This window comes from Coregonus lavaretus (genome assembly GCF_964263955.1).
Source record: "Coregonus lavaretus genome assembly, chromosome: 27".
Lineage (NCBI taxonomy): Eukaryota > Metazoa > Chordata > Actinopteri > Salmoniformes > Salmonidae > Coregonus > Coregonus lavaretus.
Genome location: NC_140014.1, coordinates 24,586,016 through 24,658,104, shown reverse-complemented (window position 1 = coordinate 24,658,104; position 72,089 = coordinate 24,586,016). Strand labels below are relative to the sequence as shown.

At 41.7% G+C, this 72,089-nt stretch overlaps 1 protein-coding gene across 2 annotated transcripts; it reads right to left on the bottom strand.

The window, feature by feature from the left end:
- Positions 1–23,430: 23,430 nt before the first annotated feature.
- Positions 23,431–71,476, bottom strand: LOC311102404 (hypoxia-inducible factor 1-alpha-like). 2 transcript variants are annotated; one of them, XM_084143735.1, is made up of 14 exons: positions 71,114–71,476; positions 62,475–62,668; positions 46,086–46,237; positions 30,131–30,215; positions 29,482–29,797; positions 29,078–29,184; positions 28,736–28,883; positions 28,250–28,563; positions 27,920–28,107; positions 27,666–27,788; positions 25,500–25,765; positions 25,294–25,390; positions 25,062–25,167; positions 23,431–24,540 (listed from the first exon to the last, which is right to left on the bottom strand). In XM_084143735.1, exons 1-14 carry the CDS (start codon positions 71,143–71,145, stop codon positions 24,377–24,379), a joined length of 2,292 nt encoding a protein of 763 aa, XP_083999861.1. In that variant the 5' UTR covers positions 71,146–71,476; the 3' UTR covers positions 23,431–24,376. The 2 variants fall into 2 exon arrangements, with proteins under 2 accessions (XP_083999861.1, XP_083999860.1); XM_084143734.1 differs by lacking the exon at positions 71,114–71,476 and adding an exon at positions 70,592–70,743.
- Positions 71,477–72,089: the final 613 nt, after the last annotated feature.

Genomic DNA, 72,089 nt, shown 5'->3' with positions numbered 1-72,089 from the left:
AGAGGATTAAGGGAATACTAAGGGGCGACATAACTCACAAGGTGTCCTTATATGCAAACAATCTTATTTTATACATCTCTAACCCTGTGGAGTCTATACCCTATCTCTTGGACATGCTACAAAGTTTTGGGACATTCTCTGATTATAAGTTCAACCTAACAAAAAATGTGCTCCTCCCCATTAATCAGTTAGCAGAAGGTATTGGGTATGCCAATTTCATTAGCAGGTTGCATTAATTCTGTTAAGATGACTGTACTACCTAGGTTTTTGTACTTATTCCAAATGATTCCCATTTTTCTGCCAAAGTCGATGTTCAAACAACTGGACAGCTACATTTCCAACTTCATTTGGAATAAGTAAAATCCACGAATGAGAAAGGTATATCTAGAGAGACCTAAGCTCCCAATGTTTTACACTACTACTGGTCAGCAAATACAGTGAGGGAAAAATTTTTTTGATCCCCTGCTCATTTTGTACGTTTGCCCACTGACAAATAAATGATCAGTCTATAATTTTAATGGTAGGTTTATTTGAACAGTGAGAGACAGAATAACAACAAAAAAATCCAGAAAAACGCATGTCAAAAATGTTATAAATTGATTTGCATTTTTATGAGGGAAATAAGTATTTGACCCCCTCTCAATCAGAAAGATTACTGGCTCCCAGGTGTCTTTTATACAGGTAACGAGCTGAGATTAGGAGCACACTCTTAAAGGGAGTGCTTCTAATCTCAGCTTGTTACCTTTATAAAAGACACCTGTCCACAGAAGCAATCAATCAATCAGATTCCAAACTCTCCACCATGGCCAAAACCAAAGAGCTCTCCAAGGATGTTAGGGACAAGATTGTAGACCTATACAAGGCTGGAATGGGCTACAAGACCATCGCCATGCAGCTTGGTGAGAAGGTGACAACAGTTGGTGCGAATATTCGCAATTGGAAGAAACACAAAATAACTGTCAATCTCCCTCGGCCTGGGGCTCCATGCAAGATCTCACATCGTGGAGTTGCAATGATCATGAGAACGGTGAGGAATCAGCCCAGAACTACATGGGAGGATCTTGGCAATGATCTCAAGGCAGCTGGGACCATAGTCACCAAGAAAACAATTGGTTACACAATACGCCGTGAAGGACTGAAATCCTGCAGCGCCTGCAAGGTCCCCCTGCTCAAGAAAGCACATATACAGGCCCGTCTGAAGTTTGCTAATGAACATCTGAATGATTCAGAGGAGAACTGGGTGAAAGTGTTGTGGTCAGATGAGACCAAAATCGAGCTCTTTGGCATCAACTCAACTCGCCATGTTTGGAGGAGGAGGAATGCCACCAGCCCTTTGCCTTGACGACAGCCCTTTGCCTTGACGACAGCTTTGCACACTCTTGGCATTATCTCAAACAGCTTCACCTGGAATGCTTTTCCAACAGTCTTGAAGGAGTTCCACATATGTTGAGCACTTGGTGGCTGCTTTTCCTTCACTCTGCCATCCGACTAGACTTTCACCCAGTTCTCCTCTGAATCATTCAGATGTTCATTGGCAAACTTCAGACAGGCCTGTATATGTGCTTTCTTGAGCAGGGGGACCTTGCAGGCGCTGCAGGATTTCAGTCCTTCACGGCGTAGTGTGTTGCCAATTGTTTTCTTGGTGACTATGGTCCCAGCTGCCTGCTGCCTTGAGATCATTGCCAAGATCATCCCGTGTAGTTCTGGGCTGATTCCTCACCGTTCTCATGATCATTACAACTCCACGAGGTGAGATCTTGCATGGAGCCCCAGGCAGAGGGAGATTGACAGTTATTTTGTGTTTCTTCCAATTGCGAATAATCGCACCAACTGTTGTCACCTTCTCACGAAGCTGCATGGCGATGATCTTGTAGCCCATTCCAGCCTTGTATAGGTCTACAATCTTGTCCCTGACATCCTTGGAGAGCTCTTTGGTTTTGGCCATGGTGGAGAGTTTGGAATCTGATTGCTTGATTGCTTCTGTGGACAGGTGTCTTTTATAAAGGTAACAAGCTGAGATTAGAAGCACTCCCTTTAAGAGTGTGCTCCTAATCTCAGCTCGTTACCTGTATAAAAGACACCTGGGAGCCAGTAATCTTTCTGATTGAGAGGGGGTCAAATACTTATTTCCCTCATAAAAATGCAAATCAATTTATAACATTTTTGACATGCGTTTTTCTGGATTTTTTTGTTGTTATTCTGTCTCTCACTGTTCAAATAAACCTACCATTAAAATTATAGACTGATCATTTCTTTGTCAGTGGGCAAACATATAAAATCAGCAGCGGATCAAATACTTTTTTCCCTCACTGTATGTGTAATACAACTGTTAGCCCCAACCCATTCACTACCATTTTTGGGGTACTTCCCCTAGATCGGAATGCTACCACGCCGCCTTCCTTTATACAGTGGGTTAAGGAGGTGATGTCATCTCTGCCTCTGGAGGAGGTTAGGTACACTGTGCATGGGTCCTGACAAAAGTTAGACTTAACCTGGTCCCGATTAATACAATACGTGGAGTGCCTGTCTTTTACTTAGTCTAACTTGCATATTTTGGTAAGCATTCATGTCTGTTCTAGTGGCCATATATTGTGCTGATAAGATTAAACTATGATTATGATTCCGATTGTATTTTTATTGAACTTTTTCCATAGTTTTTCGTTTCTATTACTGTTTCTATTACTGTTTCTATTACTGTTTCTGTCCTATTTAATTTACTTTTCTATGATATCCTTGTATGATGCCTTGGTGGGTGGGTGGGTGGATTGGAGGGAGGGAAGGAGGGAGGGAGGGATGATGGGGGAATGAGGGGTTGTGGTTGTACTGTTTTTCTGTTCTCATATCTGAAAATCTATAAATAAAGTAAAATAATAAATAACAAATGTGTTTTTTGGCAGAAATACTTTCTGGAACATGTGAACTTTCATGTGCCTCAATAACAAACTGATATTCCATCCATAAATACGAACAAAATTGTTAAATTACGAGCCTAGTTGGTTTAGCCATGGAAAAAGACAGGAACCTTCCCACTAGCCATGATTGGCTGAGATAATATATGGGCTAGACATGCCGGGAGATGAGTTTGGATTGGTCTGCCATGTAGCACGCTTCTGTCTATAACGTGAGCAGTTCAGTATGTGTTGACAGTCCTTTCTCCCACGCCGTTTTTGAAAGATATAACGTTAACCATCGAGAACTACAAAAGTTTTGTTACTTTTCTCAACAACATTGATGCCCTGAATTTAGCAGGCGCTATCAACAGATCAGTAAGAAAAAGTGATGGTCTACTTTCTACACACGCCACGGTCAGTGTGAACCGGAGTGACTTGACACAAAGCTGGCCAAACAAGATATAGCTACAAACAAAACGGAGTAAATGGTTCCAGTCTGCCGTGAAGTGTTCATCCATGTATACGGGTAAGAGTCTAGCTACATTTTCCAGATATACGTTTCTAATTTTGTCAGAAATTCATTTTTATTGCAAGTTAAAGCATACTGTTAGTTAGCTAGCAAACATTAGCTTGCTGGGTCACTAGCTAACGTTACGTGTATGATCAGTGTAGTAATATTATTAGAATCAGAAACCATTTGCATTGCTAGTTATAGCCTAATGTTAGTTAGTTAACATTGAACCTAGTTTGTTAGCTTTAGCTACCTGCAGATTCATACTACAGCTATGACAATGTTTGTATTGGTAGTAGTATGAGTTGGAGTTGGAGCCGGTTAATTGTTTAGCTAGCTAGCTACATGTCTAAACAAAAGACTCCACTTCGGCCAGATTATTACATTCCCCATCAAATTAGCAGGTTGACTACAGCAATCAATTGTATTTCATGAACAATTGTATTTCATGTGTACATGTCTAGACAATAGTGACCCATCCATTTAGCTAGATGTGGGTGAGGGGTGGTTATAGCATTTCCTTCACATGACCCAATAGTTTAGACAAGTGTGTTGGATAAGTGTCATCTAATAATGATAAAGTATGAATACAATATTTTTATCTGGACACTTCCTGTTTTTGATATTGCTACTATGCAAGTATGGAAGTACTATCACTGAACCGTTTACACCTTCTGAATCCTGTGCATGTGACAAATAAACTTAGATTTTTATTTGATATAGCGAGTGTTTACCACATGGCCTACATGTGAATCCTTAAAGAGATGGGTGGCTTAAGAGGGTGTGAATGATTCTGAATGGGTGTAGACAAAGAAGAGCTCTCCAGTAGGTGTACGAAAACATTCAAGGGCCATTTTCTCAAAAGTGGGCTTACAAGTTTATTAACTTTCAAAGCCGAATTACTTTCCCATTGTTCCTCAACTGCAGTGTGTAATATACCATTTTGTGGCTCTGAGTCTCTACTTTTATCCAATGTAAAAAACACAATTTCTAATTTTGCTACATAAGACCGAATCAAGGAGGTCGGTCACATTTACATAAGTATTCAGACCCTTTGCTTTGAGACTCGAAATGGAGCTCAGGTGAATCCTGTTTCCATTAATGATCCTTGAGATGTTTCTACAACTTGATTGGAGTCCACCTGTGGTAAATTCAATTGATTGGACATGATTTGGAAAGGCACACGCCTGTCTATATAAGGTCCCACAGTTGACAGTGCATGTCAGAGCAAAAACCAAGCCATGAGGTCGAAGGAATTGTCCGTAGAGCTCCGAGACAGGATTGTGTCGAGGCACAGATCTGGGAAAGGGTACCAAAACATTTCTGCAGCATTTCCAGGTCCCCAAGAACACAGTGGCCTCCATCATTCTTAAATGGGAGAAGTTTGGAACCACCAAGACTCTGGAGGAAACCTGGCACCATCCCTACGGTGAAGCATGGTAGTGGCAGCATCATGCTGTTGGGATGTTTTTCAGCGGCAGGGACTGGGAGACTAGTCAGGATCGAGGGAAAGATTAACAGAGCAAAGTACAGAGAGATCCTTGATGAGAACCTGCTCCAGAGCGCTCAGGACCTCAGACTAGGGGCGAAGGTTCACCTTCCAACAGGACAACGACCCTAAGCACACAGCCAAGACAACGCAGGATTGGCTTCGGGACAAGTTTCTGAATGTCCTTGAGTGGCCCAGCCAGAGCCTGGACTTGAACCCGATCGAACATCTCTGGAGAGACCTGAAAATAGCTGTGCAGCGACGCTCCCCATCCAACCTGACAGACCTTGAGAGGATCTGCAGAGAAGAATGGGAGGAAATCCCTAAATACAGGTGTGCCAAGCATGTAGTGTCATACCCAAGAAGACTTGAGGCTGTAATCGCTGCCAAAGGTGCTTCAACAAAGTACTGAGTAAAGGGTCTGAATACTTATGTAAATATGATATTTCCATTTTTGTGTTTTTGCTTTGTCATTATGGGGTATTGTGTGCAGATTGATGAGGGGAAAAAAATATTGTATCCAGCTGGTAGCCAGGAAGCAGTCATGTAGGTGCATTCTCTATTTAGTTGATGGGTCTGACCCCAGGTATGACCCCCGGGTCCACCACCACCACCCACACAATCAGGTAGTGGTCCTCCAGAACCACGTTGGTCACCAGGGGAACCAGGTCCAGGGCCTCCTGCTCCGACCCAGACAGTTCCAATACTACCACTAGGAGGTTGGTCCATGTGAACACAACACTGAGACAGAGAGGGAGAAAGAGACCGATAGTTAGGTTCAGTTTCAACAGACAGCTACAGCAAATAGCTCTATTACTACGACCTGGAGGTTGGTCCAGGTGAACACAGCACTGAGGGGGGAGAGACAAGGGGAGGCAGGGGAGGCAGAGGGGTTCAGTGGTCGGTTACAGAACTGATCAACTTTGACCTGTCACAAATAATGTTTTGATCTGTCTTAATATAACAGCTGTGGTAATCTGCTTCCTGGTTACAAAGGTGTGTCTCTGTGTTAATCTGACTCAGTTATCGAGGTCTGTGATGGAGGTTTATGCCTCACCATTCAGCAATGCTCTTGTGAGAGCGAATGACGGAGGTCTCAATGTCGATGGAATGATACCTCATCCCTCTCAGCTCTACAGTCTCATCCCGAGACCCCACCACGTAGAGCCTCATGACGCTCTGGAACACAAACACACACACACACACACAACACACACTATTTAGCAACATCCAATAGGAATGAATTAGAAGGCTTTGGGCGCGTTCCTCTACTCAGACGTTGCTGACGCCTGCCAGATCTTACAACGCCTGGATAGGTATTTTACGTATCAGCTAAACCACATCATACACTACACGACCAAAAATATGTGGACACCTGCCGTTGAACATCTCATTCCAAAATCATGGGCATTAATATGGAGTTGGTCCGCCCTTTGCTGCTATAACAGCCTCCACTCTTCTGGGAAGGCTTTCCACACAAGAGCATTAGTGAGGTCAGGCACTGATGTTGGGCGATTAGGCCTGGCTCGCAGTCGGCGTTCCAATTCATCTCAAAGATGTTCGATGGGGTTGAGGTCAGGGCTCTGTGCAGGCCAGTTAAGTTCTACCACACCGATCTTGACAAACTATTTCCTTCCACAAACTGTTACCACAAAGTTGGAAGCACAGAATCATCTAGAATGTTATTATATGCTGTAGAGTTAAGATTTCCTTAAGGGCATAGTCCGAAGCATGAAAAACAGCCCCAGACCATTTTTCCTCCTCCACCAAACGTTACAGTTGGCACTATGCATTCGGCCAGGTAGCGTTCTCCTGGCATCCGCCAAACCCAGATTAGTCCGTCAGACTGCCAGATGGTTAAGCGTGATTCATCACTCCAGAGAACGCATTTCCACTGCTCCAGAGTCCAATGGCAGCAAGCTTACACCACTCCAGCTGACGCTTGGCATTGTGCATGGTGATCTTAGGCTTTTGTGTGGCTGCTCGGCCATGGAAACCCATTTCATGAAGCTCCAGGCGAACAGTTATTGTGCTGACGTTGCTTCCAGAGGCAGTTTGGAACTCGGTAGTGAGTGTTGCAACTGAGGACAGACAATTTTTATACACTTCAGCACTCGCCGGTCCCGTTCTGTGAGCTTGTGTCGCCTACCACTTCGCAGCTGAGCCGTTGTTGCTCCTAGACGTTTCCACTTCACAATAACAGAGCTTATAATTGAACAGGGCAGCTCTAGCAGGGCAGAAATTTGACGAACTGACTTGTTGGAAAGGTGGCATCCTATGACGGTGCCACATTGAAAGTCACTGAGCTCTTCAGTAAGGCCATTCTACTGCCAATGATTGTCTATAGAGATTGCATGGCTGTGTGCTCGATTTTATATACCTGTCAACAATGGATGTGGCTGAAATAGACGAATCCACTAATTTGAAGGGGTGTCCACATACTTTTGTATATATAGTGTATGTTATAGCAATCTGGTGCCCGATTGCACAGTCTATGACGTGGCTAGCAATCATTGATTGATGCATGCAACGTCTGAGCAGAGGAATGCAACATTTAATACTGAGAGAGTGAATAACTTATTCAGCCATCTTTAGAGGTAAGCTCTGTATGATCTCAAAGTAGAATAGTGTCGGAGCACAGTAGGGGTTAGTATTGTTCTCTCTCCTCAATAATACAGCATGGCGTTGGAGCCATAGAAATATAATCTATAGATCGGGCCTCCCCATTCAAGTCAATGATGGATAGATTCTATTTCTATGGATGTAGCAGGGTTAATGTTGTTTCTCTCCTCTAACCTCAGCTGGTGTCGGTAAACAAAGTGCGTCGTAGGAACCGCAGGTGTCCTGTCCTGGCCCAGATGGCCTGTCTGCGTGTCTCTGAAGCTCAGCTTGGTGTTGAAGTGGTCCGCATGCAGAGCTTCCTTCCATACACCATGTAGTAGCCTGTTGCATTGTGGGGGCTGTTCACCCACACCTTACACAACAAGAGAGGGGAGGTGTCAGCAGAGACACAGGGGAAGCTTTACATCCGGTAGAATTACAGTAACAGAATTACATCATGGGTCCCTGATCTGTACCATACAAAAATGCATAATTATGGGATGAATATCATTCTCTTCATGTTGATGTGTTGTCAAATCGGGTGAATGCTGGCAATTATTGCTGATAAACAAAGGAGTCCGCTCATACTGAACTTTGATCATAAGGTTTATTCATATCACAAGCTTTCAGCATAAGTTACAGGTGACATGCCCACCCGGAGAGCGACGCCTCAGATTGCAATGGCCGCTCTGCCCTCTCCTTCGTTTTTCCCCCAGTATATATAATCTCCCCAAGATGTGGGTGGCTCCCTCTACTGTCCAATCCCCTGTCTACAACACACTTCCTGTCTGTTGTATGTGGCGTTACACTAAAACATTCCCTCTTGATACTAAAATCAACATTCTTTCAGTTCCACTTAAAAACATTTAACAAAGGCATAATCCTAATACACGACATTTCCCCCCTTCGAGACTAACTAAAAGTCTCGAAAACAAACAGAACAGGATTATGACCAGTAACAATTTATCTTATTGAGTATCTTTAACATTAAACCAAAAAACATTATCCTCTAGAGTGTAAATACCTTTCTATGAAATATGAATAATTGTTTATGAAGTGTGAATACATTACTATGAAATATGAACAAATCTTTATGGAGTGTGAGAGCGAAAAACTGTCCGGCAACCTTCGTTCCAAATCCATCCATCAATCAAGACAGTAAAATTCTCTCACGGTCCCTCTGCCCCAGGCAACCACCTAGGTACTCCCGATAAACTCATAAACAATGTAAATGCATTTGAAACTATGATGCAATTAAATACACATGTAAGCCCCTGCAAACAAAATCCTATCCAAAAAATATCCACTCTAAGGCTGGTCAACCCATTGGACCCTACAGTGGACCTCTCCCTGCCTAGACTCCCTGTCCCTAAGCATCAATGAAATAAACAAAAACATCTAAGATCCCCACATGTATCCAATAACATCAAACATCATTCTACAAAAATTAATACCTAAGAATATGACACAATTATGTATTATACATGCAAATATGTCTATATTTCATTGCAGACACTGGAATGTAGTCCACTACACTTCATCTCCCCGTAGTCTCGACTTCCAATGGATTGTTGATGATGGAATGGGAACCTTTCCCCCCCTTCCTGGTTCCATCTCCTCCAGTCATTGTCCTTTCATATTGTCCCTTCATATTGTCCTTGTTTGAGTATTTCAATCTCCACATATTCCCCCAAATGCTTCTGGAAGAAAAGAAAAGACCAAACAGTATCTTTTGCAAAACAACACTTTCAAATTAAACATCAATATCAACTAAGAATATAAAAATTATATATAAATGATGTATGAATCAATATAAATGATAGAATAATGAAATAGGATAATTATTCATTCATACACTTCCCCCCTTTGATTCATACAATCATACGAAAATCACCCTAATACTGAAAAAAAAAAAAATATTTGAAAAATTATCAAATAATCAAAAAGGATCTTTATCCATTAATACTCCATCCAGACCCCCTTGTCCATCTTCATCCAGATCAGGAACAGTCAACAACGGCATCTGAGTGTTGTCTCCAGGCATCACTCTCCAACCTATCTCAATATCATAGCTTTCTCAAAGGTCAGTAACAAATTACAAACATCACACACAGTGCTATCAAACCTGCTATTAAAATGTAATCCATCACTGCTCCTACTGGCCTACCTGATCTTGCAACCAAGTCTTCGCTGACCATCCAGCTCCTTCAGATCTACCAAACGCATCCCTTATATTCTTCAATGCATATATAACCCTAGTGATAATATCTGAACTATCTGGACTCAAAGTATAACTAATACCATCAATATGATCTTCCCAAATGTTACACCATACCATGGAAAAAGTCCCCCCTTCTCCCTTAGATTTATCCTTCAAGATAGGCTTGAAGACTATGACATGTCTCTTTTCACCCTATTTCCAAACCTAGATTCAGATTTATCTGTGTCCGGTGCTACCCCTCTTTTAATGGTAGAAACCTCATATGGAAGCTTCAACGTTGACATGTAACAACATCCTGTCCATCCATAGGGTAAGAATATATATGCTTCATCACCACAAACCCTCCAAATATCTCTAAAATTCCCAATAGTCACATTGACAGGCAAAAGCTGATCTTTCAACCATCAAAGTCCTGCTCTTCTTACTAACTGGAACATAAAAATTACATTATATTTCTCATTACTACCCTTAAGGTCATGCATACCCAAAGTTATCATATAACATCACAATCTGATATTCCCATAAACATACCCCTTACATCATATGTTTTATTAGAACAAAAACAACTTTTAGCCCTCAATGGTTTCACCTCCAATGCTTCAGGGTTTGCTGTTACCTGATTTTTCTTCCCATTTAACAAATTCCCATAGGGTAATTCATTTAACCAAGAACATCTAAACCTAGGCTTAAACAAATGTTTTGACAACGACATTATTTTATCGGTTACTGATTGTTGCTGATACCACAGTCATGACAAAGCATAAGATTGACACATACTTGATAGAGGTCGAGCGACCGTCTCTAAAATGTTTGGCTGGAATTCTCAACAGACATGGACCCTCAAGATTCCTCACTGATCTTACAGAATGAGTTACTGGAACCAAAGATTCCTACCTGCCCATCTATCTTTAATTTTCACAACAGAAGAATCAAACCACATGCATATAGTTTCTCTCTTCCCTAACGAGCGGTACTGATCAGATACCTCTCCTTGTCTGTCATTAAAATCAAAGACCTCATCCTGTACCTCCATGATAGTATCCTTCACTATTTCAGATGAATCTATATTGACAGCACTCTCTATCCGTATCATAAACCCCCGAGTCTCTCTTGCTACCCCCTTTAATTTCAGAAAAGTTGTTGTCGGTGTCATACTTCCTACATTTGCTATTGCCATCGTATCATTAATCCCTTCCAAAGTTACCATTAAAGTAGTTGATTTAGTTGATGTATTAACCTTAATTATTTCTAGTGGGAAAGCTACCGATATCCTATGTGCATTATTTACTGTTGGAGTGACTACTGTAACATATTCTTCCTGAACTCCTTTGGTGACCGTGGAGGCTTCACCAGATTTCAAATCTTCCATTATAAGCGTCACTTTACGAATTACATAGCCCTTTAACCAATAATTCTTAACCGGAACAAATTTTAATGCTTGCACTAGATAAGTACACATATTCTCCCTGATCTTTCTCTGTAACATTACGCAAAATAAGTGAACAGTCACTCATAACCCTCTTCCACTTCATATCATTGTACAAACTATACCTCCTTTGATTAGGTGCAACAGCTTCTACATCTGGTCCTGATAACAATACTTCTTCTCCATAATTATCTCTCCATGTGGGAGGAACGTCCCCATCCTAACCCTAATAAGTATTTTTCCCCCTAAAATTGGTACTGGAGCTATTGGTTCCCTTATAATCAAATGCGATATATTTATGGCTTTAATAACTATCAATGTTGAAAGAGTTAAATTGCTTCTCACTGTTGTTTTAATAGACTGATTTGTTAATGTCCTTAGTTACTTCATCCATTTTCCCCAAAGCTTTGAAGTCTTTGCTTGTACTTCCATCTATCACCACTAGTGTCACTTTTTCCCAACTCTCAGTCCTACCTCTAATCCCTGACTTTCTTACATTCAAACTTTTGATTATAAAAAATACACCTATAATTACCTTGATCTCCCTGCTGGGAACTGTAAATATAGATACTCAATCACCCTCAATCTTCTCTTATCATTCAGCAACACATACTTTCTCAATGCATCTGCTCCTAACAGATCTAAACTCCTACCATATCTTCCCATTAAACTCTAAAATGTCCTTCACCACTGTTCTCTCTCTTACTACTAACTTTGAAACTTAGCTTACTGTCCTAGAGTTCCTTCAACCCTAGTTCTCCTAACTTTTTTTAATCTAATCTTTTCTCCTAACCTTTAAAAACTTTTTCCCACTGATCTATTCACAAAATCCCTTTACCACCAAATTTTTAGGATATGTGATTGGGAAGTCCCCCTGCTTCTGACTTCTTTACACACAGACTTGGCAAACGACTAAACACCTTTTAGCCTAGCCTGAAATCTCTTGGTGTAAGAATGTAACCCAGAATAACAGTCACCCCTTTTAACTTTATTTTCCAGACAGATTGTCTAATAGGCAGTCTAATAGATTATCATCCTTCCTATGATATTATCTTTTTAAGCAAATATGATTCCCAAAAACCCTACTTTTTAACATCTTCTACCAGACAGCCGTTTAGTGTACATCTTATTGTACAATTCAATTTAAACAATGCATCTCTTCCCAACAATGCAATAGGTATATGTTCTAATATTAGTATGTCTATTTTGATTTCTCTTTGAGTTCTATAGCAGAGCTCAATTGGTTCCTTAAGAGTAATTAACTGTTTTACTACCTCAAATCCCTATCCTAATTAGTTAATTTTACATAGTGAGATGTTTAACCTCTTTAGGCTGAACACAGATACGTTTTTCCCCTATTCACCATTATTTCTCATAGTCCTCTGTTTTTACTTCAATTGTTAGATATTTTCTTCCTAATTGGTGCTATCAGCTGACACCCCCCTTCGTATCTTCTAGGCACTCTAGAATCCTTAGGGTTCACCTGGAGAACAGGTGATCTTGACTTGCTCCTGTATCTTCCTTAAAAATGTTCTCTGTTGTTTCCTCCTGGCCCATTGCACTCACAGGTAAAGTAACCAACCTGTCCATCATTATAACAGTCTTCTGAAAGTTGCTGGAAGTGTAGCTGAAATCTTCCTCCTCCTTCTATTTCTTCTCGTCCTCTTCCTCTCCAATTCTGTGTCTGTCCAGAAACTGGCTGTGGATATGGAACACATGGTACCGCCCTTGGTGGCTGGTACAATTGCGGTTGGCCTTGTTCAGTTGAAGCTGTAACAGTGATTGTTGATTTGGTTCACTCTGATTCTTCATAACCAAAGCTTCTCTTCTCCACCAGTTGTATGATTGAGTTTTCTGAGAGTTTCTTGATCCTGTTCTTTCTTGCTGTTGACATATCAGGATTCTTCAAAAGCTTATATTCTAAGTTCTGTCCTCGAAATATCATCTTCCATCATCTTCTTACTATTGGCCTTTTTCCTCCTCAATGTATTCTTCTCCTCCAATTCTTGGGATCCTTTTCTCAGCAGTTTCTCCTTCTGTATCTTCTCTTCTTGAGTTGTTCATCCAGTTGTGTTACTTCTTCTAAACTAGTCACTTTATCCAGCCATGATAAGCATCGGTCTATATCTCTATTTCTTCTTTGCTAGTCATTGTAGGATAAAATCCTTTTGAATACACAGCACCTTTAGTCTCCTCTTTATCGCTGTCTTCATCTGAACTCAAATATCTTGTATCCTTCTTCCTTCAACTTCCATCAGAGATCAAATCTCTAGTATCCTTCTTTCCTCTCTTGCCAACTTCCTTCTGATCACAGAGTCATATCCACCCATGATCTCTTCTCAATCACTCTGATCTTCATCTTCATCATCTTCTTCAAGTTCCATCTTCCTTAACCTCACTCTTCTCTTCCAGACATCTCATTTTCTTCCTTCTGGAGTTTTGGATTCATCTTTATCGTCGTTTCTGCTTGTCCTCTATCTATTATTCGTCTTCATCTCTGATGCAACAATCACCCTCCTGGATGATCCCTGGAAGCTGAGGATAAACATCCCTAAGCTCTACTTCCTTCTCATAAGGTGGGTGTCTTATTGCTGAATCCGTGTGTGAGAAAGGTGTACTAACTTCTGCCATTAGTTTTCCTGTCACCTTCTCTATACCTTTATCTTATCGCTGGAATCTTTTATCAGTTTTTGTTTGAGAATGAAGGGCAACTTTTATTTCATTTGCCGGATAACCTAACACTACTCTTAACTAAAGGATTACCATTTTGTACTATATCAACCGATGTAATGACTTTCATAGCCTTGATGTCATTTTTCCCCATTGTAACTACCCTTTTATATTCCTTTATCGTGAATTATTTTATTTTAGGCTATATAGCCTATGGCTTCCCCCCTTTAATTATTAATATAAACCAAACAACCCACAAAAAAAAAAATATATATATATATATGAATATGAAAAAAATTCAATTACATTTTTTTATTCAAAAACCATTTCTAATTAAAATAAAAAATCAATTAAAAAATCAATTAAAAATTATGAATAATTAAAACCAATTTTTATTTCTATATCTTATCTTACCCATTTATCAATTAGTGGCTATCTTACCACAACCCATCAGGAAAGTAAATGTAAGTTAGTCAACTTCAAAGCAATCCCAAAAACAAAGCCTTCTAACCTTACAACACTACAATTCCCATAACCCCCTTGCTCTATAAGCACCTAATTATCTTAATTTTACAGAATAATGTCAGTCCTCAATTCCCAACACAACTTAAATCAACCCAAGTGATGCAAATAGCCTCCAAAATGCAATTTTTAATGAAATAGTATTTGCCAAGCCTATGTGAAATTGTCATAACATCAAACATCCTGTAGGGGAAGATTTTGTAACAGACCAGTACCAAAACCCCTTGACTCGATCCTCTGTCGCGTCACGTGACGTGTACGTCAGCACCCCCTCTATTTCTCTCTCCATTGTTCCTCTCATATGACAAAAGAACAGAGACACAAAAAGATTTTTGTAGTTAATGCAATCACTGAGTTATTTCAACCATATTCAATATTCCTTCGTTTACATTCGCTTTAAGACTTAACTCAGGACTAAATAGATCGCTCAAAAACATTTTTATTTTATTTTAATCCGTCATTTAATTTAATTTATTACGTCAACATATACCTAATTTATAAATTCACTACATCCCAACAAATAGTTTCATTTTCAAACAGCAGCCGCTTTAAAACTATAAGATTCGTGTTAAAATCTCTCCTCTTTGTTCCCTCGTCTGTGTCTCTCTGTCTCCCCCTGCGACACAGCCCCACAGAAATATGACACTTTTCCCACAATCCCGTGTTGTAGTTTTAGTAAACAACGTTTTGTAGTTTAGTGCCGTAAACCAACCTCTCATAATCTCGTGCCATAAACTCCAACGTTTTGTAGTGTAGTGTCGTAAAATTAAACGCATGCGCAATACATTAAAAAATACTTTTTCACCGTGGAAGGGAGATTCTTAGATCTCTCCCCAACCCCAAATAGACGGTTAACAGTCCTGCTGTACCTCCGTTTTCCCCTCATAGTCAACAACATTTAACAGCGCTCACAAAACATAGAACCTGAATTACACAGACAAACATAATTTAAGAGGCTTTATCCCATCGCAGTGGACCTCCACGGTCACATGTTAGCATGCAGCATATTAGCATTTAGCATTAGCATTTAGCATTAGCCTGTATGCGCCATGTAGCATAAAAACAATGCACCTGACATTGCGTCTTTAATTACTTTTTCCTTTTTTCTAACTTTAGGCTGCCGTGAGTATGGATATTTTATGAGCGGTTACTCCCAAGCAGATATCCCGTCGGATAGAAGATGAGCAGCAACTTACAATAAATCTATAACCCAACCCCAGTCCCAGACTGACCTGACAACACCTAGCGCGTTACCAGGATTTTATGGCCCACCCTTCTGGGGTCGCCTCGTTCGTTCCGAGGGCTTATCCAATCCTGCAATGTCCTAACTTGTATACATATCTTGGCCCCGATTGTTCTTGACTTACTATTCAAGCAACACATCTCTATAAACAATCCATAAGCTCTACCCACTTTTGCGATGTTTTAAATTTTTTATAATGATTAGCCAGACCCCCAGTTATCAGCAATAACGCCACACGAGGCACATTTCGGTCGTAATGGTACATTTCTCCAGTGTACAATCACATAGCATCCAAACTAACAACTTCCAAAGCTGTGAGGAAAACTCACCCTTGTCTGGCCATGACTTCAAAATGAGTTAGCTTGGCGGCAACGAATGCAACAAAGAAGATTTGCAGACCAGCCCCACGTTGGGCGCCATTTGTCGTATCGGGTGAATGCTGGCAATTATTGCTGATAAACAAAGGAGTCCGCTCATACTGAACTTTGATCATAAGGTTTATTCATATCACAAGCTTTCATCATAAGTTACAGGTGACATGCCCACCCGGAGAGCGACGCCTCAGATTGCAATGGCCGCTCTGCCCTCTCCTTCGTTTTTCCCCCAGTATATATAATCTCCCCAAGATGTGGGTGGCTCCCTCTACTGTCCAATCCCCTGTCTACAACACACTTCCTGTCTGTTGTATGTGGCGTTACACTAAAACATTCCCTCTTGATACTAAAATCAACATTCTTTCAGTTCCACTTAAAAACATTTAACAAAGGCATAATCCTAATACACGACAGTGTCCTGAATAGGTACACAACGGTAGAAATATGCAATATCCTACTTTGCATATTTGGGTATTGTTCTACACACTGGTTATTATTCTAATGAGATCCGCCGCAAAAAAGATCACATTTGGTTGGTCCGGACAAGACCAAATCTGAACCAATCAGACGTCTCTGTTTAAAAAGTTTGGACATCACAGCACAGCACAGTAGAGCACAGTACAGCACAACACAGCACAGCACAGCAGAGTATAGACATCTATATTTCACAAGTGAGGACAGTACAGTAGAGTAGAGCACAGTTGAGAACAGTACAGTACAGAACAGTAGAGTAAAGTAAAGAAAAGTATATATGTTCAGTACAGTAGAGTACAGTACAATACAGTACATTATACTGCACTCTACTCTAGTGTGCTCTATGGTAACGTTACTGTACTGAACTCTACTTTACAGTACAGTACTGTACTATACTCTACTGTTCTGTACTGTACTGTTCTCAACTGTGCTCTACTGGACTGTACTGCGCTGACCTAACTTGTGAAATATAGACGTCTAAGATTGGATCAGATTTGGTGCAGCCAGGGCGGACTGACCAAATTTAAACTACTTTTCAACATCCATGGACGTCCAGTGCTCAGTGGGTGAGGATGCTTGTTACAGTAAATGGAAAGAGTGTAGGTGGTAGGTGTCAGTAAGAGCCAGGAGAGGTGACATTAACTGGAGAGAGAGAAAGAAAACAGTTAAGAGCTGAACATAACAGTATGCCGTGGAAGGGAGGACAGTAGAAGGTGACCCAACTGTGGTTTGTAACTACTATGATTTCCCATGGTAGCCAATTCAATTGCAGTAATTCCGTTACTGATTTTGGTAACAAAATCACAAGTTTTAATCACTTAATAATTCATAAACATACTTGATATCAGTAAAAACACTATAACTAATTGGTAGGTCTACCTTTCCTTGTTACTTCTGTGAACTTTCATTATCCTCCCTCCTTATAAACTAATGAGGGAGAGAAATTAGAAAATATCTTAAAGATATGTGGGTTTTTGGTAACGGAATTACAAGGCACATGGTAATGTTTCATAAACTTATAGAAGGCAAACATTTCTCCAACACAAATGATAAGTGTTGATATTAGTTGGCAGCCATTACACTTGGTTGTATTCTCGCGGGGCAGAAATCTCAGAGATCAATTGGGAAAATCTGATTTACCACCCCAAAATACCCCCGCACAACGTCTTCTTGCACCTCTAACGGATGGAAACTACAAGTACATTTTACATTTTAGTCATTTAGCAGACACTCTTATCCAGAGCGACTTACAGTTAATGAGTGCATACATTCTTTTTTTATACTGGCCCCCCGTGGGAATCAAACCCACAACCCTGGCGTTGCAAACGCCATGCTCTACCAACTGAGCTACACCCCTGCCGGCCATTCCCTCCCCTACCCTGGACGACGCTGGGCCAATTGTGCGCCGCCCCATGGGTCTCCCGGTCGCGGCCGGTTACGACAGAGCCTGGATTCGAACCAGGATCTCTAGTGGCACAGCTAGCACTGCGCTGCAGTGCCTTAGACCACTGCGCCACTCGGGGACTGTGTAATGGATGCGCTCAATGCAATGGCACTTGCAAATGTACAGTGCATTCGGAAAGTATTCAGACCCCTTGACTTTTTCCACATTTTGTTACGTTACAGCCATATTCTAAAATTGATTTCAATTGTAAAAATCCTCATCAGTCTACACACAATACCCCATAATGACAAAGCAAAAACAAGAATTTATGAAAAGTTATGAGAATAAAAACCGAAATACCGTATTTACATAAGTATTCAGACCCTTTGCTATGAGACTCGAAATTGAGCTCAGGTGCATCCTGTTTCCATTGATCATCCTTAAGATGTTTCTACAACTTGATTGGAGTCCACCTGTGGTAAATTCAATTCATTGGACATGATTTGGAAATGCACACACCTGTCTATATAAGGTCCCACAGTTGACAGTGCATGTCAGAGCAAAAACCAAGCCATGAGGTCGAAGGAATTGTCCATCGAGCTCCGAGACAGGATTGTGTCGAGGCACAGATCTGGGGAAGGGAACCAAAACATTTCTGCAGCATTGAAGGTCCCCAAGAACACAGTGGCCTACATCATTCTTAAATGTGAGAAGTTTGGAACCACCAACACTCTTCCTAGAGTGGGCCGCCGGGCCAAACTGAGAAATCGGGGGAAAGGGCCTCGCAGGGAGGTGACCAAGAACCCGATGGTCACTCTGACAGAGCTCCAGAGTTCCTCTGTGAAGCTGGGAGAACCTTCCAGAAGGACAACCATCTCTGCAGCACTCCACCAATCAGGCCTTTATGGTAGAGTAGCCAGACGGAAGCCACTCCTCAGTAAAAGGCACATGACAGCCCGCTTAGAGTTTGCCAAAAGGCACCTAAAGGACTCTCAGACCATGAGAAACAAGATTCTCTGGTCTGATGAAACCAAGATTGAACTCTTTGTCCTGAATGCCAAGAGTCACGTCTGGAGGAAACCTGGCACCATCCCTACGGTGAAGCATGGTGGCGTCAGCATCATGCTGTGGGGATGTTTTTCAGCGGCAGGGACTGGGAGACTAGTCAGGATCGAGGGAAAGATTAATGGAGCAAAGTACAGAGAGAGCCTTGATGAAAACCTGCTCCAGAGCACTCAGGACCTCAGACTGGGGTGAAGGTTCACCTTCCAACAGGACAACGACCCTAAGCACACAGCCAAGACAACGCAGGAGTGGCTTCGGGACAAGTCTCTGAATGTCCTTGAGTGGCCCAGAGCCCGGACTTGAACCTGATCTGGAGAGACCTGAAAATAGCTGTGCAGCGACGCTCCCCATCCAACCTGACAGAGCTTGAGAGGATCTGCAGAGAATAATGGGAGAAACTCCCCAAATACAGGTGTGCCAAGCTTGTAGCGTCATACCCAAGAAGACTCGAGGCTGTAATCGGTAAAGGGTCTGAATACTTATGTAAATAATTTTATATTTGCAAGACTCTCTAAAAACCTGTTTTTGCTTTGTCATTATGGCGTATTGTGTATAGATTGATGAGGGAAAAAACAATTTAATCAATTTTTAAATAAGTCTGTAACGTAACAATATGTGGAAAAAGTCAAGGGGTCTGAATACTTTCCGAATGCACTGTAGATCCTTCAAACACCCCCAAACAGGGAAACAGATCCCAATCAAAGGTGTTATCACGTGGTCCACTAAGGCAGTTATTTATCTTATAACTTGTCATTGGGGTAAAAATTATGTGGGCAAAACGAAGCGCTAACTAAAAGTAAGAATCTCTGAACATCGTAGCACCATTAGGTGCAAAATCTCGACGTACCCAGTTGCGGCCCACTTTTTTAAAGCGAACCACTATTTCATCCCTTCGCTGTATCGGCATCGAACACATCACCCTGCCTAGGAGAGGGGGTGACCTTGACAATTGATTGTGAAAACGAGAGGCCGCTTGGATCTTTAATTTAAAGACCCTTGCTCCCTTCGGTCTCAACGTAGAGTTTGATCTGAAGTCATTCTTGTATTTATTGTGTTTTTGCTATGCATTGCAAATAATGGTTGCAGGCCTATGTAGCCAAATTATATCAATGATCTTATGTTATCCATATATGCTTTTTTACATGTTCTATTTATATATCTAAATCAAACAATGAAATCAAGCCACAGCCGGCCATGATTACAGACACCTGTGTGTGTCCTTTCAATCTATATAAACTAGTGACCCGCGGTGTTTGTCATTATACCCTGATGAAGACAGCTTGTCTGTCGAAACGTTGGTTATAAAATTATTGCATCTGAGCTCCTAGAGTGTGTGGCTCTCCTTTTCTTTTTCAAGGGATTTGGTCACACAAAAGGACAGATGAAGGTGACATTGTTTCAGGTTGTTTAATACAGTAACAATGTGGCTCAAAGGAAACAGTACAATCCGTTACAGTAACTGGTAAAGACGCATCGATTAATTCAGGCTACAAGAGTCTAGACCCAATGACAATCGAAGAATGTCATTACACTTATTGGTGTTTTGTAAAAGATGTCTCTTTCCATTCATTTTTACATTTTTACATTTTTAGTCATTTAGCAGACGCTCTTATCCAGAGCGACTTACAGTTATGAATACATATGTTTTTATACTGGCCCCCCGTGGGAATCGAACCCACAACCCTGGCGTTGCAAACGCCATGCTCTATCAACTGAGCTACATCCCTGCCGGCCATTCCCTCCCCTACCCTGGACGACGCTGGGCCAATTGTGCGCCGCCCATGAGTCTCCCGGTCGCGGCCGGCTGCGACAGAGCCTGGATTCGAACCAGGATCTCTAGTGGCACAGTTAACACTGCGATGCAGTGCCTTAGACCACTGCGCCACTCAGGAGGCGCAAGCGCACAGTGCACTGTTTGGATGCTGGAATTATTTTGGAGTGGACGAACATGCGCAGGTAGCCTACTAGTACATTCTGAAGTGATTTGTTTGACAATAAGATGAAAACATCATGACTGGTTGTGTACACAGCAAATTAAAAGGTAATACACATTTTTATCATTAAATTACGTCTTTACTATTAGGCCCATAAAACATTTTTGTAGAAAAATTAGGAGGTCCCGTGAAAAAAATAGAGACCCCTCGAATCTCACAGTATAATTTGCACTCTGAAGTTTGGTAAAAGAGAGTGCACTATCCACTAAGCATTTACCAATGGCAATGTCTTTTGGACATATTTTTTTGGTCCTGTCCGGACATCTTGTTTTTGGTGCAGTTCGGACCTGGCTTGCTTTCAACATCTAAGGACGTTTATTTTTGGTCCAGTCCGACACAAGGCACTGGTGGCAGCATGGGACATCTGGGGGGAGGAACAGCAGAGGAACATCGAAATTACAACAATGACAGGACAAGTACAGTTTCACTGAATACTGTCTGTCTTACAGGACACCTTTAAACCTGACATACGTTGACCTTGATAAATGGGTCAGTCTACTGCTTTAGCAAAATCTGAGAGGGAGGGTCACTATACTGCAGAGTGGGGTTTAGCTTACCTTTACTCCAGCCAAGATGCCTGTGGTGGACACATTGAAGTCCAGGTAGGCCAACATCTCTGGGGTGGGAGGCTTGTAGATCTGAGGCTTGGCTACCATGGGTACCAAAAAACATTTCCACTGCATTTCAGCCCTGCCACAAAAGGACCAGCTGACATCATCTCAGTGATTCTCTCGTTAACACAGGTGAGTGTTGACGAGGACAAGGCTAGAGATCACTCTGTCATGCTGATTGAGTTAGAATAACAGACTGGAAGCTTTAAAAGGAGGGTGGTGCTTGAAATCATTGTTCTTTGTTAACCACTATAATAATACATGAATATTGGGGCGGCAGGTAGCTTAGTGGGTAAGAGCGTTGTGCCAGTAACCGAAAGGTCGCTGGTTCTAATCCTCGAGCCGACTAGGTGAAAAATCTGTCGATGTGCCCTTAAGCAAGGCACTTAACCCTAATTGCTCCTGTAAGTCGCTCTGGATAAGAGCGTCTGCTAAATGACTAAAATGTAAATGTAAATGTTACCTGCAAGGAAACACGTGCCGTCATCATTGCATTGCACAAAAAGGGCTTCACAGGTAAGGATATTGCTGCTAGTAAGATTGCACTTAAATCAACCATTTATCGGATCATCAAGAACTTCAAGGAGAGAGGTTCAATTGTTGTGAAGAAGGCGTCAGGGCGCCCAAGAAAGTCCAGCAAGCGCCAGGACCGTCTCCTAAAGTTGATTCAGCTGTGGGATCGGGGCACCACCAGTGCAGAGCTTGCTCAGGAATGGCAGCAGACAGGTGTGAGTGCATCTGCACACACAGTGAGGCAAAGACTTTTGGAGGATGGCCTGGTGTCAAGAAGGGCAGCAAAGAAGCCACTTATCTCCAGGAAAACATCAGGGACAGACTGATATTCTGCGAAAGGTACAGGGATTGGACTGCTGGGGACTGGGGTAAAGTCATTTTCTCTGATGACTCCCCTTTCCGATTGTTTGGGGCATCCGGAAAACACCTTGTCCGGAGAAGACAAGGTGAGCGCTACCATCAGTCCTGTGTCATGTCAACAGTAAAGCATCCTGAGACCATTCATGTGTGGGGTTACTTCTCAGCCAAGGGAGTGCGCTCACTCACAATTTTGCCTAAGAACACAGCCATGAATAAAGAACGGTACCAACACATCCTCCGACAGCAACTTCTCCCAACCATCCAAGAACAGTTTGGTGACGACCAATGCCTTTTCCAGCATGATGGAGCACCTTGCCATAAGGCAAAAGTGATAACTAAGTGGCACTGGGAACAAAACATTGAAATTTTGGGTCCATGGCCAGGAAACTCCCCAGACCTTAATCCCATTGAGAACTTGTGGTCGATCCTCAAGAGGCGGGTGGACAAACAAAAACCCACAAATCCTGACAAACTCCAAGCATTAATTATGCAAGAATGGGCTGCCATCAATCAGGATGTGGCCCAGAAGTTAATTGACAGCATGCCAGGGCGGATTGCAGAGGTCTTGAAAAAGAAGGGTCAACACTGCAAATATTGACTCTCTGCATAAACTTAATGTAATTGTCAATAAAAGCCTTTGACACTTATGGAATGCTTGTAATTATACTTAAGTATACCATAGTAACATCTGACAAAAATACCTCATAACACTGAAGCAGCGAACTTTGTGAAGACCAATACTTGTGTCATTCTCAAAACTTTTGACCACGACTGTATGGAGGGGAGTGTGTCAACATTTGTGTCTGTACCAATCAAACAAACGTAACTATAATACATGAATATTGTAAGCATGTATCAACTATGAAGAGTTTTGTTGTTGTTGTTGTTGTTGTTGTTGTTAGGCTCAGTATCTAATGTGTCATTTCAATTTGAGTGCAGGATTCTTCTGTTGGAGTGAAGAATTAATGTTTTTTATTCCATCGTTTGTAAAATAAGAAAACATTGAGTAATACAAGGATGATACCACAATATTCCATGATGACATGACAGAATATATATATATTTTAAACAAGGCAATGAATATTATTTTTTGCAGTTTTATTTTACACAGCAACAGGAAGCATGATAACACTGCAGTATGTGGACCAATGCCATAAAACAGACAACAACTGAGAAAACAGGTATGCAAGCATAACACTTGCTTGCTACTAATGATGAGATAATTATACTGGTAAAATATGATGATCATATGATACACGCCACTTCAATCTAAATGAAATGTTTGAGTCTCAACTAAAATATGATTTATGTGATCAAACTGAGTGGCCAATCCTCCATGATTAAAAACAAACACCGGATTTAGTTGAAATGATACCTTTCCACCTGTATTGTATTACTCATGAAAAGGCTTTAAGCCATCTCTAAATGTTCTCCTGGTCTATGCACAGTAACACACACACACTTAAGCCTAAACTTCTGGTAACCAGTAATAGGGATAGAACATCCAATGAAACAATGAACTCAGCCTTCTGGACCAAAGACTATTGTTATACACGACATAAGAATACAGAGGGAAAAGTTCAATAAAATGGTTGAAATTCCATTAAAACTACTTTTAAAAAGGCGTAATATATATTGCTGGTACATTTTAATTTTTTTAGAAAATATAAATTGTGCGACTGAAGCTTACAATACACTGCTGGCATTAGCGCCGCCGGTTTCCATGGAGACCTGACAGAACAGAGCCATCCATGGAGGCGCCATACGTGTGCTGTCAGAGACTCCCGAGAAATAAACAATTACGTGCCTCTACCTGCAAACACTACCACATCCCTTACACCAACTCTGTATGGCGTTCATCAAGGTGGAACGCTGCAGAGATCACTTGGTGGATGCAGACAGCAGCCAAAGTATAATATCAAACTGACACAGAGACAAATAAAGTGGCAGTGGGTGGGGACAGGGAGTGAGTGAGGAGAAGTTGTAGTGTCTAGTCTGGTCCAGCAGGAGGCAGGCTAAGCATTGCCTCAGATGACTTGGTCCAGGGCACGCAGCAGCTCCTCGCCCTGCAGCAGGTGCTGGCGACCCACCACGGGGGCGTTAACCTCACAGTCATACCGGGTCAGCTGTGGAAGGGTGAAGGGTGAGCCGCTTCCCTCCGAGGAGATGCCAAGCAGGCGGCTTGCCAGGTCTAAGAGAAACAAGAGAATATAAGGGACACTAGTGTCATTGTTCATGTAAATATGTAAAACATACAGTGCCTTCGTAAAGTATTCAGACCCCTTGACTTTTTCCACATTTTGTTAGGTTACAGCCTTATTCTAAAATTGATTAAATCGTTTTTTTCCCTTATCAATCTACACACAATACCCCATAATGACAAAGCAAAAACTGTTTAAGTTTTTGCTAATTTATCAAAATAAAAAAACTGAAATATGACATTTATGTAAGTATTCAGACCCTTTACTCAGTACTTTGTTGACGCACCTTTGACAGCGATTACAGCCTTTCTAAAAATCAGTTTTTGCTTTGTCATTATGGGGTATTGTGTGTAGATTGCTGAGGATTTTTAATTTATTTAATCCATTTTAGATTAAGGCTGTAACATAACAAAATGTGGAAAAGGTCAAGGGGTCAGAATACTTTCCGAAGGTACTGTACACATAAGCTTAATGCCAGGCCTTGGCTGTTGGGTGTTCCAGGACTAACTACCTGTAGGTAGGAGCAGTATGGTCCTGTTGGAGGGAGCCTCAGAGCTGCCCAGCTCAGACACCTTGAGCTTTTTACCCGGCCCAGGAGGGTCCTGGAGCAATGCCCCCTGAGAAAAACAACAGATTCAAATTAGCCCTCAATATGCCGAATGTTATCAAACAGAATATCTCTGCTAAATGTTATTTGTTTTTTACATGATAAAAACATTTCTAAAGGTCTTACACACACTTACTATTCCGACAGCCTGAGACAGAGACAACTTTCTCTTGCGCTGTGTGTTCTGGGTGGCCAGTGTCCTGAGAGAGATCTCTCTGTCCATCTGAGGCGCCCTAGAGCACAGAGAGTCACACACCATGTCAGTAGTCAGAAAACACTGATATGATTTAGTTTTGAGGAGAGGGTAAGTTGGAAGGAGTGTGTGTACGTGGTGGGACTTACCTCGTGGTGAGTAAGGAGGCAGAGCAAGAGCTAGCTGCCAGCTCCGGGGCTGGGGAAGCTGTCCGGATGCTTGGGCCACTAAAGGGGGAGCCAGGGTAGCTGTGGACATCCTGGGTGAGGTGCAGAGGAGAGCACAGAGGAGAGCTCTCTAGGGGTTGGGCTGGGTCACACGACAGTGGCTCCTCTGGGGACAGGGTGCGCAGCTGGAAGTCATCATCCATGGGGATGTATGGAGCCAACATCTCCAGGTCCAGGTCCTCCATGGCCTACAGGGGGAAACAATAACATATCTGTCAGATCAGACTTTCCCTGAATCAATTCATATCCTTTAAAAGACGTTTAGAATTCACGCAAGTTCGGGGAAGTGGTGGAATGGAATCACATCAATTACATCTCCACCTACAGTATTTAAACCACACAACAGCTGATTCGCTTTCATTCAGGTTCACCATTGTACCAGGATGGACGCGTCCCACTGCCACCCCAGCTTATTCCTTATATTGTTCACTACCTCCTCCAGCTACTGATAGTGTGTAATCCAAATTCATGAATATTTTCTGGTGACCACATGGATATTATAGAAAACTTACCAATTGTGAAAAAAAGTATTCCCCAGAGGTCAATTAGAATATCAAAAAAGCTAGTCTACCCACACGTATATGGGTCTTTTTTTATAAATAATGGGGCCAATGTGTGACATTGGGATCAACATTTCAAAATGGTTTGAAACAAAAAATAAAATTCATTTTCATGCAGTTCCACATGTGTACTTAAGAGGAATAAAAGTGAATGTATGCAAATTGACCCATTACTCCACCTATACAACATAGGGCTATACATTCTTTAAGCAGGGTTCATACAGACATTGTATGTTAAATTAAAATTCAAGAAATTTCAGGGACTTTTTCAAGCACTTAATTGTAATTTTCAAGGACCTCAATGTTATACAATTGTATAATTTATATAATTGTACATATAGGCCCTAATATAGAACATCTCCTACAAAAACTCAAAAATGAAGCCACAGATAATTATAAGGGAGCAGGAGAACTTATACATTGGCAACAATAATTACAACTTTTCAAGCACGAAATCTAGGAAATGTCTGATTTTCAAGGTAGGCCTATTCCAATACTTGAATTTCTGAAGTAGGCTACTTCAAGCCCCTTGTATTGTTTAAAATTGCAGGTCTAACATGGAAAACTAAATATCACATTATTTCATTACCAGATTATATTGTGAATAAGCCCACTAGGTTATTTCATTTGTTGTCATTATATCCAGAATAAATAATAGGAACAGCATTGGTGTTGCGCAATAGTCTATCCTACGCACAGTAGACTCAGTGTCCAATCCGAGGCACAAAAACATATGAAAACATGAACTCATTACCTTGCTGCTTTCTCTGTTAAATCTAACGAGAACCTGCTGTAAATCAATCAGACAACAGATTATCAATCTCAATTTGCTAGGGATATTAGATCCAACGTGGATCCAGGCACAACTGTCTTCACTGGCGTAACGAATAGGACACCAAAATATTCTGGACATTCCTCGCAAACACATTTTTTGCAGCTTCACAACAGCTGTTCGCCACTTGACTCTCATTCGGAAAATTAATTCCTGGATCAGATGATGATGTGTGAAAATATCACGGCGTACCTAATCAGCTGGATACCAAATGCGCATTCCAACAAGTTTTATGCATAATTATTGAAGAACCATGCTAATGGTTTCACCCCGTAACATAAGGAGACACAAAATGTTACTTAGTTACACTGCATTTCTGAGATCTCTATACAAATAAACTGTCCAACAGCTAGATCCAGGATTCAAGTTCATTGACTAATTTAACTGATTAATGCTTACTTAATATATGATATAACAACAACTTACACCAATTTTGGACAAATCCGTCAAGACACCAACCATGAGAAAGGGTTGAAAAATAGGTTTTAAATCAACTCGTGAATTTTATTGAATATAGTTATGATACCCCCTTATACCTTAATGTAATGACATGACAAAAATGGGCAGATTATTATCAATGACTTATCAACAGATGCAACAAGTTGTCCAGTGTAGGAAATCCTCCCTGGTACCCTAGTTTATAGAAGGACCCATATGCATTAGAATGTCTTAGCATTGATACTGTAGGTACCGTACCTGTGAGGTGAAAGGCGTCTTGGGCTCTGTGTCGATGGCAAACAGTCTTTCCACCAGGTCCAGTTTAAACGCAGCACTGATGTCAGAGTCCATTGGGAAACAGAAGTTCAGCGGGCTGTCAGGCTGCAGAGGACATTACATTGGTTAAAGACTAGATTTTGTGAACAGAAGTATTTTTGACGTAGCAACTTTCCATTGATTTCCTGATTGGCAGTTTTAAAAGTGGTCCGTCTGGACGTGGTATCCCTGCTCACCTCATTGGAGCTGTAGCTGCCTGGGGTCCTGGAGGAGTCTGGACCAGCCTTGGTGTCCACGGAGGTGCTGGGGACCAGGGGCTGCTCACTGGAGGGCAGCAGAGAGAGCGGCAGGGCCAGCTTATCACTGGTGGAGGGCAGCATCACATCGTTGTAGAGAGGCACCTCCTTCAGCAGGATGTCAGAGACTGCAGGGACAGTAAAAAGGGGGTCAGAATGAGTTTGGGTTAGGGTTGGGACCAGTAAAGTGTGACTATCACAAATTATAAAGTTCATTTTCTATTCAAAAGTAACTATCACACAGAGCTCCAGGCAGGGCAGGGTACTGACCGGGGCTGCTGAAGTCCAGGGAGATGATGGTGTCTCCTGCGGCCGGGGCCAGAAGGGTGAGGGCCTCTGGTTCCTCCTTCAGTCTGTCGTACAGGCTGGCCAGGGGCTGGGCCTCAACTGCCTGGGTGAACAGCTTGCTCACATCCACCTTCTCCTCCTTCAGGAGCACAGGGGACACCTCTGCCTCAGAGCTCTCCTCCTCTTCTTCCTCCTTCTCCTCCTCCTCCTCCTCCTCCTCCACCAGCTCCTTCTTTACAGGTCTCATGTCCTCCGTCTGCTCCAGAGACAGCACCATCTTCTCCTCCTCAATTCCACTGGAGGAAGAGGGAGACAAAAACAGTTAAATATCATGTCTTACTCCACCTTACAAAGTGAAAATCTGATTGATTGGTTGAGTCAGAACCCACTGGGGTCGGTCCACCAGACAGTTTAAAGCCCTGATCAAACTAGCCTCTATATAACACACTGTGTAGTCCATGACGGTACCTGAGCACAAAGTTGACACAGACAACACACTGGGGCTGGGAGTTCTTGTTGTTGTAGATAACAGTGGCCTGAGTCTCCACCCACACAAAGCCGCCTCTCTTAGCCAGCATGCGGTACTGGCCTGTGCTCACCTGGCCCTTCGCAAACACTGGAGAGACCCGAAGAAAGAAGAAGAGGGTGAGAAAAAAGGAAGAGGAAAGAGAGACTGCAAGTAGCTACCTAGTCTGTCAACATTGTATTATGTACTGAAGCATATTGCAAAGCATTGGGCATTTCCAGATTACGTGTCTGCTTTAAGGGCGAATACACTTTGCATTGTCATGTTTAGGTGGGGATGCTTACAGTTGTGATGGGTCTTAGTCAGGTGTTCTGAGTCCAGGGCATGGTAGTACTCATACACAGAGCGATTTAACAGGTCCTCTGGATCATAGCCCACCAGCTCAGTGATCCTGGACAACACAGAGATAGGGGACAGGTTAATCCTGCTGTTTACTGGAGTGCCATTAAACCTATTGGACACAAGGTGGCTCTGTGGCACTACATTTAGGAACTACATATTCTTTTATCACATCTTTGTGTGAATACAAGTCATTTAATTTTAAGGAAAAAATTCAACGCAACATATATTCTTACAACAATAGCCCTTATTCTTATATGGAGTATAGCTTTGTGTTAGATTCAGTATTCTTCTACTACATTATTCATGCTGATGCTGCAGTCAGCGGAATGGTAGGTCTCAGTCTCACCTCTCGTCACAGTAGGTGAACTTCATGTCCAGTGTGTGGCGGCTGAGGAAGGTCTTGGTGTCCAGCGGAGCCTCGATGTTGGAGGGGTGGGGGATGGGGTCACAGACCAACACCAGGTAGGAGACGGGCAGCTCCTTGTGCCCACAGGGGCTCTGCTCAGCTGGGGCTTCATGGACTCGCACATGGCCTGAGCAGTGGAGAACCTTCCAGGTGGCTGATTTGACATTGACAGTGCGCCCCCTGCTGGTGAGGGTACATTTCATCCGCAGGAAGAAGCTGCGCTCTGTGTTTGGTTCCTTGGATTTTTTAGAGATCCCTGAAAAGGCAGAGGAGGAGAGAGAACGTAAGACTGAGGTTAAGAAATAAAAATTACATTTAGTGTTGGTGTGATGTGCAAAAAAGGAATGGTGCCAGTGAAGCAGAGTGAATACCATGGGAAAAGACAGTAGCCCACTCTAATCACCCTGACCTCAGGACTGGAGTGGGAAATTATAACTGGTTCTGACAGGCTCTGACTTTTTTGCTTGAAGCTGCTAAATTCAGCCCCACACTACTTGTTACACTGATATTCCAGAGTGCTGTGTGCAGCAGAGTCTATTCTCAGTAGGAACCTTGAGTATGAGTGTGTTTTCACAGGGGTGTGTCTCACCAGTTCTGTGTACCAGCATCTCCTTTAGCTCCTCATGGTCACAGGGGTGTGTGTACTCAAACACACTAAGTCCTGTCAGGTCAAACTGAACATGGACAGAAGAGGAAGGACGTTTAGAAACACACAACATATTCATGCCAAGGGAAGAACAGCAAATACAGGTAAGTGCCAAAATAAAGGAAACCCCAACCAAAACCACTAAAGGGATAATCCACCCCCAAACCTATGATGAACAGTGTTACATAGTGTTAAATAACACTAATATGTGAAAACAAGTTTTGTGAACAAATGTTTCATTTCGTGGTTATAACAAGGTTGGTAGAAACATGTGAAAATCGTTTTTGGAAATCTATTGCATGTCAAATCAATCAATCAAATGTATTTATAAAGCCATTTTTACGTCAGCAGATGTCACAAAGTGCTATACAGAAACCCAGCCTAAAACCCCAAACAGCAAGCAATGCAGATGTAGAAGCACGGTGGCTAGGAAAAACTTCCTAGAAAGGCAGAAACCTAGGAAGAAACCTAGAGAGGAACCAGGCTCTGAGGGGTGGCCAGTCCCCTTCTGGCTGTGCAGGGTGGAGATTATAACAGTACATGGCCATTAAGGCCAGATTTTTCTCCAAGATGTTGAAACGTTCATAGGTGACCAGCAGGGTCAAATAATAATCACAGTGGTTGTAGAGGTTGCAACAGGTCAGTACTTCAGGAGTAAATCTCACTTGGCTTTTCATAGCCGGGCATTTAGAGGTTGAAATAGCAAGTGCGGCAGAGAGAGAGTTGAAAACAGCATGTCTGGGACAAGGTAGCACATCCGGTGAACAGGTCAGGGTTCCATAGCAGTGGGCAGAAGAGTTGAAACTGGAGCAGCAGCACAACCAGGTGGACTGGGGACAGCAAGGAGTCATCAGGCCAGGTAGTCCTGAGGCATGGTCCTAGGGCTCAGGTCCTCCGGGATGAGAGGGAGAAAACCCACAATGCAATGCTCTTTCTCTCTGGGCTGGCTGGCTGGCTAGCTAGGCAGCTAGCTAGCTAGAACATATAGCTACACACAATAATACCAAAGTCAATATCAGCATGTGAAGTAGCTAGCTAGCTGTAAAATCGCCTAAATAAAACTGCACTATCAATTTAGGAGTCTTACCGAGTTCAACTTGCAGTTCGTCCCGGTCACGGAGCTATAAACGGCATCTCTGCCCAGAGCGAGAGCAGAGTAACGTTGCTTTCCCACACAGATACTTTTGAGATGGGAAACTCCATTAGAATCGTATTAACACCCATTGTGTACGTTGTCCATAAGGTTGCGCGGGGCATTCTGGGTGATTCTGGGACAAGGAGAGCTCTCCTTCATGGAGTGAATGGGAGTCAATAGGGCGTGAACAATTAATTTTGTGAACAAGTACAATATTGCTAATATTTTCCAAGATAATTCACTTGTTCTCCATAATATCGTATAACTTTAGAATCGTGACATTACGTACTTTCGAGGAAAATAGGCAGGTTTCTCAACACATACCCTGACTTTAAGAAGGGATTGTGTGACGATTAGCTTAGCAACCACGTGACACAGCATGACAACGTGAATGCGATGGGTCGACAGTCAGTGGGTGGGCCGTTTCTCCATTCATTGTCCAATTGGATTCCTGTCTCCTCCTTTCTGTAATATCTCTGTTTCCCACAGACACAGGGTGCATTGCGACAAGGTACTTGAAGGAGAAACGGAGTTGAATAATTTGGTACACCATTTAGATTGAGCACATCTCAGCGAGATATATATACTTTGTCATGACAATATAAATGGATGGATGGGTTCTGGACAAGTATTCCCATACCATCTATTGGCTGATTTGGCGATCTGGAGTGCAGGTAATCGTTTTAAAACATTATGAAATGTGATCGTGTGTTATCCCCATCTCCAGTGATGAGAATTATGTAGCTATGACGCAATCCTACACGATATCCTGATTTTCACAGACGGACCACTTAGATGTTAAATCATGCGGAAATGTTTTATTTTACCCACTGACAGAACATAGGCTTTCACCAAAATGACAGGAATTTCATAATTTTATTGGGGGTGGATTATCCCTTTAATAGGGCGTTGGGCCACCACGAGCCAGAAGAGCTTCAAATGCACCTTGGCATAGATTCTACAAGTGTCTAGAACTTTATTGGAGGGATGCAACACCATTCTTACACAATAAATTCCATCACTTTATGTTTTGTTGATGGTGGAAAATGCTATCTTAGGCACCGCTCCAGAATCTCCAATAAGTGTTCAATTGGGTTGAGATCAGGTGACGGAGATGGCCATGGCATATGGTTTACATAGTTTTCATGCTCATCAAACCATTCCGTGACCACTCGTGCCCTGTTGTTATGATGTTTTCATAGTGTTGTGTGGGAACAGGTTAGAGTTAGTAGATAAGTGGCTTGGTGCCACAGAGTCTACATTCCATTATGTCAAAGGAGATTACTGATGTTTATGGTAGCATGATTGATGGATAGGACATATTGCCTTGGGGTACAAGAGAATAACATCAGAGAAGAGAGTGCCCACTGATGGTTAACAGATGTGGTTGAAGAAACGTGTAACAGAGGGTATATAAGTGAGATATGGTCTTTGTTCAGTAGGTATGGCAAGAGGCAAAGCTATGTCTGCTGTTATATCGAACCATGGTACCTTTTAAATACTTATATAAACTCCCCATCAAAAGTGTCTAAGTATATTCTTACATCATGAATTACTTGATACCCTAGAAACTCATCATAACAGATTGGCATCTAAACGAACAGGATACAGTTTACAGCCGAACTAACAGGTAAGCAGACTTTCATTTATTTGATTATGTCAAATTCTGCTCATCTGTGGTAAAGCTGAGCTGTAACGAACTTTTAAAATGCAATACTTTAGAGGGGGACGATGAGTGGTATTGAGTTATTTAGTGAGATGTAAGGAGAATTATCAAATTAGACAATAACATGGTGCTATGATTCAAAACAGGGTGTGTTAACAGTAATGAGTACAAAGACAAAAGAGAATACAGGAGTAGGTGTAGAACTTAGAGAGATGTGTTGTATCATCATTTGAATACCTTGGTAAAGAAAATTAAAGAAATAGGTTACGGACCTCTGATGTGTAGTATCATCATTAGATTTGAATACCTTGGTTAGGAGAGAAATGTTTTGTGAAAGACTCGGAGCAGATGCAATGTAACATAGTGAATCATAGCTACAGAATGGGGATTTGATTAAAGTATTTAATTACTAATACTTCATGAACTAATAGCAGTAATGAATGGCCAGTTTAGTAGACCGGTATCTGGAAAAACAGCCACCATTAAGAGTAAAGCAGAGCTTCATTTAACTCGAAGAGAGAAACAGGAAATGACGAAATTATTACAAACTAATCTGCATTTAGAATTAGTCTCTTGTAAAAGTAATAGATGTTAAGTAAATTAGGATTTTTCAATGGGGGACCAAATCTTGGCGATTTATCCGCATGGACAGATAATGAGTAAGGTTTTTTTTGTTTTTTTAAGGGATAAGTTATAGATAGCGCGAAAATATATCATTGACAATATCGCCGTAAGCAACACGAAATGGGATTTACATTATATGAAAGAGGCGTATAAAGCATGCGATTTAATGAGCGCACAATGGCAAGGAAATAAGTAATAAGGAGAAAAAGTCAGCTAACAAAGTTAAGTAATTGAATGGGACAACATGGGCTCTCTTATGAACAAAGAGTATAAAGTAATTTGAATCTGAAGGGTGCATAATAAGTTATAGAAATGGATTTGATAATTTGATATAAGTTTGGATAAGAAGTTGCGATATATAACAGAATTAGGTCATAGAATATCAAGGAGTGGTATGGATATTGTGATGCTGTTTTATAGAGTAGTGGAAAAGTGTATTTTCTGGACAGGCAGGGCAGTGTCCTGAAAATTACAGTCTATTGTTTTGGTCCGCTGGGAGAATGTTTGAAGAGGTTTGGGTGTCGATTGTGTATTGGTAAAAAAACAAAAACACGAAGGGATTCTTGGATGTGAGTACCTAGAAGTTTCTAACGTTATATAGGTATTAACTTGCTCACCCAAACGTACGTTATGGGTGGGAAAATAATGAATACGGGTTTTCTAAGTTTGTACCGTTGTTGGATCATGTGATAGAGAAGGTTTAAGGAATAAACCATAAGTAATTCTGACCATAAGTAATGTGGTTAAAGACGTAAGTATAATATTGTACAAAGCCAATTTAGGGTTTGCATTAAACTACTTATCAGTGTGGAGCTAAGGTGGTGAAGTGAAGGAACTTCATTTTGTATCAGATGGTAAGACGACAAACCATTGTAATTGCTCTATTTGTGGGATTTATTTGTCATTTCAATTAAATAGAGTAAAATCAGGTTTTCTGAGGATAATTCAACTGTTGGTGTGTGTTGCTTGAACGGATACTACAGAGTATTTGGTTTTGTGATATAGAATGGAAGGTTTGAAGCGTGCGTGGTTCAAATGGAAAGACTCACTTGTTTAACAGGAATAGCGAGACGATTGCATGGTGGTCTTTTTTTTTGCGTTGCCTATGGGTTTGCTAGATTAAAAAATTGAGAATGGTGTTGTAATGTCTATCCATAAATCGGATATTCATAGTATGGATGTAAATTAAATATATGCTGATCAACTACAGCAAGTGTTTGGTGTTACTTGTAGCCTACTTAGAAAGGACAGTTGCCTAGATCTGATGTATTCTAATAATGGTGGATTGATGGTTTCAGAAGAGCTGTGGCTATGATCTTAGTTGATAAAAGGGGAAATAGGATGTAGTTTACGACGCATAGAGAAGCGAATGTCTTATATTCATGGGAAGTGAAGTTAGGGATCTCAGAGAATAATAGGAATATTAAACAAACACTAGGGATAATGAAGCAGTGTTGGAAGGACGCAGAGTATGAAAGATAACATTGACTGAGGAATATAGCAACTTTTGGTTGAGGTTACTACAGAAGTATTATGGACATACTATCGTAATAGATAAACTGAACCAAACATAACGTTACTACAGCAATTTAGGATGGTTAATGTTGTTACGTTAGTTTTTAAACCCTACAATAGAGGTAAATGCAGAACGCTGTTTGAGAATGTGTTGTTTGGTCTGCTAGTAAAAATGGAAGAGTTTCCATGTTTTTGTTTGCAGGTGTTAGCCATTGGGGCTCGCTGAAACGTGAGGTGCGAACTAGTGGGTTTAGAGTGGTGACGTAACTTGGTCTGCGACATGGAAGTAGTTGTTTATCTTCATTTGCACGGACCGCAGATTTTGTGGAGCGACGGGTAATGGTGTTTCTAGGGTGATTGTTGTCGATGTGTGCAGAGGGTCCATGGTTCAAGCCCAGGTTGGGAAGAAAGCAAAACTTTTACATTGATGCTATGGACCTAGATCACTAGGTGAATTGATAACATTATAGGAAAGAGATTGTCTTACCAACTCATAGCATAACATAGTAATTAAAGTTGCATCTCTGTGAATAGATGTTTTGTTAGTTTTGACCATAACTTCACAATAATTTGTCATATGTTAAAGTACCGTTAGATGGAAAGTCAGCGGTAAAGAATGATAGCTAGAGGGTTTTCTGTGTTTGAAGGATAAGTAGGTTAATTGGGTAATGAGAAATGTTGAACTGGATTGTTTAAAGAAGAATAAGTAGGTTAATTGGGAGATGATGAGATGTTGAATTGGATTGTTTGAATAGAATGGGATTAAAAATAATGCTTTCTAGTAAGGTCTATGAAAATAGGTTATTAAGTAGTAGTGGTTTGTGGATAGAATTTACTAATGCCATGATTTAGTAAGAGGGTGAAAGAAAGTAGTGATAGTTAGGCTATACATTACCATACAGGGGTTATAGGTTTATAGTAGAAGGTGTGGTGAACTTAATGGAACGTGGTATTATCTGATGTGTTTTGAGTGGGAGTTTTTTTTCCAGGATTGATGGAAATCCCCTACAGTATATGTTAAGGGAAAGTAGGAGATAACGTATCAAACAACCTTTTTAATAGATGCCTGGGATAAAGAATTAATTGATTCCTTACGCAGAGTAATTGATTATATGGGTGAATTAATTAAATTTGACATTTATAGGGGTGACAGGAACAATATAAGGGGTAACTGTGGTCCCCTGTAGCTCAGTTGGTAGAGCATGGCGCTTGCAATGCCAGGGTTGTGGATTCGTTTCCCACAGGGGGCCAGTATGAAAATGTATGCACTCACTAACTGTAAGTCTCTCTGGATAAGAGCGTCTGCTAAATGACTAAAATGTAAAATGAAACAGGTATTTCCTATGTTGTTGATCAAGTAGCGATACTAGGATATATTGATATGGGATCACATGTAGCAGATTTAGCATTTCGATAATCATTGTGAGAATTACAGAGGATAAAGTGAAGAGTAATCAATTAAACATACTCATTGTATACTAACAGATATTTGAGTGGTTGTCATCTTTTGAGAGATTTTAGGTAATCTTCTTATGGAGTAGTTATGAGGAAATATATTGAAACAATCGATTATTGATGTGAAATAGAACAGTGTATATCTGTATCATGTTTTGTGTGTAATTACTATCTTTGGATTACTGATTGTAATTTAATGTTAATGAAATGTATACTTTCTCTTCCAGGAGAAAGGGTATTTCCTTATCTCTCATTGGAATGTTGCCCAGGGCTAAGGGGGGGAGGTTAGTAAATTTAAGCAGTTTTATACTTACAGTGGGGAGAACAATTATTTGATACACTGCCGATTGTGCATGTTTTCCTACTTACAAAGCATGTAGACGTCTGTAATTTTTATCATAGGTACACTTCAACTGTGAGAGACGGAATCTAAAACACAAATCCAGAAAATCACATTGTATGATTTTTAAGTAATTAATTTGCATTTTATTGCATGATATAAGTATTTGATACATCAGAAAAGCAGAACTTAATATTTGGTACAGAAACCTTTGTTTGCAATTACAGGGATCATACGTTTCCTGTAGGTCTTGACCAGGTTTGCACACACTGCAGCAGGGATTTTGGCCCACTCCTCCATACAGACCTTCTCCAGATCCTTCAGGTTTCGGGGCTGTCGCTGGGCAATACGGACTTTCAGTTCCCTCCAAAGATTTTCTATTGGGTTCAGGTCTGGAGACTGGCTAGGCCACTCCAGGACCTTGAGCTGCTTCTTACAGAGCCACTCCTTAGTTGCCCTGGCTGTGTGTTTCGGCTCGTTGTCATGCTGGAAGACCCAGCCACGACCCATCTTCAATGCTCTTACTGAGGGAAGGAGGTTGTTGGCCAAGATCTCGCGATACATGGCCCCATCCATCCTCCCCTCAATACGGTACAGTCGTCCTGTCCCCTTTGCAGAAAAGCATCCCCAAAGAATGATGTTTCCACCTCCATGCTTCACGGTTGGGATGGTGTTCTTGGGGTTGTACTCATCCTTCTTCTTCCTCCAAACACGGCGAGTGGAGTTTAGACCAAAAAGCTATATTTTTGTCTCATCAGACCACATGACCTTCTCCCATTCCTCCTCTGGGTCATCCAGATGGTCATTGGCAAACTTCAGACGGGCCTGGACATGCGCTGGCTTGAGCAGGGGGACCTTGCGTGCGCTGCAGGATTTTAATCCATGACGGCGTAGTGTGTTACTAATGGTTTTCTTTGAGACTGTGGTCCCAGCTCTCTTCAGGTCATTGACCAGGTCCTGCCGTGTAGTTCTGGGCTGATCCCTCACCTTCCTCATGATCATTGATGCCCCACGAGGTGAGATCTTGCATGGAGCCCCAGACCCCCAAAGAAATGCCACCCCACACCATGACTGACCCACCGCCAAACCGGTCATGCTGGAGGATGTTGCAGGAAGCAGAACGTTCTCCACGGCGTCTCCAGACTCTGTCACGTCTGTCACATGTGCTCAGTGTGAACCTGCTTTCATCTGTGAAGAGCACAGGGCGCCAGTGGCGAATTTGCCAATCTTGGTGTTCTCTGGGCAAATGCCTAATGTCCTGCACGGTGTTGGGCTGTAAGCACAACCCCCACCTGTGGACGTCGGGCCCTCATACCACCCTCATGGAGTCGGTTTCTGACCGTTTGAGCAGACACATGCACATTTGTGGCCTGCTGGAGGTCATTTTGCAGGGCTCTGGCAGTGCTCCTCCTGCTCCTCCTTGCACAAAGGCGGAGGTAGCAGTCCTGCTGCTGGGTTGTTGCCCTCCTACGGCCTCCTCCACGTCTCCTGATGTACTGGCCTGTCTCCTGGTAGCGCCTCCATGCTCTGGACACTACGCTGACAGACACAGCAAACCTTCTTGCCACAGCTCGCATTGATGTGCCATCCTGGATGAGCTGCACTACCTGAGCCACTTGTGTGGGTTGTAGACTCCGTCTCATGCTACCACTAGAGTGAAAGCACCGCCAGCATTCAAAAGTGACCAAAACATCAGCCAGGAAGCATAGGAACTGAGAAGTGGTCTGTGGTCACCACCTGCAAAACCAGTCCTTTATTGGGGGTGTCTTGCTAATTGCCTATAATGTCCACCTGTTGTCTATTCCATTTGCACAACAGCATGTGAAATGTATTGTCAATCAGTGTTGCTTCCTAAGTGGACAGTTTGATTTCACAGAAGTGTGATTGACTTGGAGTTACATTGTGTTGTTTAAGTGTTCCCTTTATTTTTTTGAGCAGTGTACAGTGGAGAGAACAAGTATTTGATACACTGCCGATTTTGCAGGTTTTCCTACTTACAAAGCATGTAGAGGTCTGTAATTTTTATCATAGGTACACTTCAACTGTGAGAGATGGAATCTAAAACAAAAATCCAGAAAATCACATTGTATGATTTTTAAGTAATTAATTTGCATTTTATTGCATGACATAAGTATTTGATACATCAGAAAAGCAGAACTTCATATTTGGTACAGAAACCATTGTTTGCAATTACAGAGATCATACGTTTCCTGTAGGTCTTGACCAGGTTTGCACACACTGCAGCAGGGATTTTGGCCCACTCCTCCATACAGACCTTCACCAGATCCTTCAGGTTTCGGGGCTGCCGCTGGGCAATACGGACTTTCAGCTCCCTCCAAAGATTTTCTATTGGGTTCAGGTCTGGAGACTGGCTAGGCCACTCCAGGACCTTGAGATGCTTCTTACGGAGCCACTCCTTAGTTGCCCTGGCTGTGTGTTTCGGCTCGTTGTCATGCTGGAAGACCCAGCCACGACCCATCTTCAATGCTCTTACTGAGGGAAGGAGGTTGTTGGCCAAGATCTCGCGATACATGGCCCCATCCATCCTCCCCTCAATACGGTGCAGTCGTCCTGTCCCCTTTGTAGAAAAGCATCCCCAAAGAATGATGTTTCCACCTCCATGCTTCACGGTTGGGATGGTGTTCTTGGGGTTGTACTCATCCTTCTTCTTCCTCCAAATACGGCGAGTGGAGTTTAGACCAAAAAGCTCTATTTTTGTCTCATCAGACCACATGGCCTTCTCCCATTCCTCCTCTGGATCATCCAGATGGTCATTGGCAAACTTCAGACGGGCCTGGACATGCGCTGGCTTGAGCAGGGGGACCTTGCGTGCGCTGCAGGATTTTAATCCATGACGGCGTAGTGTGTTACTAATTGTTTTCTTTGAGACTGTGGTCCCAGCTCTCTTCAGGTCATTGACCAGGTCCTGCCGTGTAGTTCTGGGCTGATCCCTCACCTTCCTCATGATCATTGATGCCCCACGAGGTGAGATCTTGCATGGAGCCCCAGACCGAGGGTGATTGACTGTCATCTTGAACTTCTTCCATTTTCTAATAATTGCGCCAACAGTTGTTGCCTTCTCACCAGCTGCTTGCCTATTGTCCTGTAGCCCATCCCAGCCTTGTGCAGGTCTACAATTTTATCCCTGATGTCCTTACACAGCTCTCTTGTCTTGGCCATTGTGGAGAGGTTGGAGTCTGTTTGATTGAGTGTGTGGACAGGTGTCTTTTATACAGGTAACGAGTTCAAACAGGTGCAGTTAATACAGGTAATGAGTGGAGAACAGGAGGGCTTCTTAAAGAAAAACTAACAGGTCTGTGAGAGCCGGGATTCTTACTGGTTGGTAGGTGATCAAATACTTATGTCATGCAATAAAATGCTAATTAATTACTTTAAAATCATACAATGTGATTTTCTGGATTTTTGTTTTAGATTCCGTCTCTCACAGTTGAAGTGTACCTATGATAAAAATTACAGACCTCTACATGCTTTGTAAGTAGGAAAACCTGCAAAATCGGCAGTGTATCAAATACTTGTTCTCCCCACTGTATATGATTAGGACCATGGAAAGGAAAGAGTGAAAGAGCTATCCCTGAATGAAGGATACCTGGAGCTAGTCAATTTTACTATTCTTGAATTACTTTAGGGGATATAATTAAGTTAAGGTATTATCAAAAGTTGTCATTTTAATTTCATTTATTATTTTGGTTTAACAAACAATGTCGTTGTTTTGTTCTTTAATACATGAATCACGATGTGAGTCATGTGTTAAAAAAAAGGGGGAAGTACTGATGGCATGAGGATCTTTGTTAAATATGCAAATTATATTTAGAATATGAGCAGTAGTAATTAATGTGTTATGGGTTAGATTAAATGTTTTAGGTGAAAATGTATTTGTGGTATAAGGCAGGATGTAGAGGAGTCATGTCTATGAAACTAGTGACTGCAACAAGATGCAAGAATGTGCACTTCCTAATCTCAAGGCTTTTCCTGACTGATAAGAAGACAGGGTAAAGTGGAATACTATGTCTCGCCTAACAATGTTCTGAAGACTTTCTTCCAAAAGGTGAAGGCTTCTCTGACAGAACTAAGAGGAGAATATGGGCATTTTCTGTGCATGGGAGACTGTGTGGCAGTAAACGACTACAGAAGTAAGAGCTGAAAATAATCTAGGTGGAGAGGTTAGTACTAGCTGGTGCTGGCTACCTCGATGGAGGGGAAAGTAGCAGAGAGAGATACCTGCATCTATGTGTCCCTCTGTAAGAGTATTCTAATTCAGAGGAGGAAGATGGCACTGCCACTGTGGAGCATTGTTTTTGTGTCTATGTCTGTGTGTCATTGCAGCAGTGAATCTCAACTCCCCTAGTGGTAAGATGCAAGAAGGACACACTACACAGAGCGATGTTAACAGAAATTGGGAAGTATATTAGAAATTGGTATTAAGAATAATTGTTAAAACATAATAATGTATCATGTAGTGAATGTTTATATGGATTTATTGGATTAGAAATGAAATCAATTAAACTGTTATGTTTTGTCTTGTAGTGAGGTAAATACAGATGGTGTCTTGATGCATAGTAGGGATAATTTGGCCTAGAATGGTGTGAACCTACATTTACATTTTAGTCATTTAGCAGACAGTCTTATCCAGAGCGACTTACAGGAGCAATTAGGGTTAAGTGCCTTGCTCAAGGGCACAGACAGATTTTTCACCTAGTCGAATCGGGGATTAGAACCAGCGACCTTTCGGTTACTGGCACAACGCTCTTAACCACTAAGCTACCTGCCGCCCCAAATACAAAGACACAACCTATGAACCGGCTGAAGATGACTATCAGAGGCGTTGAAGACATGCAACCGGTGTACAACAGCCAATCGAAGCTATCAACTGATTTTCTCATGTTTTTATATCAAGGGAGTGGGACAGGAGTCCACCATTGAGTGAGAATGGAGAAGGATATGTTCAAAGGCAACATTTCTAATGTTGTTGGTATAATGGACAAGACAATCACAGTTGAAGTAGGAAGTTTACATACACCTTAGCCAAACACATTTAAACTCAGTTTTTCACAATTCCTGACATTTAATCATAGTAAAATGTCCCTGTCTTAGGTCAGTTAGGATCACCACTTTATTTTAAGAATGTGAAATGTCATAATAATAGTAGAGAGAATGATTTATTTCAGCTTTTATTTATTTCATCACATTCCCAGTGTGTCAGAAGTTTACATACACTCAATTAGTATTTGGTGGCATTGCCTTTAAATTGTTTAACTTGGGTCAAACGTTTCGGGTAGCCTTCCACAAGCTTCCCACAATAAGTTGGGTGAATTTTGGTCCATTCCTCCTGACAGAGCTGGTGTAACTGAGTCAGGTTTGTAGGCCTCCTTACTCGCACACGCTTTTTCAGTTCTGTCCACAAATGTTCTATAGGATTGAGGTCAGGGCTTTGTGATGGCCACTCCAATACCTTGACTTTATTGTCCTTAAGCAATTTTGCCACAACTTTGGAAGTATGCTTGGGGTCATTGTCCATTTGGATGACCCATTTGCGACCAGGCTTTAACTTCCTGACTGATGTCTTGAGATGTTGCTTCAATATATCCACATTTCCTTCCTCATGATGCCATCTATTTTGTGAAGTGCACCAGTCCCTCCTGTAGCAAAGCACCCCCACAGCATGATGCTGCCACCCCCATGCTTCACGGTTGGGATGGTGTTCTTCGGCTTGCAAGCACCCCTTTTTCCTCCAAACATAACGACGGTCATTATGGCCAAACAGTTCTATTTTTGTTTCATCAGACCAGAGGACATTTCTCCAAAAAGTACGAAATGTGTCCCCATGTGCAGTTGCAAACCGTAGTCTGCCATTTTTATGGCGGTTTTGGAGCAGTGGCTTCTTCCTTGCTGAGCAGCATTTCAGGTTATGTCGATATAGGACTCGTTTTACTGTGGATTTGATACTTTTGTACCGGTTTCCTCCAGCATCTTCACAAGGTCCTGTTCTGGGATTGATTTGCACTTTTCGCACCAAAGTACGTTCATCTCTAGGAGACAGAACGCGTCTCCTTCCTGAGCGGTATGACGGCTGCGTGGTCCCATGGTGTTTATACTTGCGTACTATTGTTTGTACAGATGAACGTGGTACCTTCAGACGTTTGGAAATTGCTCCCAAGGATGAACCAGACTTGGAGGTCTACACATTTTTTTCTGAGGTCTTGGCTGATTTCTTTTTATTTTCCCATGATGTCAAGCAAAGAGGCAAGGAGCTTGAAGGTAGGCCTTGAAATACATCCACAGGTACACCTCCAATTGACTCAAATGATGTCAATTATCCTATCAGAAGCTTCTAAAGCCATGACATAATTTTCTGGAATTTTCCAAGCTGTCAACTTAGTGTATGTAAACTTCTGACCCACTGGAATTGTGATACAGTGAATTATAAGTGAAATAATCTGTCTGTAAACAATTGTTGGAAAAATTACTTGTGTCATGCACAAAGCAGATTTCCTAACTGACTTGCCAAAACTATAGGTTTGTTAACAAGAAATTTGTGGAGTGGTTGAAAAACGAGTTTTAATGACTCCAACCTAAGTGTGTGTAAACTTCCGACTTCAACTGTAGGTTGTAGATTTGGTGGTGACTCAGATGAGACATTGTAGTTGTGGCATTGTCATTGGCAATTCATTTTGAACTATGAAGCTGTCTGAAGAATATAATGAAGAGACGCCAGAAGATTTAAGTGCCGGGAGGAAAAAGGGGTTGTTTAGCTGTGTTGATAAAAAAATGGATTTATCCATATTTCAGAATTGGGGTAGTTGATATATACACTACTAAATTAATAGTATTAAGAATGCATTGAGATAATGATCTGTATTATCAGGATGAGGAAAATCATAATAGAATGATGGATGTTTATACTGTATGTTAATATAAGTGTACATTCTGACAGTTGTAATGGGTGATAAAGTTGAGGGTTTTAACTTTCATTGATAAGGACCAAGTGAATCATACTGTTTGACACATGGAAGTTAATGTGAGGATTGTGACTGATTGTGACAATCATGAATATGTTAATCAATTGGGTTAACGTATTAACATATTAGTCATTATATACATTTGAAGTATTGGGTGGTATTGATTTGGATGTTTAGAGTGGTACATATCTATGTTGCTAGGCAAGTACTTAATTGGTTGCTATCATGGAGTTTTGGTATTTCAGACATAGGAATGTTTATGCTATTTTCATCTGATCTGATTGTGGTTGAATTTTTCAATCCTAAATATTTCAAGGATGTACTGATTTAACAGGGAGTGAAAACAGAGTTATACTGTGTATGTCTTCTCAGGCATATTAGGAGAACAAAGTCAGAGTTCAACATTGTATCTTTTAACAATCATGGGTTTTCAAGAAATTGGGTCTGAGATGTCACTCATTAGACTATGTAAGTGATAATCATATAGCATTGGATGCTATTATAGTAGATAGAGGGGGAATGTCTGTGATTATATAGGGGATACATGTTGTACATGCTGGACAACAGGATTAGGAAGGTATTGGGAATTTAAATAAAGCTATGGGAAATATAAGAGACATACAGCATTGCTGAGTGGCGCAGTGGTCTAAGGCACTGCATCGCAGTGCTAGCTGTGCCACTAGAGATCCTGGTTCGAATCCAGGCTCTGTCATAGCCGGCCGCGACCGGGAGACCCATGGGGCGGCACACAATTGGCCCAGTGTCGTCTAGGGTAGGGAATGGCCGGCAGGGATGTAGCTCAGTTGGTAGAGCATGGCGTTTGCAACGCCAGGGTTGTGGGTTTGATTCCCACGGGGGGTATGAAAAAAAAAAAAAAAATGTATGAACTCTAACTGTAAGTCGCTCTGGATAAGAGCGTCTGCTAAATGACTAAAATGTAAAATGTAAATGTAATACAGGAAGGTATTAGGAGTATGAATAGAGATGTATCAGTCAATATTAATGCAAGGAGAGAAAGGACAAATGATTCATCTATATCTTATTCCAGTTTAGAGTACATTGATAATGTTGATTGAGGAATGTGGAATGTTAAGTTGGAAATGTATAACGTGAATTTTAAGGTTTACAGGATTGAAGATGTGGAAAGAAGACTCAGTCGATCAGATAGCGCCCCAAGTGACCAGAGAAAAGCTTGGGGTTCCTCTGAATGAAGATGGATGAAGAAGACTGACGTTATTTATATTTTGATATATTCATTTGAATATATTGTAATATCCATGTAACTTAGGAAGTGTCATGGATCTTTGTATTTGTGGGGATGATGTCATGATGTGCACCATTTATTTCTATGTTTGTTTTTTGGTAGCATAGTTTAGACTCTAGTCATCTATATATATATATATACTACTGATTGTAGAACAATTTATTTTATATCAAGATAGGTGAAGTGTTGCGGTTAAGTAATGTTATTACCACAAAAGAGAGATACTTTTTTGGGGGGATTGTTATGATGTTTTCATAGTGTTGTGTGGGAACAGGTTAGAGTTAGTAGATAAGTGGCTTAGTGCCACAGAGTCTACATTCCATTATATCAAAGGAGATTACTGATGTTTATGGTAGCATGATTGATGGATAGGACATATTGCCTTGGGGTACAAGAGAATAACATCAGAGAAGAGAGTGCCCACTGATGGTTAACAGATGTGGTTGAAGAAACGTGTAACAGAGGGTATATAAGTGAGATATGGTCTTTGTTCAGTAGTTGGGTATGGGAAGAGGCAAAGCTATGTCTGTTGTTATATTGAACCATGGTACCTATTAAATACTTATATAAACTCCCCATCAAAAGTGTCTAAGTATATTCTTACATCATGAATTACTTGATACCCTAGAAACTCATCATAACACCTGTGAATGGGGGCATTGTCATCCTATGGGGACATAGTCATGGTAGCCAAAATAATGGCCTGCCCAGCATTTTTATACATGACCCTAAGCATGATGGGATTTTAATTGCTTAATTAACTCAGGAACCACACCTGTGTGGAAGCACCTGCTTTCAATATACTTTGTATCCCTCATTTACTAAAGTGTTTCCATTATTTTGGCAGTTACATGTAGATCTGCATTCTTGATCGGTCTATCCTAGTCAGTTCTGTCTCTGACTAACGGGACACCAGACCTACCTGTGCCAGACCCAAGCACTTGTTGACATTCTCAGAGAGATAGATAATGTCCCCGTCCTCAGACAGCACCATGAGGAAGCCTTCCAGAGCCTTCAGATAGGAGCCATTCAGCTGGGAGTCCAGCTCACTCTCCTTCTGCTCCTCCTCATCATCTGGAAAAAGAGAGCGAGAGAGAGGGGGGAGGAGGTGAGAAAGAGAATAAGAAATAGAGGGAGGTAGCAGAAGGGACCGCGTGGCAGACACAGGGACATGAGAAAAGCAGGATATATGATTACTAGCCAACACACATGCTTGTAGGGCAGGGTACTGCAACAAACACAGAAACCCTAAAAGGCTCCGTTCACACAGGCAGCCCAATTCTGAATTTCTTTCAGAGCTGATCTGATTGGTCAATAGACCAATTAGTGAGAAAAAATATCAGAATTGGGCTGCTTGTCTAAACGCAGTCAAAAAGCAGAAAATAACCCCATACCTACTGTAAAATATGGTGGTGGATCTTTGATGTTATTGGGGCTATTTCGCTTCCACTGGTCCTGGGGCCCTTGTTAACTGTTTACACTTGTGGGAATTTGCCTATATGGATAGTAGGGCTGGGCAAAATGGCCAAACTATCAGATCACTGTATTTTTTATTTTTTTTTACTGTATGACGGTATTTGATACTTTTGAATAATACAAATTGTACATTTGCTTTATGAGTAATGCGTGACCCTAGGTGGCAACACATAGACCCATTAATAATTTAGAATGTATGTGTTGCCACCATAGGGTCACGCACTACTCATAAAGCAAATTTACAATTTTTATTATTCCAAAGTATCAAATACCGTCATACCGTGGAAAATTAGAAAAATACAGTGATGTGATATTTGGGCCATATCGCCCAGCCCTACGTGGCAATGTGGAAATGCAGAAATTGTTTAATTTAACAGTATAAAACAATCAGAATGGAGAAAGACCATTAATCATTTAGAATGTTTCTCCATTCTGATTGTTTTATACTGTTCAGTTAAACTTCAACCAAAAATAATTTTCTGCATTTCCACATTGCCACGTAGGGCTACACGATATTGGCAAAAAATCTAGACCTTATTTTAAACCAAATCTTGCAATTGCGATTTGACTTGCGATTTAGATCAAAACACTTGGGTGAACTGTTGGAATAGTTAGAATATAATAGTGGGCACTTTGAATACAGTGTTATTTGACATGAAAACTAATGAAAATGCCAGGGAGGACTTATTGTGACAGGGTAGAAACCAAAGTGTTGGTTAGTGTTTTTCTAGGGGACCCTATAAATCTTTGGCTACATTAAATGTTCTCTTAGCTACTTCATGTAGCTAACATATTTATGCTTCGCCTAATCCTCTTTGGTTTAGAAGATACTGTTGCACAAACATGCTGATTTAGGCCTACACCATCACTGGTATCAGGCTGTAGAACTAGCTACATTTGCGCTGACTCGGTACATTTATTAGCTAGCTAGCTAGCTAGCGATTAGCATTAGCGGCTAACACGATTTAGCCACAACTTGCTAAGAAAAGACAAACTAGCTGTTTGCAGATGTAAGAAACACAAACTAATAATGTAACTATAGAACGCTTGTGGATTTATATTAAGACGCAAAGTGGAAACAGCATAGTTGTCATCAACATTGTTGCATGTGCTGCATTGACCATGCAGACTGAACGCAAGTGTCTCATGGTCAAGCAACAACAAAAGCACTCCTTGAGTGACAGGGGGCGGGGCTAGGTCTGTGTGGAAAGCGGCATAGAGAGAGAGAGCGAGAGAGAGCATGGAGAGATTAATCAAGTAGCGGAGTAAATTATAAAAATGGTAATTAAACACGGCGTATCAAATTTAACAAACCAAACATTAAATATCGTTATAGAAAGTAAAGTAAAAACCCAAACCGGTCCGTGCATCAATACCGGTATATAGTCAAATACGGTATAGCACCCAGCCCTAATGGATAGGGCTAAATTGAAATGCTTCTTAAAGAAGAAATATGAAAACGCAAATGCATAACCATGGTAGCAATTGAAAGGGAATAGATAATTGGAAAATTATTAGACCAAAAGGTGAGTACACAACAGTTCACCTGACAAGACTGAATCCAAACATTAAACTGTTGATTTTATGTCCATTTTACATTTACTGTTCTTTTTGCCGCATTGGTGGATAAAAAAATACTCAGGATCAGTAACATGATAAGACTATTCCTGAAAAATGTTGGGTAGGTGCAACATCAAACAAAATGACAAGGGTTTGAGTGAGAGGACTAACTGGTGTCTCCAAGTAGCCACACACCTCTCCAAAGTGTGCACAGTTCCTAATGCAATTTCAATGCACTCAAAGAAGAGTCTTCAACTATAAGGTACTTTTTTGTTCTCCTAGCTGTGCCGTTGAGGAACTAGAGCAAGCACACTTGTAGTTGTTTTGTTTGGAATACAACCCTGCATCCCTGCCATCAGACAATTACTGTTGTTGTTTACGCAATCCAAAAACGGTCCATTATAAATCTCAATCTCAAAGTGTGGCTACACTTCGACGTCGTCACGCAACAGACGTCATCAGAGCGCGCAACAGAACCGTGTACTGCCTACACTCGGGTTTGTTGTTTTTATGAAATCGTTTTTAAATCATAGCTAAAGTTTGCATTGCTACTGATTCCGCGACGCGGTCAGCCTTTACGGCTGGGACCGCAAGTTTGTGTCCCAGATTCCTGGTTACCAACAACGACGAGACGACCTACAGAGAGGAGCAAGCTGAAAGTTGGATGTCTCTCATGGCTTCGCTCACCCCTGGATGTACCACCTGCCAGTACCTGATCCAGAGAGTCGCTGAGCTGGAGGGGAGAGTATCTGTCTTGCGCCAGATCAAGGAGGACGAGGAACTCCTGGTCTGTTCCACCCCTTCTGCTCCGCTTCAGGATGCCTGGATTGCTGTCCGGGGAGTAAAGCACTCCAGGAAACGGAATCCATCAAATGTTTCGGAAGTGCTACAATTGGGGAGGAGATTCAAGGTCCTGGAAGACCTGGAAGTGCATTCCAATCATACTGTACAGCAGGGGTGTCAAACGTCCGGCCCGCGGGCCGGATCAGGCCCGCAAACGGGTTTAATCCGGCCCACGAGATGATTTTGTAAAGTATAAAAATGCGCTGCAATTTTTCAATAAAATAAACTGTTGTTCCAATTGCATCCACTGGATGGCGCAATAGCAATTGTGTTAAACAAGCAAACTGTTTATACCGGGGCAGAGCAAGTAGGTCAAGCACGTGCAGCCAGTCCGGATGAGCTACTTTGTTTTGCCCGCAATATTTATTACGGCTTCTACTTTTAACATTATGTGCTTTGGCACCCTCATTGCCCCAATATGTCTCTGTCAAAAAAGAGAAAAGTGGACGCAGAGTGCAGAGTGTTCCAAGAAAAATTGTCATCCTTCTATTTATTCACGGAATTGAATGGGAAAGCTGTATGTTTGGTGTGTTCACAGCATGTTGCAGTGCTGAAAGAATATAACCTTCGTCGCCACTATGTGAGTCTTCATGCCGACAAATATGACAACTTTCAAGGACAGCGGAGAAGAGAGAAGGTGAATGAACTGTTGGCGGGTCTGAACAAACAGCAGTCTGTGTTTACTCACAGCCGAGACATCAGTGACGCTGCAGTGCAAGCTAGCTACCTCATTGCTAATGAAATCGCAGTGGCTTCAAAACCATTTAGTGAGGGTGAATTTGTAAAACATGCATGATGAAGGCAGCGGAGATTGTGTGCCCTGAAAAGCGTCAGGCTTTTGTAAATATCAGCCTGACAAGAAACACAGTTGCAGACAGGATTTCCGATCTTTCAGTGGATTTGGACAGCCAGTTGAAGCAAAAAGTAAAGTCATTTATTGCGTTTTCAGTTGCAATTGATGAAAGCACGGACATTACAGATGTTGCACAACTGGCCATTTTCATCCGCGGAGTTGATGACACATTGACCGTCACCGAGGAGTTTGTGGAGTTGGTGCCGATGACACATACAACGACAGCAACTGATATTTTTACCGCACTCGTCGGCGCGCTGGAAAGGGTCGGAGTGGACTGGTCCCGCGCTGTCAGCCTGGCTACAGATGGTGCGCCCTCAATGATCGGGAAAAAAGCAGGCGTTGTGACAAAGTTCAGAGAGAAAGTGCAATCTGCAAATGGAGGACGTGATTTTTGGACTTTTCACTGTATTTTGCACCAGGAGGCTTTGTGTTGCAAGTCATTAAAGATGGATAACGTCATGAAGGTGGTCATCCAAACTGTTAATTTCATCCGATCCAGAAGCCTGAATCACCGTCAGTTTGACAGCCTTCTCAGAGAGAAAGACCACATCTATGGCCTGCCATACCACACTGAGGTAAGATGGTTAAGCCGAGGTGCTGTGCTGAGGCGTTTCTTTGATTTACGAGACGAAATTGAACAGTTCATGGAAGAAAAGGGAAAACCAGTGTTAGAATTTCATTCCGCAGAAGGATGCAGGACATTGCATTTATGGTGGATGTTACAGAGCACCTGAATAACTTGAACAAACAGCTGCAAGGGCGCAACAAAGTTGTCACGCAGTATTATGACAGCATACGTTCTTTCAAGTTGAAGCTGTCATTGTGGGAGACGCAACTCGCCGGTGGTGATGCAGCTCACTTCCCGTGTCTGAAAAATGTGTGCGCAACCCAACATGTGGCAGACATGAAGCGGTTCAAAGATAAAATAACGGGACTGTTACGGGAGTTTGAGCAACGCTTTCAGATTTTTGGTGAACTAGAGAAAGACTTCAACGTTTTTTGCTCGCCATTCACCGTGAATCCCTCTTTTCTGCCCGTCAGCATCCAACTTGAAATAATAGACTTGCAGTGTGACTCGGATTTGAAGGGCAAATTTGCCGCAGCTGGCTTGGACACATTTTATCAGAATCTCTTGCCAGGTTACCCCAACTTGACAGCCCTCGCTGCAAAACTGTTGTGCATGTTTGGAACCACATATCTTTGTGAGCAAGTTCTCTGTAATGAGCATAAATAAAACAAAGCTACGCTCAAGGCTCACGCACAAGCACTTGAATCACATCCTGAAGTTGGCTGCCACTCAGGATGTGACGCCTGATATTGATGCGCTGGTGAAAGCTAAAAGATGCCAGGTATCAGGAGTCAAATAAACTATGCAACCCCACTTAAAGTGCTGCATGAGACACCCTGATATAGTTCTGTGATCTGTGATATACTTATGTTAATCACTGAGGCATTGTGTTTTTGTGTGTTATTTGTCCTCAGAACTTTCAAATAACTTGAGGTGTTTTATGATTAATAGTGATATTGTGCTTTTGGACACACTGTCCTCAGGCTCCAGCTTTATATGTTTTTATGTTGATGTGCTATTGTTTTTAATTTATTTTATTTGTATATTTAACCTATTCTTGACTCTGTGGTTCTTGCACTTGTTTGGGGAACAGGATTTCATTATTTTTATCTACATTTCTGCCTGAGAAATGACACCCTGATATAGTTCTGTGATCTGTGAAACAGTTCTGTTAATCACTGAGGCATTGTGTGTTTGTGTGTTCTTTTTCTTTAGAATTTTCAAATAAACTTGACGTGTTTTATGATTAATAGTGATGTTGTGCTTGTACTATTTTGGACACACTGTCCTCAGGCTCCAGCTTTATGTTTTATGTTGATCGTATTAAAACAATGAAAACAATCTGAAGTTGTTGTTTTTAAGTTATATATACCATGATTTTTCCGGTCCGGCCCACTTGGGAATATATTTTCCTCCATGTGGCCCCTGAGCTAAAATGAGTTTGACACCCCTGCTGTACATCTCTACTGCTGCCGTCTCACTCTCAGGTGGAAGTGCCCAAGCACACTCATCTGCTCTCCTTGCCTACCGCTAGGTCGTCAGTCTCAGCTGCTAGCCCCCCTCAACCTGCTAGGTGGCAGATCACCCGGGAGAGGCCCCGTCATTTACCCAATAAACCCATCTGTAGGCTAGGGGTGGGCGATATGAGCTAAAATTCATATCACGATATTTTCCACTGTCCAGACGATATCGATATGATATCACGATATATGACGTAAAAAAATATGAATCACATTTTAATATCCCTTCTTGGTTAAATTATATTAGTTAAGGAAAAATATGTATTTGAACCTTATATAACCAGAAAGAGTGAGGCATTGGACCGTATGGACCTGAAAAGTTTTTATTTGTATTGTGCAAACATGCATTCCGTAAACATGAGGTAGGTAGGCCTATATATATATATATATATATAAATTAGATATTAAGTAAAATTAAATAAAAAATAACAGGAGATAAAGAAAATAAGGTAATTACAAATTCAAATACGTGTGTTTGTTTTGGCTACGGTCCGTAGATATGTAAAAAACTAACCGTTTGAAACTAAACCTTTCAAGCCTCAACCATCAATTATCAACAATATCAACAAATCTTCACTAGAACTTTCTTCACAAGTTCCGTGCCAGGAATACCAGCATGTTGACTGTTTCTGGCTTTAGTGCTGCCCTGTGACATGTCACCACATTGCCCCCAGTGCTGAATGCCCTCTCAGAGGGGGCACTTGTGGCAGGGATGCATAAGTATTTCTTTGCCAGACAACTCACACGTGGAAAATTAGATCCGTGAAATCGCCACCACTCCAAAGGATCAGACTCGCTGTCTGCTGCCGTTGCCAGAATGTAGCTATTCAGCTCTTGCTCAATGATCTGCCTCTCTGAACATGAGGCAGGTGCACTGCTGGTCTGCTTAAAGAAGCTCCCAAGGCTCTTCTTGGGCTTCTTGCCTGATTGATGAGCAGTGGAAGCTTCTTTCTCCCTGTCAGTGTGATCCTCTGCAAGAGACGATTTTCCCAGGGCTGTGTTCTCCACCAGGAGGGCTTCGGTCTCTGAGGCAGCTCTCACCTTAAAAAATGAAAATAATTAAACTTTATTTGTATAGCACCTTTCATACATAAAATGCAGCCCAAAGTGCTTTACATTTGAAGCAATAAAACAAGAACAAATGAATAAATACCTTAATGTCCTCCAGTTTCTCAGCGGACATGTACCTGGTCTTGAACCTTGGATCTAGAAAGGTAGCCATGGAGAGCAGCTCATCTGTTGCAGGGTCAGTGTACTTGTTATTCAAGTAATCAAGAACCTTGATCTTGATCTCTTTGGTCAGTTCTGTATCGTCCTTGCTCAGATTTAGAACCTCTGCATTTAACAGATTGATGACAGGCTTCAAATAGGACACGCTCACATACGCTTCTCCTGACAGGGCATCTGTAAAGTCCTGGAGTGGCTTCAGTGCTGCTGTGACTGATTCCAAGACCTGGATGTCTTGCCAGGTAGGTACAAGGTGCCGTGTCTTTTTGTCCCCTGCCAGGACCTGTGTAATGGCCTTTTCCTGCTCCAGGACTCTTTCCATCATTTTCAGACGAGATCCCCACCTTGTCGGAGATTCTGTGATGAGCTTGTGCAGGGGCAGGCTTAGTTCATTCTGTGCTGTCATCAGGGCCTTCTGCTTTTTCCAGCTGTATGAGAACGTGCTAACCACCTTTTTGCAAACCCCTGTGGCCCGGGAAATCGCACACCCCTGTGGCCCGGGAGCGTTTTGGACACTCCTCTCTGGAAATTGGGAATAAGAAATCAAAATAATAGGGTGAAAAATAATCGAATCACAATACAATAATAATTAATAATAATGCATTTTTATATAGAAATCACAATACAATATAACTTTTAATCTTTGTTTGAGGATTTACGGCATTTACATTCAACTGTTACACATTTTACAAATCTGATGTGCTTAGATTTAGCCTACGGTACATGGCTGATGTGAGCTGTATTTTTTCTTAATAATAAGCATCATACAGGGTAGGCCTAGGCTACAGTCCTGAAACTTACCAATAGCATTGTGCAGCCTGTGTCCGAAACATCCAAGGTTTGCCCACTTGTTCAGCTGCAATGCCTTGATCATGTTCGATCCGCTGTCGGTCGTCATACAAACTTGACGCGACTCTTTTAATCCCCAGGACGACAGTATGTCCCTCAGCCCACCTGCAATTATTTCCCCGGTGTGGTCGTCTGGGAAATAAGACGTCTGTAGGCACTTACTTTTCAGTTTCCAGTCACCGTCTATGTAATGGATTGTGAGGCTTATATAAGGTTCTGTGGTACGACTTGACCATAGATCGGCAGTAGTGGAGAAGAATGGAATGTTATTTATCTCACTGTAAACTCTGTCCCAGCATTCTGTGTAAAGCTGTGGCAGGCATTTTTGGCTAAAATATTTGCGGCTCGGGATCTCATATCTTGGGTCCAGAGTTTGAATCAACTTTCTGAACCCCTCTTTCTCCACAGTTTGAATCGGTACCATGTCCTTCGCTATGTGATTTGTAATCGCAGCTGTGATGTCTATCCATTTTTTGCTCGTCTTCTCATAGCAAGTACCGGCAGCAAATGATGATATAATTGATTGTTGAGTGCGAGTCTGGCTTGTCTTCGGGCGAGCTCCTGGGCTTACTGTCTCACGCATTCTGGTGCATTGTTCATACTCACGGACATGTATGTTTTTTAAGTGATTGAACAGGTTGGTCGTGTTTCCACCTTTTGCTAAGACAACACGACGACACAACTTGCATAGGGTAGTGTTTTGGTCGGGGTCGGAGATTTTAAAGCCAAACCAGTTCCAAACAACAGAGGTGCCCCCTTTCTTCTTAACCAATTTATCCTCCTGCTCTTGAGCAACATCAATTTCTGTGTTTTCGCTCATCCTGGATTGTAAAGTTTTCCCCCAATAGTTAACCTGCCTCCTAACTGCAGCTGCCTGCACACTTCTTTGTTGCTAGCACTACATGCGTGCAACAAGTGCATGCGACGTGCGCTCATAAAAATAGGTCAACATATTAACATACATTCTTTTATTCGTAAGAACCAAGAAAGGTTGGATAAAAAAAAAAAAAAAAAGATGTAGCTACTTAGTACTATCACTCAGTTGAAATTTGGAACAAAAAAATATTGATGCAAAATTCGAATTTATGAATTCTGAATAAATCGCGGTATCCATGATATTGCTAAATCCATATCATGGCGCGGCACAATACCGGTTTTTACTATCAAACCGGTATATCGCCCACTCCTACTGTAGGCCTTCCGTTCTCGTGGTGGGTTCATCCATGGTCCGAAACGTTTCAATCCGGAAAGCTGAGACTTTCTGCTACCCTGGCGCTAGGATCCCTGACCTAAATTCCATGCTACCGCTACTTATTAGCAAGCACTCCGCCGCTTCAACTGTCATTGTCCATGTTGGGTCAAATGACATTAAACTCCAGCAGTCAGAGAAATTGAGAGACTATTTTAAAACATTGATAAATACGCTGCGTGTGTTGTTTCCGGTCCTTTTCCATCCCCACGCTACACGGATATGGTTTTTAGTCGTATATGCCAATTACACACCTGACTTAAGGGATACTGCTGCACGATGGGAATTCCTTTTGTGGATAACTTTGCAGCTTTTACAGACCGACCAGGTCTATTTCTTCGGGACAATTTACATCTTAACAGGTATGGCTCCAGCATCCTCTCCACCAACATGTCTCTTACTCTTGCCTCATGTAGAGCCTTTGATACCTGACGTTGTGTATTTTCGGGGGTTGACTTTTGGGATTGTACGCTCCCCTATCAGACTATGTTCAATGCTCCTCTCCCAGTTTCATTAATTAGTCCCTCAATTGCAAATATGGAACAAACTTCAGCTAACAACCTTTCTGCAATTCCTAGATTATTGTCCAATCACCGTATTGCGAATACTACTTACATGCAGAGAGGTATTGTTAGTAGTAATCTTGTCCCCATAAAATTGAGCTCTGTCAATAGCCCGAAAATGGTTTATTTCTCATTCAGTGCAGCTTCAGGTGCTACCTTGGATACTCCATCTGATATGAATTCCCGTAGCAATGGCATTGGAATAATTCATTTGAATGCTAGAAGCCTGATCCAAAAGTTGGACTTTATTTAAATGTTGGTCTCACAATCAAAATGTTGACGTACTGATTGTATCTGAATCGTGGCTGTGTGATTCTGTGCCTGATTCAGATGTTCAGTTGATTGGGTACAATATTTATAGAGCTGATAGAGTTGGTAGAGGTGGTGGTATCGCGATTTATGTAAAATGCTGCTTAAATGTTTGTGTCCATATCAACCTCTGTCCCAAAGCAATATGAATGTCTAGTTTTAAATGTGGTACTTGATAATAATGCTCATTTAACTCTAGCAGGGGTATATCGCCCCCCCCCCCCCTCAGCTCCTCCTTGTACTCTATGCAAATTGTCTGATATACTGTCTAACTATGCAAACTCTGAATTACTGATTTTGGGAGATTTTAACCTGGATTGGCTTTCACCAGTATCCGATAAATTAAAATATATTTGTACTGAGCTAAATCTAACTCAGCTGACAACTAAACCAACCCTTTTATCCTTGACTTATATCACTCTGAGCTTTTATCCACTTGCTGCTTTCTGGACCCGGTTTTAGCCCTTGCTTTTTTATCTTCTATTGTTACCTCTATGTCTGATAAACATGCCCCGCTTAAGAATCACAGAGTAAGAAACCGAACCAGTTCTTGGTTCTTATTTGTGACGCTTTTAATAAGCATTTCATCTCTGCTGGTTTTTTATTTGAAAAGAAAAGTGGCCATTGTGGTACTGGCCAGTTAGTTGATTTTTCGTCTTGCTTTTCAACTGTTACTCTGAAAAATGGTAACCCTGTTTTTAGTTTCCAGAAAATAACTGAAGCAGAGGTTCTAGCTGCCCTGTGTGCCATTGATACTAAGAAATCCTTAGGCGCTGACAATTTAGACCCGTACTTACTTAAGTGTGCTGCACCTATCACTGCTGGTTCAGTGACACACATTTTTTATCTAACATTAAGCACAGGAAATATCCCTAAGGTGTGGAAAGCAGCTTTTGTTCTGCCATTACATAAGGGAGGTGACGGTAGTGATTTGGATAACTATCGACCCATCTCTAGGCTCCCTTGTCTGGCAAAGATCCTAGAATCTATAGTCAACAAACAGTTACAATCTTTTCTTTCTGTTAACAGTATTTTTAGCCCCAATCAATCTGGTTTTAGATCTAAACACAGTACCACGTCGGCCACTATGCTTGTTGTAAATGATATTGCAAATGCCTTAGATGATAGAAAGCACTGTGCTGCGTTGTTTGTAGATTTGTCAAAAGCTTTTGACACTGTAGACCATGCTATCCTTTTGAGTAAGCTGTCATCTATAGGACTGGGCACTGATGCCTGTCGATGGTTTTATGACTATTTTAAAGATAGAACTCAGGCCGTCATGGTCGACAGGGTCAAGTCTGACCCCTTACAGTTACTTAAAGGGGTCCCTCAGGGTTCAATAATTGGCCCACTATTGTTCTCACATTATATAAACAACATTGGTGATGATGTCAGATATTGTAAATTCCATTTATATGCAGATGACACAGTGATGTACTCTATTGCTCCAACAGCGGACCAAGCTTTAATGCAGTTGGAGTCTGATTTTAGGATACTACAGGAGTCTCTTTTACAGCTTAAACTTGTTTTAAACGCTAAGAAAACAAATGTCATGTTTTTTTCTAGGTCTAAACTCTCAATTAGAAACACTTTTGTAATCACTAGCTTGGATGGTACTCAAATCAAACAGGTCTCTGCATATAAATACTTAGGGGTATGGTTAGATGATAGGCTTTCTTTTAAAAAACATGTTACTGAATTGGGAAAAAAGCTCAAATTCAAGATAGGGTTCCTTTACAGAAACAGGGCTTGTCTGTCCTCCGTAAATAGAAAACAAATTGTGCAGGCTACTTTTATATCCGTTTTAGATTATGGTGATATTATCTATATGCATGCATCGGCAAACACATTAAAAACCACTGGATGTTATTTACCATTGTGCACTCAGGTTTATCACGGGTGATAGTTACAAAACTCATCACTGTATCCTATATCAACATGTGGGTTGGGCCTCTCTATCTGTGAGGCGAGAGCAACATGCTCTCTTGTTTATTTATAAAGCACTTCTTTTAAAACTACCTCCATATATATCATCATTAATTTCCACTAGATATACTAATTTTAAAAACAGATCACAGATGTGGATTACATTAGAGACTTCTGTGGTCTCCCCAGAGTTGGGTAGGACTGCCTTCAGTTCCTTTGCACCTTATTTATGGAACAAACTGCAGATCGAACTTAAGTTAGACACTCTGGTGTCCCTTGCCCATTTTTAAAATGTTATGGAGGATCAATATGATGTTGTCTGTGATTGTTTCTGTTGAATTGTGTTTTTGTTTTGTATGTTTGAAATGTTCTTGTCTGTATGTCTAAAACTGTACATGTCAACATGTTTACACAGGGCACAGCCGTAAAAGAGATCCAGGTCTCAGTCTGTTTTTCCCTTTTAAAATAAAGATATAATAATAATAATAATAATATATAATATGCCATTTAGCAGACGCTTTTATCCAAAGCGACTTACAGTCATGCGTGCATACATTTTTGTGTACGGGTGGTCCCGGGGATCGAACCCACTACCTTGGCGTTACAAGCGCCGTGCTCTACCAGCTGAGCTACAGAGGACCACATAAAGATAAAAAATAAAGATAAAAAATAAAAATAAACATCTGGGTCAGGTGGCCAGGATTTGAAAGCTTGTTCTATTGCCAACATGACTACTGTAGCTATGTTATAAAATACGATCTTACAGTTTTAGGCTTTCATGTGGCAAATCAGAGAAACAGATCCTAATTTTGATGCGCATAGAAATTAGCCATGAGTGCGTTCAGGTGCATGTGCAACAGTGAATTTTCTTCACAATAAACAAACAAACATATGCTCATTCTGTTCAGAACAACCCAGGGTATGACGACACGTCATCTTGTAACTGTACATCAAACATAGAGATCATAAACGTTGACACTGTATGACATGGGTTTTATGATTTGGAAATGTGAAGTGCACATTGCTTGTATGACATCAAAGTGGTATTTATTATAATCCTCAATGTCTCATCTTTCACAATACATCGGAGTCATCTTAATTTATTGCATTTCCCTTCACTCAGACAATTTTTTTGTTTGTTGCAAAACCCTTACAGCGCTGTGAGGCGCAGAGCCAGAGCTCTGACGTCATGTACACTGCTAAAATAAATAAAGGGAACACTTAAACAACACAATGTAACTCCAAGTCAATCACACTTCTGTGAAATCAAACTGTCCACTTAGGAAGCAACACTGATTGACAATACATTTCACAGCAAGACACCCCCAATAAAGGACTGGTTTTGCAGGTGGTGACCACAGACCACTTCTCAGTTCCTATGCTTCCTGGCTGATGTTTTGGTCACTTTTGAATGCTGGCGGTGCTTTCACTCTAGTGGTAGCATGAGACGGAGTCTACAACCCATACAAGTGGCTCAGGTAGTGCAGCTCATCCAGGATGGCACATCAATGCGAGCTGTGGCAAGAAGGTTTGCTGTGTCTGTCAGCGTAGTGTCCAGAGCATGGAGGCGCTACCAGGAGACAGGCCAGTACATCAGGAGACGTGGAGGAGGCCGTAGGAGGGCAACAACCCAGCAGCAGGACTGCTACCTCCGCCTTTGTGCAAGGAGGAGCAGGAGGAGCACTGCCAGAGCCCTGCAAAATGACATCCAGCAGGCCACAAATGTGCATGTGTCTGCTCAAATGGTCAGAAACAGACTCCATGAGGGTGGTATGAGGGCCCGACGTCCACAGGTGGGGGTTGTGCTTACAGCCCAACACCGTGCAGGACGTTTGGCATTTGCCAGAGAACACCAAGATTGGAAAATTCGCCACTGGCGCCCTGTGCTCTTCACAGATGAAAGCAGGTTCACCCTGAGCACGTGACAGTCTGGAGACGCCGTGGAGAACGTTCTGCTGCCTGCAACATCCTCCAGCATGACCGGTTTGGCGGTGGGTCAGTCATGGTGTGGGGTGGCATTTCTTTGGGGGGCCAGACAGCCCTCCATGTGCTCGCCAGAGGTAGCCTGACTGCCATTAGGTACCGAGATGAGATCCTCAGACCCCTTGTGAGACCATATGCTGGTACGGTTGGCCCTGGGTTCCTCCTAATGCAAGACAATGCTAGACCTCATGTGGCTGGAGTGTGTCAGCAGTTCCTGCAAGAGGAAGGCATTGATGCTATGGACCGCCCGTTCCCCAGACCTGAATCCAATTGAGCACATCTGGGACATCATATCTCGCTCCATCCACCAACGCCACGTTGCACCACAGACTGTCCAGGAGTTGGCGGATGCTTTAGTCCAGGTCTGGGAGGAGATCCCTCAGGAGACCATCCGCCACCTCATCAGGAGCATGCCCAGGCATTGTAGGGAGGTCATACAGGCACATGTAGGCCACACACACTACTGAGCCTCATTTTGACTTGTTTTAAGGACATTACATCAAAGTTGGATCAGCCTGTAGTGTGGTTTTCCACTTTAATTTTGAGGGTGACTCCAAATCCAGACCTCCATGGGTTGATCAATTTGATTTCCATTGATAATTTTTGTGTGATTTTGTTGTCAGCACATTCAACTATGTCAATAAAAAAGTATTTAATAAGATTATTTCATTCATTCAGATCTAGGATGTGTTATTTTAGTGTTCCCTTTATTTTTTTGAGCAGTGTATATTAGGGCTGCACGATATGGGCAAAAAATCGAATTGCGATTTATTGTACCAAACATTTTGCGATTTTACTTGCGATTATAGATCAAAACACTTGGGTAAACTGTTGGAATCATAGAAATAGAATGATCATTCTAATTTTATGGCTGGAATACAGTGGGCACTTGGAATGTAGTTTTCTTTGGCATGACAATGAATGAAAAAGTAAGGAGGACATGGTTGTGAACCATGTGTTGGTCAGTGTCTCCCATGGTACCCTAATTAGATTTAAGTAGGTACATTCAGACAAAGATTTTAGAATATGATTTGCCTTTTCCTCTCTGATTAAGAACAAGCTGTTGCACAAACAATTCTGATATACTCTACCACTGGTACCAGCCTGTATTATAGCAAAGGTTTGTTATAATTCAGGGATGTGGATCGCTAGCTAGCTAGCGATTAGCATTAGGGGCTAACACACATTTTTTAGGCACATTTTAGGTTAAGACCAACTAACTAGCATTTTGCAGGGATCAAGTTAGACAAATGAATAGTATAATATAGAAAACATGGATTTATTTTAATAAGATTTGAATAAGCTGCATCGTTTTTGTTTGGAAAAACCTGTTGACCGCATGCTGTTTGGTCAATGAATGCATTACAGAGTGAATCTTGAGCATGAGGAACTGCCTGCTCGAGTGACAGGGGGCAGGGCTTGGTGTGTGTGTGGGATTGAGAAGTGTCCAAAAGAGGAGAGACCAAGAGAGAACTTACAGACGGCTAAGTGGCGTTTCAAAATATCACAGCCTCTTGTGATATGAATATTGCGAATGTCAATATCGCAATTCCGATTTAAATTAAATTAATCATGCAGGCCTAATGTATAGCATGTTACTGTACAAGTGCCCAAATGTGCCACTTCAACCACTACACGGGTACGAGTGTAAAGGGCTACGGTTAACGGCATCATGAACTTTACCCAGTACCAGGACATTTTAGCCAAAAACCTGGTTGCCTCTGCCAGGAGGCTGAAACTTGTCGACAAGTGGATATTCCAGCAAGACAATAACCCCAAGCACACATCAAAATCAACAAAGAAATGTTAACATTTTGCAATGGCCATCACAGTCTCCGGACTTGAAACCCATTGAACACCTGTGGTTTGAATTGAAGAGGACAGTCCATAAGCGCAGACGAGGACATCAAGGATCTGGAAGGATTCTGTATGGAGGAATGGTCTAAGATCCCTCCCAATGTGTTCTCCAACTCATAAAACATTTTAGAAAAAGGGTTGTTATCCTAGCAAGAGGAGGTATTGAAAGGTATTGAAAAACAGGGGTGTCAATAATTTTGACCCATCTTTTAAACAAAATCTCTTTCTATGAGCAATTGTGTTAGTATAAAAGAATATAAGTTCCCCTTTCTTTTCAGCATACAATATAGCTCAGTATTTGAATTATATATTTTATACGGTCATTTTTGCTTACATGGCATTTTTGCTCCTCTTTATCAAGTCAATAATTCAGACCCCACTGTATATTCTCCTGTCTGCAAGTTTATAGATCTCCCAGAGCAGTCCAGGCACTTTGGACCCTATCCGCCCCCCCACCACTCACCTCTGTCCCTCTAATTTGGACACTACCATATTCTTCTTCCTCACTCCCCAGGGGGTACTGACCTGTGCTCAGCAGTTTCCTCATGCGCAGATAGCTGATGGCCAGTCTCATGATAGAAGCCTTGTCCAGGTTGGAGGTGACACTGTGGGGCAGGGGCAGCTCCTGGGCCAGCTCGTAGAACACCTCAGACTCCTTCCCCCTCCGGTATCGCGCCGCATCCCGGGACTTCTCCTTCCTCCGCTCCGAGCTCACCCTGCTGTGGGAGACAGGCCGATCAACAAGATGCAAGTCAGAGCCCGGGCCAAACACACACACCACCATCCTTGTTGTCTGCCTGCCCACTCTGCGCACTAAGCCACTGGCAAGGCACAGTGTGGAAGGCTGCATCGGCTGGGGTCTGCAACAAGCTCTCAGTCCAGCCATCTCACCCTAGTAGGCTCATTTACATACGCTGGCCCTGCCTGCCGTCTTATTGGCAGTAAACCAAAGGAAGCACAGTGAGCCCCCATGGAGTGATTGGCTGGGAGTGGGGACTTGGTTGTGTGTGATACGCAGTAGATTCTCCACTCTGCCTGCTTGGTGCACTGCCAAGCCTCTCCACCTGCCAATGCTACAATCCTCCACTACTGAGGGACAGCGAGGAGGGACAGACAGGCCTCTTTTGGGACACATACACTTACATTAAAGACACACAGGCTACTGGACAAATGACAGCCTCCTAAAATTGTCCACTTCATGCAACAGCAACCATAGTATGAACAAAAGGAGCCACTTTTGAACCACGTGGAAAAACAATGCAGTCTCTGCTTCTCTAAGATCGGTCCCAAAGAGGTCCAGAAAACTAAGATAAATTCTGTACAAAATAGGCCACATTGCGATTCTCCATTGAGTGAGAGAATGTTAAAACATGTAGGCTAATATATTAGAGCTCAACTATACACTAACAAATATCCCCTGGGGAAAAAAACAAAACGAGCCTGCCGAATCAAAGACGACAATAAAACATCTCCTTTCAATCCCCTTCAGAGTTTCTTGTCAAATCAATATATATGCACTACCGGTCAAAGGTTTTAGAACACCTACTCATTCAAGGTTTATTTTTTATTTTTACTATTTTCTATATTGTAAAATAATAGTGATGACATCAAAACTATGAAAACACATATGGAATCATGTAGTAACCAAAAAAGTGATTAATAAATCAAAATATATTTTATATTTGAGATTCTTCAAAGTAGCCACCCTTTGCCTTGATGACAGCTTTGCACACTCTTGGCATTATCTCAACCAGCTTCACCTGGAATGCTTTTCCAACAGTCTTGAAGGAGTTCCCACATATGCTGAGCACTTGTTGGCTGCTTTTCCTTCACTCTGCGGTCCGACTCATCCCAAACCATCTCAATTTGGTTGAGGTCGGGGTATTGTGGAGGCAAGGTCATCTGCTGCAGCACTCCATCACTCTCCTTCTTGGTAAAACAGCCCTTACACAGCCTGGAGGTGTGTTGGGTCATTGTCCTGTTGAAAAACAAATGATAGTCCCACTAAGTCCAAACCAGATGGGATGGTGTATCGCTGCAGAATGCTGTGGTAGCCATGCTGGTTAAGTGTGCCTTGAATTCTAAATAAATCACAAAAAGTGTCACCAGCAAAGCACCCCCACACCATAACACATTTTTTACATTTTAGTCATTTAGCAGACGCTCTTATCCAGAGCGATTTACAGGAGCAATTAGGGTTACGTGCCTTGCTCAAGGGCACGTCGACAGATTTTTCACCTAGTCGGCTCGGGGATTAGAACCAGCGACCTTTCGGTTACTGGCACAATGCTCTTAACCACTAAGCTACCTGCCGCCCCTAACACCTCCTCCTCCATGCTTTACGGTGGGAAATACACATGGAGAGATCATCCGTTCACCCACACCGCGTCTCACAAAGACAAAGCGGTTGGAACCAAAAATCTCCAATTTGGACTCATCAGACCAAATGACACATTTCCACCGGTCTAATGTCCATTGCTCGTGTTTCTTGGCCCAAGCAGGTCTCTTCTTCTTATTGGTGTCCTTTAGTAGTGGTTTCTTTGCAGCAATTCGACCATGATGACCTGATTCACACAGTCTCCTCTGAACAGTTGATGTTGAGATGTGTCTGTTACTTGAACTCTGTGAAGCATTTATTTGGCCTGCAATTTCTGAGGCTGGTAACTCTAATGAACGTATCCTCTGCAGCAGAGGTAACTCTGGGTCTTCCATTCCTGTGGCAGTCCTCATGAGAGCCAGTTTCATCATAGCGCTTGATGGTTTTTGCAACTGCACTTGAAATAAACGTTCAAAGTTCTTGAAGTTGTCCGTATTGACAGACCTTCATGTCTTAAAGTAATGATGGACTGTCGTTTCTTTCGCTTATTTGAGCTGTTCTTGCCATAATATGGACTTGGTATTTTACCAAATAGGGCTATCTTCTGTATACCCCCCCTACCTTGTCACAACACAACTGATTGGCTCAAACGCATTAAGGAGGAAAGAAATTCCACAAATTAACTTTTAAGAAGACACAACTGTTAATTGAAATGCATTCCAGGTGACTACCTTATGAAGCTGGTTGAGAGAATGCCAAAATTGTGCAAAGCTGTAATCAAGGCAAAGGGTGGCTATTTGAAGAATATCAAATATAACATATATTTTGATTTGTTTAACACTTTTGGTTACTACGTGATTCTGTATATGTTATTTCATAGTTTTGATGTAGAAAATAGTACAAATAAAGAAACACCCTTGAATGAGTAGGTGTTCTAAAACTTTTGACTGGTTTTATCTCCCACATGTAATGTGAACACATGCTTGGCTTATTGTCTGTCTTGTCCAGATGTATTGAAGCATGTAGAGATTGTAGACACAAGTCAAGGCAATGACACCAATGCATACCAGAGGCTGCTGCTGAGTTGTGGTCTTAACCCTACAGACAGCAGCGTAAATCAAACAGAGTGCAGCGCTCTCCATGAAAATAAAGACGTCAGTAAAAAAGCCCTCCGAAACCTGAAACAATTGCAATTTATCTGTTATGGAGTTAGTCACATAATTATATTATTTGAGACTGTCTGTAAATCAGGAAAATGCATCAGCTACCTAATGGAATGTAATTTATTTAAATATAATTTACTACTAGCTTATATAGACTCGCACATTTCCTAACGTTTTTTAGAGTACAGAAACAAGTCCCTCCTAACAGTTAATGACAGAATCTGATCCACCTCAATGTACATGTCCACACACAAATGAGTAGCCTAGATGGAGGTCTGCTTTGCAACCCAAATATTTTGCATGATCAGTGAATGGGTCTGCAGGTTTTGCATCACGTGCATGCATGATGAGACTAACCCATGCATTCCCTCAACCTGAAGTCAAACTGACAGACAGGCAGTCAGTAGGTAGGTAGCAGTCTGACTTTCTGTCTGTGCCTATTTACCAAGCTGACAGACTGACTGTGCAGGTCAGGAGCTCAGTCAGCGGGGGCCAAATATTTACACTATCCTCAGTCAGCTCTCCCAGACCACATGAGGCCCTGACTGTCTGCCTTTCTGGGGTCTGAGTTTGAAAGCTGATCCTCTGTGTTATGCAACCAGTTCTGCATAGCGCCATCAACACACTTTCACCCTCCGCTACAGAGTCCTTCCTGGTCACTTGCCATAGCAACATATTTCAATAATCATTGCTTTCAACAAACCAACCACTGCTAAGTGAGGCAAAACATTTTTTAAATATATGAGTATCTAGGTCTTCACCTGTGGAAATCGGCCACATGAAGGTAAAATAAAATCTAAACGTATCTCTGTGCTATGTATTTGTATGGAATCTATTCTGATTTGACAGACAAGTATGGCTTATGCACAGAGAATACAGGAAATGTCTGGAAACCCTCAATCTGAAAAGTCCTGGTTTAGACTGAAGCACAAAAACTACAAAGTGAACTCTGTGCAGTACAAACAAAGCTACTACAGTATACAGGAATCTCCTGCTGCTGTTTTATTGGTGCATCACCCCCTCCACACTACAGACGGGAGGCTGTTCTTTTCTCTAAAAGCAGAAGGAACTGCCTTGATCCTCATCATTCATGAGAATCACAAATATGGGATGAAAACAGAACCCTTGATCTCAAAACAGAGGATAAAAGAGGCCACCATTTCATAACATCCCTATGCACATGCATGACTACCAGCATTCTGCATGTCATTTGCCTTGCAGATACAACAAATGTGCTAGTAAGGCCTACGCTGTATGTTGTTAGTTAGCCTTAAATTGCCCTGTTTTATAATAAAACACTCGCCATTATATAAGAAAGTAATTAAGATAAAGCTGAGTCATTCAAACAGGTAGACATGGGTCAAAAGACAGGTGTCGTATTCAGTGCTGTACAATTACCAATTTTATTGTTACCCCATTCCCTGACTGAATTATTAACACGGACTGAACTGGGGTGTATTCACTAGGAACCAATTTGTCCATTAGAACTCTCGTTTTCGTTGCAAAACACAACCGCTTGCAACGGTTTGAACCAATGACCACACCCCTGCTTTTACATGGAACTGTTTCGGGTGATCTGTCACTAGCATTCAGTGTAACAGAAAACATAGCCTCGGCTGTTGTGTTACATAACCTCTTCCAGGCTGTACCAGTGGACAGTAGAGCACTGTGCAAAACAACAAATTGTTTACAAACTATTCTAAGAATCTATTTTCAATGGAGCACATTGACAAATTCTTCATTTTCTTATTTCTGATCCCTCCAAATAATCTTGCAATCTCGAATAAATATTCATCTCTCAAACCCAAAATGATACATCTCAGACACATCACTCCAGGCTTTGGTTTGATGCTCTTGTGGAAATGAAGCTGATGAAATAGGTCCATCCTGTAGCTACAGAATTAGTACAGAACAGGATTTAAGAGCTTTTCAGGCAGCCAGCGGAATATCGACGAGTTCCCAGCCGAGTACACCACTTCTCCCTCTAGTCAATGCTATTAGCGCCTTCACACAAGAGGGCGACAGACGCCGGTGACCATAGCAACAAAATAAACAAACATTATCGACGTGAAAAAAATATCGCTTTAAAGCCACTGGCATGCATAAAAACATATCCTTACGTATGGGTGGTCCTCTGTAGCTCAATTGGTAGAGCATAGCGCTTGTAACGCCAGGGTAGTGGGTTCGATCCCCAGGACCACCCATACGTAAAAATGTATGCACACATGACTAAGTCGTGTTGGATAAAAGCGTCTGCTAAATGGCATATTATATTATTATATTTACATGCAACAGAAATGGATTCGAAAACTATTATTTTTATTGTTCAACGTGACTCTCTAAACTGATAGCGTTAGCAGGGTGACCACATTTAAAATACCCAAATGCGGGACAACAGGATGATTTTGCGGGACATTTGCTGGTGTAGCCAACATTAATAAAAACATTTGGCAGCACCCCCCCACACACAAATCCCCCTCTCGCTCATGGAGTAGTGCCAATTATTTAGGTGCCAGAGAGCAATCTAAATCTAAATTATAATTTCAACGCTTGTACCGACATTATAGAATAGGCATAAAATGCATTATCTGATCCCGGGCTGTGTTGCAGCCGGCCACGACCGGGAGACCCATGAGGCGGTGCACAATTGGCCCAGCGTCGTCCGGGTTAGGGGAGGGTTTGGCCGGCCGGGATGTCCTTGTCCCATCGCGCTCTAGCGACTCCTTGTGGAGGGCCGGGTGCATGCACGCTGACATGGTCGCCAGTTGTACGGTGTTTCCTCCGACACATTGGTGCAGCTGGCTTCCGGGTTAAGCGAGCAGTGTGTCAAGAAGCAGTGCGGCTTGGCAGGGTCGTGTTTCGGAGGATGCATGGCTCTCGACCTTCGCCTCTCCCGAGTCCGTACGGGAAATGCAGCGATGGGACATGAGTGTAACTACCAATTGGATATCACGAAATTGGGGAGAAAAAGGGGTAAAAAGTAAAAAAAAAAATATATATATATATGCATTCTCCAATTGCAACATCTGACTATGCCCACACATTTAAGATGTTTTTATACTTTAAATACACTCAAACAAGTTACCCATACCTTATTTCAAAATAGGCCATGGCATCATCAATGTCAACCGTGAATGATAATTCTTCACATTTTACCAGTGAAATGTCCAAATTGCGTCTACATGCCAATAATTTGATCTCAATCAGTTTCATGGGAATATGCATTTAGATCTTCTTGAATTACTGTTTAGTGAGCACATTAAAAGAAGATGGTGTTAAACTGTATATAGCCTTCCTGTATTTTGTTTCAATCAAAGCACATTCTGCCTTGTGGCGCGCATTGTTGAGTTTTGGCCGCATGATAATTTTACTATTTCAGCTACCATCCTACAATCTCATAAGAAATTAGGTGGTGTTTTTGGTGTAACAGTAATGCTATACTATGCTATTATATTTGGTTATGTTATGTAGAATAATAAATCATTACATGATCTTCCAAGATATTGATTCAGCTTTGATCTAAACACCATTGTGAGAAGTGGCAGAGCATGTTGCTGCGCAAAATGTGATGGAGAAACGAGAGACCACAAAATCTGGGAATACTATTTAATGAAGCTGCCAGTTGAGGACCTGTGAGGCGTCTGTTTCTCAAACTAGACACTAATGTATTTGTCCTCTTGCTCAGTTGTGCACCGGGGCCTCCCACTCCTCTTTCTATTCTGGTTAGAGCCAGTTTGCGCTGTTCTGTGAAGGGAGTAATACACAGCGTTGTACAAGATCTTCAGTTTCTTGGCAATTTCTCGCATGGAATAGCCTTCATTTCTCAGAACAAGAATAGAGTAACGAGTTTCAGAAGAAAGTTATTTGTTTCTGCCCATTTTGAGCCTGTAATTGAACCCACAATTGCAGATGCTCCAAATACTCAACTAGTCTCAAGAAGATCAGTTTTATTGCTTCTTTAATCAGCACAACAGTTTTCAGCTGTGCTAACATAATTGCAAAAGGGTTTTCTAATGATCAATTAGCCTTTTAAAATGATTAACTTGGATTAGCAAACACAACGTGCCATTGGAACACAGGACTGATGGTTGCTGATAATGGGCCTCTGTACGCCTATGTAGATATTCCATTAAAAATCAGCTTTTTCCAGCTACAATAGCCATTTACAACATTAATAATGTCTACACTATATTTCTGATCAATTTGTTGTTATTTTAATGGACAAAAAAATTGCTTTTCTTTTGAAAACAAGGACATTTCTAAGTGGCCCCAAACTTTTGAACGGTAGTGTATATATACATACATATGCGCAACGTGACTGCAAGAGACAAATGTCTGACACCCCGTCCGCCGCTAGCTGTCTGTCAGCGCCTTAAAGATAGCCCTATGCCTATGATAGAAAAAATATTTAAGACCACAGATGTGCAAAAAGCCCATGGATCATGAAAGACCCATACTTGCACACAAAAATGCTATCTTAAATAGATGTTTTGTTCGGTGGACAGGCTTTTTACTTAATTTGGCCTATGTACAAAAGAAAGTGCCAATTAAAGGCCTTTCCTGGCATCCAGTGAATTGCCGCACACTTTATGCCAGGAACTCCCATTGACGTCAGGCTCTCAGTGATTAAGAAGTGATACAGAAATAATAAGGTCACAGCAATCTGTGGACTGGCAAACACTTCAGAGTACTATAACATTAAAATAACCTTGACACTTTTTGCAATGGTTTTGCTTTCTGTTTTGGTATAAGAACCTGCGGAAAAGCAGTGTGAAATTGTTGTGAAAGTAGGCATAGAGAGCAAAACAGTATGTTGGATTAATTTCAGCAGTTTTAAGTAAGGTATATGGTAACAAATAAAAGCTCCCTCGCCGACGCAAACCTCATAACCTATTTAAGTATAAATGTCTAAATTCTACCCACATAGCCCCAGAGAATATTACACTGTAACAACAAAAGTAGTGGTCTACCATATAACAGCCTACATTGGTTCACACTGATACCACTAAATTGGCCTATGGCAACTAAACGATCTAAATTATTGAGGCGCCAAACAGTTTTAATTGAATTCTGAATATTTTAAGGAGCAACCACTAACAGCAGCATCTTCCAATAGATTGCAACACCTTTACAATGAAGGCCAGAGAATGGAGTTGACATACCTTGAAGTAAACGTGACAACTGGCTTTCTTGCCTGTTCTTGACTCAACATTTGCAAACCTCAAAAATACATATTTCAACAATTCATTAAAACGTTCATGATCTGCATTCAGCAACTCAAAAAAAAGTTCTCACTATCATTCCTGTGTATTCCGTGGTCGAACATGTCCCATACGTGATATGTCTCGGGACCAAGAAGGTCAAGGTGGGCAACAGGGCAAATCAAGTGACAGCAAGTGGACCCATATCTCGCGACCTTTTAACACACTGGCTGTCAGTGTCACTAGTTTACGGCAGCCTTATTAAAACGTTTGTTAGCTAGCTAACGTTAGTTCTAGAAATTAAAATATCGAGTCGTCTCTAACTAACAGTTACTGTAGCTGGCTAGGCTAGCTTTAGCTAGTTAACTAGTTACGCAAACGCCTCAAAATCTTAAACCAAGCAGAACGAAACACAACACATTACTTACCGTTACCTAGTAAAGTTAGCTAGCTAATCGGCTGGTTAGCTAGAGGCTAACGTACCTTTTCTTTTCTGGGACAACTCCTGTGTCCATTTTCAGAACGACTGACTTCTTTTGAGCCTCAGCCAAGAAGATACCAAACTGTGTGTCGGGCCCGTACAAAAACAAGCGAAAATTCACGTAGCTAGTCAAATTAAATCCGTTAATTGTGTTTTCATAAGTTGTTGATGAATGCAATTCGGAGAGGTCAAGCCTCCATCGCTGAAACTTAAGTCAAAACATGAGTGCAGAAGAATGTGTTTTAATTCCTTCGAAATGGCATGAGGTGCCACGCTAGAGGTTGCTTGGAACAACGTTGTAGCTAGTTAGCTTAGCAGCTAGGTCAAATACCGTACAGTATGAAGATAGGTAGAAACTGCTTCTCCAATAGAAATCCCCGATCACACTTGTTGGCTAGCTAAGCTCATGCGTAGAAACATGTCATTACAGGTCTAATGGTAGTCTCGCGCCGAACTGCGCATGTGCAGGCCGTCAACTCCTTCGATATTAAGTTGTTTTTGACGAAAATTAAAACATGTCCGTTTGTCACTTTCATGAGGTTGGAGTAATAACATGTTTAACTACTTAAGACATTGTCTCGAATCTAGGTTGTGCCTTTAGATTTCGAGAAAATGAACAACTAACGAATAATTTTTCACTTCTTTCATTGACTTCTCAAACCCCGGGCTGGTTCCCGGAAGTCTCACGATGTCGCGCCTCTGGGTTTAGAAACTCTGTGGCCTTCCATTTTTTCTTTGCCTTTTCGGGAGCGCGCGCAATCACATGCCTCTCTACCGGCGGTGCGCACGAGCTCTATGGTACTGTAACTGTACATTCCATTCGTTTGGTTTCTCTTCTTTACACCAAAGTTGTCTGAACTGCTATCATTGTAATGTAAGCATGACACATTTACCAGATCTGTATGTCATTTCCCTCACAAATTCAATTAAAGAGTAACAGCAAATAATCTCAGTTCAATCTACACAAAGTAATAAAAC

Bases quoted from the DNA above. Each gene is read 5' to 3' on its own strand.
- LOC311102404 (XM_084143734.1), bottom strand. From the start codon at position 70,641: ATGTTGAGTCAAGAACAGGCAAGAAAGCCAGTTGTCACGTTTACTTCA. The intron at 30,216-46,085 runs GTAGGTCTGGTG...GTCCATGTTCAG, and splicing joins AGTGCTTGGGTCTGGCACAG to TTTGACCTGACAGGACTTAG. The intron at 24,541-25,061 runs GTAGTTAGTCCT...TGTTTCTCTTAG, and splicing joins CATACTGCTCCTACCTACAG to ACCTGGCAAGCCGCCTGCTT.